This window comes from Chanodichthys erythropterus, chromosome 17, assembly GCF_024489055.1.
Source record: "Chanodichthys erythropterus isolate Z2021 chromosome 17, ASM2448905v1, whole genome shotgun sequence".
Lineage (NCBI taxonomy): Eukaryota > Metazoa > Chordata > Actinopteri > Cypriniformes > Xenocyprididae > Chanodichthys > Chanodichthys erythropterus.
This window is the reverse complement of record NC_090237.1, coordinates 8406865-8478953: the sequence shown is the minus strand read 5'-3', so window position 1 is coordinate 8478953 and position 72089 is coordinate 8406865. Positions and strand designations below refer to the sequence as shown.

The following is a 72089-nucleotide window of genomic DNA, read 5'->3' as shown; positions in this document are numbered from 1 at the left end:
GAAGGTTAAGGCTGTGGTAGATTGGCCAAATCCAGATTCCCGTAAGGCCCTACAGAGGTTTCTGGGGTTCGCCAATTTTTACCGGCGTTTCATTCGCAACTTCAGCCAACTAGCCTCACCTCTGATCGCCTTGACCTCCCCCAAGACTACGTTCAGGTGGTCAGACGCAGCGGAAGCTGCGTTTGCCAAACTGAAGGCTCGCTTTGTTTCAGCCCCTATTCTCGTTGCCCCTGATCCATCACGGCAGTTTGTGGTGGAGGTCGACGCATCAGAGGTGGGGGTAGGTGCAGTGTTGTCCCAGCGTTCTTCCGCGGATGATAAGATGCATCCGTGCACGTTTTTTTCACATCGCTTATCTCCCGCCGAAAGTAACTACGACATTGGTAATCGGGAGTTGCTGGCAGTCAAGTTAGCATTGGAAGAATGGCGCCACTGGTTAGAGGGCTCTGGGGTACCCTTTATCGTCTGGACCGATCATAAGAACCTAGAATACATCAGAACTGCCAAAAGATTGAACTCCAGGCAGGCTCGGTGGGCACTTTTTTTCGGACGTTTTGATTTTACTCTCTCGTACCGCCCGGGTTCCAAGAACATCAAACCCGACTCTTTGTCTCGTATTTTTGACCGTTCCGAACGCCCGTCTACTCCCGAGTGCATTTTTCCCGAGAGATTAGTTATCTCCACACTCACATGGGAGGTCGAATCGAGAGTCAAGTCGGCTCTAGAAGGGGTAACGCCTCCGCCCGAGTGTCCACCTAACCGATTATTTGTGCCGGAGGGATTACGGTCCATGATCATTCAGTGGGGTCATTGTTCCAACGTGGCATGTCATCCAGGAGTCAGTTGAACTAAGTTTTTGGTTAAGCAACGATTCTGGTGGCCTCTCATGGCTCGTGACGTTCGCGATTTTGTCTTGGCTTGCTCAGTCTGCGCCGTTGGTAAGACTTCCAATCGTGCCCCAGATGGGTTACTTCAACCGCTGTCAGTCCCTTCGAGACCCTGGTCCCATATCTCGCTAGATTTTGTGACCGCCCTCCCACCCTCCCAAGGGAACACGGTTGTTTTAACCGTAGTGGACCGGTTCTCGAAGGTGGCTCATTTTATTCCCTTGCCCAAATTACCCTCAGCCAAGGAGACAGCGGTTACGGTCATTGATCACGTCTTTCGGATTCATGGCCTCCCGGTAGACGTGGTCTCTGACAGGGGTCCCCAATTCGTTTCCAAATTTTGGCAGGAATTCTGTAAATTGCTGGGGGCGACTGTTAGTCTGTCATCTGGGTTTCACCCCCAGAGCAATGGTCAGACTGAGAGAGCCAATCAGGATTTGGAGCGAACGTTGCGATGTATGGTCTCCAAGAATCCTTCCTCTTGGAGTCAGCAACTCTCAATGGTGGAGTACGCACACAATACTTTACCAGTGTCGTCCATGGGCCTATCTCCGTTTGAATGCAGTGTAGGTTACCAGCCACCTATTTTTCCCAGTCTGGAATCCGAGGTCGCGGTTCCCTCTGCCCACGCCTTTGTCCAGAGGTGCCACCGAACTTGGACGAGAGCCCGAGAGACTCTCCTCCAAGTGAGGGAACGCACCAAGGCCAAGGCCGATCGCCACCGGTCAAGGCCTCCGGTTTACGTCGTCGGTCAAAAAGTGTGGCTTTCTACCAAGGACATTCCTCTCCGTTCCGCTTCTAAGAAGCTTGCTCCTAAATTTATTGGCCCGTTCACTGTCACCAAGATCATTAGTCTGGTGGCAGTCCGCCTTAAACTTCCTCCAGTGTACAGGAGGATTCATTCCGTCTTCCATGTCTCCAAAATTAAACCTGTTTTTCATTCTGAGATTAACCCGCCAGCCCCGGTTCCCCCACCGCCGCGTCTCGTAGATGGGGAGCCAGCTTATTCGGTAACTCGTATTCTGGACTCTAGGCGGAGGGGACGCGGATTTCAGTACTTGGTGGACTGGGAAGGTTACGGTCCGGAGGAGAGGAGTTGGGTTCCTGCCAGGGACATTCTGGATCACACCCTTATCGAGGATTACAATCGACAGGTAAGGGAGTCGGGGAATGCCAGGAGGCATTCCTAGGAGGAGGGGTACTGTCACGGTTCGCAGATGCATTGTTTCCTTCTTGTCGCGTGCTCTGTGTTATGACAGCAGTGGGTGTGTTTGTGTTTGTGTGCGAGTGTGTTTGTGGGTGTGCCCAGGCCACGTGGGTGATCAGTGGACCCAGCTGCCACTCATTATTCTCCCCACCTGCTGCTCATCACCTCAGTCTTTTTATACTCACCTCGTTCATCTCTCCTTGTCAGATCGTTGTTTGGTGTCCTGTTCGTGGTTGTCTTGTCTGTTCCTGACCGGAGTCCCAGTTGTTCGTCGTCTATCTGTGGATTACTGTCTTCGTGCCTTGTCTACTGTCTGGAACCTGGAATCATCTCACCGCCACTCTTCTGTCACCACGTCACGTCACCAGCCGACCATCTCAGTCCCTGCGCCACCTGAAGCCTGCCCGTTTTCATTGACTGTGTTTATGTTACTGCTTGTTGTTGAATAAACGACGTCACTTGCATTTGCTTCCTGTAGTCAATCATGACATAATCAAACACATTTGAATAAGTAGACAGTGGCCCTCCAGGAACCAAGTTGCCCATCCTTTGTCTATATATGTGATACAATAAAAAAATATCTTTACTCTAAGATTAAACATATACAAAGATCAGTTTGTTGTGTTATATCATCTGAATATTCAAATGTTTATATGTTACACTAAAACACGCTAAAAAGTTATTTTAGTTATGAGTTGATGTTTCTGAAAGCTTACACTAGAAAGATCCCTGAGGATCAGACGCGCATCACGGAAAACAGTTGTCCAAATCTTCACAGAGTCAAATCCTAAGTGACTAATTATGTGCTTTAAAGGTTAAAAAGGCCATCGACTTTGCATTTTAGTGTAATTTGTGCTTCCTAATTGTTTGGCAATGATGCAACCCGCCAGGCAACATGAGGGCAAGTTGCTTGATCCCTTTGCGAGTTGCACCGAGCCAAGCTGCAAAGCAAATGTTTATTTAATGAGTTCTCACTCTGATTAATCTCTGGAGTAATACTCCTCCACATCATAATGATGTAAATATGTTTAATAAAGTACAGCACCCAAAACACTTCCATAGTTTTGTGAAAATTTCTTTAAAGAAAGAAAAGTTATGCAATTATACTTTATGGACTTTGTGATACAGTATTTCAGACAAACATGAGTAGTTATGTAATGATTGTGCTGCATAGCCTCTATAGTGCCAACAAAAAGCCAATATATATATATTTATATATATATATATATATATATATATATATATATATAATTTATGTTTTTGGACTTTTTTAAATTTATATTTAAAAAGTGAGAGAACAAATATAGAGAAGACAGATTTAAAGTTGGTCAGTGTACCATTACAATTCACCAAAATGATTTATACATTGCATGGGTTAACACAGATTGTTATTAGTGTATATGCAGGCCGACACCAATCCTCTGTCCAGCTTGTTTGAAATGATTCCCTCTGACCACTTTAGACATTCTACATACTATAAGTAACTTTGCAACTACATCAACTAGCAGTCATTGGAGTAATGGTAGAATGTCTGCTTGATAACTACTAACACTTTATTTTGATGCTCCCCCAACAGACATTCACTGACTAACTTTGCAACTACTACGTCAACTTATTTTACTAACCTAAACCCTAACACCTAACATTAACCTAACAGTCTAGTAATACTCTAATGAGAGTTAGTTGACATTTAGTTACTTATAGATAGTAAAATGTCTAAAGTGAACCATTGAAATGAAGTGTTACCATTTTGTCGAAAGATTTAATAGACTGTTAAATTTCAAATATTTATAATCTATACAAAGTTAAACTAGCAACGCATAAAAAGATGCATGGAATGATACACTATATTGCCAAAAATATTGGGCCACTCCTCCAGATCATTGAATTCAGGTGTTCCAATCACTTCCATGGCCACAGTGTTTAAAATCAACACCTAGGCATGCAGACTGCTTCTACAAACATTTGTGAAAGAATGGGTCGCTCTCAGGAGTTCAGTGAATTTAATTGTGGTACTGTGATAGGTTGCCACCTGCAATAAGTCCATTCTTGAAATTTCCTCACTACTAAATATTCCATGGTCAACTGTTAGTGATATTATAACAAAGTGGAAGCAATTGTTCACAATAACAACAACTCAGCCACGAAGTGGTAGGCCACGTAAAATCACAGAAAGGGGTCAGAGCATGCTGAGGTGCACAGTGCGCAGAAGTCACCAACTTTCTGTAGAGTCAATAGCTACAGACCTCCAAACTTTGTGTGGCCTTCAGATTAGCTCAAGAACAGTGCGTAGAGAGCTTCATGGAATGGGTTTCCATGACCAGCAGCTGCATCCAAGCATTACATCACCAAGTGCAATGCAAAGCGTTGGATGCAGTGGTGTAAAGCACACCGCCACTGGACTCTAGAGCAGTGGAGACGTGTTCTGGAACTTGTGTGGAGGAACTTGACTGTCCTGCACAGAGTCCTGACCTCAACCCGATAGAACACCTTTGGGATGAATAAGAGCGGAGACTGTGAGCCAGGCCTTCTCGTCCAACATCAGTGCCTGATCTCACAAATGTGCTTCTAGAAGAAACCTTGGAAAGCCTTCCCAAAAGAGTTGAAGCTGTTATAGCTGCAAAGGGTGGGCCAACTCCATAATAAACCCTACGGATTAAGAATGGGATGTCATCAAAGTTCATGTGCACATAAAGGCAGGCATCCCAAAACATTTGGCAATGTAGTGTATATATAATATAATATAATATAATATAATATAATATAATATAATATAATATAATATAATATAATATAATATAATATAATATAATATAATATAATATAATATAATATAATATAATATAATGTTCCAGATCTTTTGTGTATGTTTTTTATTTTGGTAATGTTCCCAGATAGCAACTTTGTGTCGGCCCAGATCCAGCTCACATGGTACATGTGGAATGATGATCTGAGCCACAAGCTGGCCATAACAATGCCACATGTCAGCCAAGAGAAAAAGAAATAAACCACATATAACAAATTCAACATATAAGAATTGAGTTAGAATTAATCAAATTAATTCCTTAAAAGTCAACCATTTAAAATGTGTAAAATGAGCACCATTAGAAAAACCACAAACTGACATGAAAAGCAAATAGTCAAACTGCCCAACTAAACGAAACACTGATAACCATAATGGCGACCAAACATTTTAAATAAAATCAGCATCAACATCTAAACCTCTGTTAATTCTTGTGTTTCCCTTTCCTTCAGTGATTCTGCTTGTTATAATCAGGTGACTTCAATGCTGTCTGTTATTCAGATATTTTTGTTTAAATTTTACTTAAATTTTAAATTTTACTCGTTTTAAATGGTTGACATTTAAGGAATGAATTTGATTCATTCCAAATCAATTTAATTTTTTTTGTTGAATTGAATTAATGATGTTACAGGCAATGTACTATAACTCACTGTTATAGTATTGCATATTACTTGTTAAGGTTATTGTTTTTGATCTTACTGTACAGTTTGACTGTTTTAAGCATGATTGTGTCTCAGTGCTCCATGTCTATCCCCAACACACAAACAAATCTAAATTTAGCTCTAGATGTCATCAACTAAGAAGATGTCATCTTTTAGAGTTTCACTGTCAAACCCTATATAAATGTTTGTTCACAGTATGCAGGTACAGTTACGCCTGATGACCAGGGCTCAAGGACAAAGTTAAGAATACTTTCAGTAAATGGTACAACAAGGTTATGTAACATTGATTTCATGTTTTTTTGTGTTGTAAACTGAATACTTGTTCAGTCTTTGTTTTTCAAGTCAACATTGAGCTTATTATGAATGTACATATTCATTGTTTATTCTAAAGTATTATTGATGAGTACATTCTCACATATTTTGTGTATTATTGTAAATGTGCTTTTGTTCCAGATGTGTGCACAATGGCCAGTCAGAATGCCAGTGGTGATGAGCAGATGCAACTGATCCAAGTCGACCCCGTCCGGAGGAACATTTCACTGGCGCTGACCCAGATCTTTGTGTGGCCCTTCATCTACCTCATCTTCCTCATGCTCTTAATATTCTCCAAGAAAGAGACTTTCAGAACAGAGACACGCTATATATTGTTTGGTCACTCTCTCTTGGTAGACCTAATATTTCTTTGTCTGACAGATTTTGTGGTGCTCTTATCATACAACCTTGTTTTATTACCTCTGCATTTCTGTATCCCCATATGCATGTTAACGGAAGCAGTTGCAGTAAGTGCACCATTAACCATCGGTGCCATGTGCGTGGAGCGCTATGTGGCCATTTGCATGCCTCTCCGACATCATGCGATCTCCACCTCTAGAAGAGCTATGATGGTGATTTTAATGATTTGGATCCTGAGCTCCATAAACCCCTTTGTTGACATGTTCATTCTTATCAGCACTGCCTCTCGTGAATACATGTCTCAGCTCACACACTGCCACTATGAGATTATGATTCCGGATAAGATTCGTCATTTTGCCAGGGGTCTGCTGTATATTGTGGGACTTGTGGCTATTTTGATCGTTGAAGTCTTTTGTTATGTAATGATATACCTTGCTGCACGCGCAGCATCTGGTGACAAGAAGTCCGCATTAAAAGGGCAGCGCACCATTTCCCTTCACATCCTTCAGCTGTTTTTATGTACTGCCGAGGTGATGTGCCCTTACATTGAGGCTGTAGTTATGGAGTATGATATTCATTCATATCTGACTGTCCGATTTATAAATTTCCTGGCTTTTAGTATCACTTCTAGAGCAGTAAGTCCTCTCGTCTATGGGTTCAGAGATGAGAAATTCTTTGCAGCTATGGCTTACTATATCAGATGCAAAAACAATGTGATCTTATCTGACACTGATAAACTAACATGATAATCTTTTTTAAAGGATTTTGATCTTGCCTAAATTCCTTTCAAAATGTAAAATTTGTAATGCATAAAACTCAGTTTTGGTTGACCAACTACTTAAACATCCCATTCTAGTTTATATATTTTAATAATGAAGATCTAGAGTTTTAAATTGTCTGGCCAACAGCAAGATTTGTCTTGGGAAATGTAGTGTGTTGTTTAAGGGTTGCCATTACTTGTTACACTTTCAAATATTTTATGTATATTGTTTTAATTTTTTAGTAATTTATTTGAACATAATTGTGTAATTTTAATTATTGACAGTTACATTGTAAATTTGCATTAGATACACGTGCTGTTCAAATAGATTAAATCTTGAATGATTTATATGTAATTGCAGACTATTTGAGATCAGTGTACAATGTGATTATTCACAAATTATTATTATTCATTTTGGCATCTGAGTTCTGTTAAAACATTTCACATGTTAGAAAAGAACAATAATCATACAACAATACTAGTGAATTCATCTCTTTTTAAGCTAAATGTGTATCTAGAATTTGCATTTGATATATAACTCCTTTTTCTCTTTCTGAATACTTTCATAAGTAATACATCTGTGTGAATAACATTTACTAAACAAACATGCAAAGGCTACAGTGAGTGTGATACTCAAAACTCTTCCACATTTTTGTGGAAATTTGTGGAACTTTCTCTAAGGGAAAATATCAATAGGTGATTTTTTTCCACAATTCATTCATTTGTTTGAAAAATAAATTACATTATTTAAATACATAGTAAATAGCAGCATTGTGGTTGTCCAATATACAATGAAATACAGTCTATGAGACAAAATAATATTCACTGCACCTTCTATAAAGGCAAACATTACTCTTTTACAAAATTGATTACACACCATTTTAAGATAACAAAGTGCTTTCATTATCTCAAAAATGTAATATAATATATAGATGAGAAATGAAAATAATAAGGTATTAAAGCTGCAGTCCGCAACTTTTCTGTGTTAAAAATTACAAAAATGATATAATGAGAATATACAAAATGAATCCATTTTCCAAACTTTGTTTTTGTCTTATCCTGAATCATTATGGTACACTTATAATAAGTGTTTTTATTCTGACTATTTAAGACCAGACTGGTAGGACTCGCCGCAGAGTATCACAGTTACTGCGTGACTCACCATAGACATACATGGAGAAAAGTAGATTGTTCAGCTAGAATGTTCCTCCGCAAGATGCGTGCAGTTCTGTTTATTAACCGCTAGAGGGCCAAAAATCGTGGACAGCAGATTTAAATAATAATAATAACATCATGCAATATGATTGCAGATTAATACAAGCAACAACAACAACAAAAAAAAAAAACATGTTGCCTTATGTGGCCTTTTCATGCCAACATGAGGCCTTTACTTCCAAACAGTCTTATTTGTAATTCTTGGAGCCTAAACTGTAATAACCCCTTTGTTCATGTTTTTTCCCCTTCATTAATTAACAGATGTTTAGATGTGAATGTTTTAATGAAAGTTTTGTTTCAAGTCACCATTATGGTGATCAGCGTTTTCTTTAGTTGGGCTCTTGACCCTTAACTTTTCAATGTTATTTGTCTTCTGGCTGCTTCAACTTTGTGTTTGTAGAGCACATTTGTTATGGCCAGAGAAACTATGATCTGGGCTGTGTTTCCCAAAAGCATCATAAGCATAAGTTGGTGATCAACTTGACATAATGGCTTAATTCACTGGTCACATCCAACATAACTGTTAATATAGATGCTTTATTAATTTTTTGTTATAATAAGGCTCTGAAGTTACAGTTTGAGATCCAGCAGTGCTTTTAAGCTGCGTTCACACTTGTCATGTTTGGTTCAATTTAAACGAACCCTGGTGTGATTGCTCGGTTAGTGCGGTTCATTTGAACATATGTGAACGCTGCCATCCGAACCCTGGTGCTCACCAAACAAGCGGACCGAGACCGCTGAAAAGATGGGTCTCAGTCCGCTTCCAAACGAACTCTGGTGCGGTTCGAATGATATATGAACGCAACACGGACCAAAGACATGTAAACGAACCAAAAACAGGAAGACGAGACGCTAAAAAGGAGAGAATCCTCACGCATGTCGGTTTTTCTCGTTATAGTCGCGAGTTTGCCCATGACAGGCATCAGACGCGCGTCTCCTCACAGCAGATCATTTGTGTGTGTGACGGTTAGATTCCCGCCGCTGTTTTGACTACTTTACACATTTTATAAGCTCTTCACGAGTTCCCAGCAGGCCAAAATACCATCACGTGCAGGCTACGCACCGCTACGCACACACAATGAGCGCATTTACCTCAGCACACAGCATTGTTTCGGATGTTCGGTAAGTTCCGTTTCAAAATAGGCAATACGTCATAAAATCCGATCAATCATGTTGTGAATGTATCCCTATGCCTTAAGGTTTGGTATCTTTTGGTTCAATGATAAAATTGCCAATGTGAACGCTAACCGGATCAGGACTAAATTATTTTTTTTTTCTTCTCTGGTCCGGACCAAATGAACCAAACGAACCAAACTACAAGTGTGAATGCACCCTTACATTCTGAAGTTTTTTAGAAACACACACTGACATCAAGAATCAGAATATGACCCTCAACAACGGTGAAAATCAAACAAAGTGCTTCATGTTGCAGTGCATGATGGGAGCCACCAATCAAAACTCATCTATGGCTCCCATCATGCATTGCAGCATGAATAAATTGTGCAGCCGAATTGTCCCATTGATTGTTCCGGTTTGATTTATTTTGCTGTTGTTTTTGTTGTGACAGTAGCTTGTTTTGTGATGTTCAGAGTTGATCTGTTTGTTAGTATTTTGTATTTATTTACCGTCACCGTTCTTGAGAATGATATGCCAATTCTTGATGTCTGTGTGTGTCTAAAACACAGAATATTATGTGAAAAATGTATTTTTGAGGTTGTACTTACACTAAGCATTCTGAACCATGCCTGAGCACATTTGGCAAGCGTGAATACTTTGTTCTATGCCCAGACACGGTTTGTTTAGTTGTCACTGGCCTGCTTGGAACGGTTTGCATACAGAGTGAGTGTTAAACGTGCCAGTGCATGGAGCAGCTACTGCTTTGTGTTGCATGATGATGTTGTCATCATCAAAATATATTGTGACCAGATCACATTTTCTCTTGCCACAGCAAATGTGCTTTATAAAAGTTGAAGTAACCAGAGAAAAACTAATATTAAAAGGTAAAGGGTCAAGAGACCAACTAAAGAAAACACTGATCTCCATCATGGTGACTTGAAATGAAACATTCTATAAAACATGAATTAACATATTTTCGCTTTCCTTTAGTGATTATGCTAACTAAAATCAGATGTCTCCACTAATGGTCAATCATCACTTAATTAATCACTTAATTATCTCATTAACTTTAACACTGCATCAGTGTTACTTTTAAAGGAACACTCCACTTTTTTCGAAAATAGGCTCATTTTCCAACTCCCCTAGTGTTAAACAGTTGAGTTTTACCGTTTTCGAATCCATTCAGCCGATCTCCGGTTCTGGCGGTACCACTTTTAGCATAGCTTAGCATAGTTCATTGAATCTGATTAGACCGTTAGCATTGCGCTTAAAAATGACCAAAGAGTTTTGATATTTTTCCTATTTAAAACTTGACTCTTCTGTAGTTAAATCGTGTACTAAGACCGACGGAAAATAAAAAGTTGTGATTTTCTAGGCTGATATGGATAGGAACTATACTCTCATTCAGGCGTAATAATCAAGGAACTTTGAACTCTAGGGGAGTTGGACAATGACTCTATTTTCAAAAAAAGTGGAGTGTTCCTTTAACACCTTGTAGTGTGGACACGTATGTATACTGAGAGGTGTTAATTTAACACTGGCGATTTTGCTGTGTACTATGACAGAGCAGAAGACCACTAGGGGTCAGGATGCCATGAGGAGTAGAGACAGGGAACACAGGGATGGCCTCTGTGGCTGTGTGGCCAATGAAGCTGGGGCATAAGACAAAGGAAACCGAGAGACAAACTTAAAGGGTTAGTTCACCCAAAAATGAAAATTCTGTCTTTTATTACTTACGCTCATGCCGTTAAGATATTTTTGTTGAAATATGATATTTTTGTTGAAATATTACTTACGCTCATGCCGTTAAGATATTTTTGCCACACCAAAAATAAGAATATTTTTGGTGTGGCAAAAAAAAAATTAAAATTAACTTATATAGTGATGGCCGATTTCAAAACACTGTCTCGGAGCGTTTCAGCGTGTCGAATCAGCGGTCCAGTCACATGATTTCAGCAGTTTGCCGGTTTGACACGCGATCCGAATCATGATTCGACACAGAAGAATCATAGCATTCTGAATCTTCCTGAAGCATTATTTTGAAATCGGCCATCACTAAATAAGTTGTTATTTTGTTTTTTTGGTGCACCAAAAATATTCTCGTCGCTTTATAATATTAATATTGAACCACTGTACTCACATGAACTGATTTAAATGTGTTTTTAGTAAATTAATGGATCTTGAGAGAGGAAATGTCATTGCTGGCTATGCAGGCCTTACTGAGCCATCGGATTTCAACAAAAATATCTTAATTTGTGTTCCGAAGATTAACGAAGGATTTACGGGTGTGGAACGGCATGAGGGTGAGTAATAAATGACATTATTTTCATTTTTTTGTGTCCACAACACAACATGGGATATTTAACAATATAATTCTTGTCTTTATAATGTTAGCATTAGGAGCAACATATTAACAGTTCTGTTTTTAAGATTGCAAATATGTGCATGTAACAGTTAAAAACTTTACAATTAGGTGTAGTTAGAATGCATGTGGTATACTGTATTACCTGAGTGGTAGAGAATGAAAGGCAGAAAAGGAGAGAAAGTATAGCTTTAGAATGCTGTATGGAAAAGAAACAGATGCCATTGAAGAATAGAATCCGAATGGCATTCCAATTGTCTGCTCTATTCTATTTCGACACTAGTTTGCCATTGAAGAATAGAATCCGAATGGCATTCCAATTGTCTGCTCTATTCTATTTCGACACTAGTTTGCGCTTCATGTCAATCTCTGAAACACAAGCAAATCTAAATTTAGCTCTAGATGTCATCAGCTTAGCAGATCCACAGGAGCTTTAGCTGTCAAACTCTATATAAATGTTTGTTCACAGTGCATTTATTACACTTGATGACCACGGCTCAAGAATAGAGTCTTACTGTCAGTAAGTAATACAGCAAGGTAATATTTTCAGCTGATTTCATGACTAATTGATAATGCATATTATAAATATTGAGATTGCAATCTCTATACAACTATAATTGGGTAAACAATCACACAAACATATTTTTCCCCACTTTATTTGTATCTGCATAAATACAAGAATGAAAGTATGTAAACTGAAGTCATATGTTTTTTATTATTTGCTACATAAGTATTTGAAGTTTATTGATGGCTTATATTATAAATGATTATTTATTTCTCAAGGATTAGTCATGGTCATCTCATAGAGAATGTGTTTTTGTTGTCTGTAATTGTCTTCCAGATGTGTGCACAATGGCCAGTCAGAATGCCAGTGGTGATGAGCAGATGCAACTGATCCAAGTCGACCCCGTCCGGAGGAACATTTCACTGGCGCTGACCCAGATCTTTGTGTGGCCCTTCATCTACCTCATCTTCCTCATGCTCTTAATATTCTCCAAGAAAGAGACTTTCAGAACAGAGACACGCTATATATTGTTTGGTCACTCTCTCTTGGTAGACCTAATATTTCTTTGTCTGACAGATTTTGTGGTGCTCTTATCATACAACCTTGTTTTATTACCTCTGCATTTCTGTATCCCCATATGCATGTTGATGGAAGCTATCACAGCATGTGCACCACTGACTATTATAGCCATGTGCGTGGAGCGCTATGTGGCCATTTGCATGCCTCTCCGACATCATGCGATCTCCACCTCTAGAAGAGCTATGATGGTGATTTTAATGATTTGGATCCTGAGCTCCATAAACCCCTTTGTTGACATGTTCATTCTTATCAGCACTGCCTCTCGTGAATACATGTCTCAGCTCACACACTGCCACTATGAGATTATGATTCCGGATAAGATTCGTCATTTTGCCAGGGGTCTGCTGTATATTGTGGGACTTGTGGCTATTTTGATCGTTGAAGTCTTTTGTTATGTAATGATATACCTTGCTGCACGCGCAGCATCTGGTGACAATAAGAAGTCAGCATCAAAAGGGCAGCGCACCATTTCCCTTCACATCCTTCAGCTGTTTTTATGTACTGCCGAGGTGATGTGCCCTTACATTGAGAATGTAGTTTTGGAGTATGATATTCAATCATATCTGACTGTCCGATTTATAAATTTCCTTGCATTTAGTATCACTTCTAGAGCAATAAGTCCTCTCGTCTATGGGTTCAGAGATGAGAAATTCTTTGAAGCTATGGCTTACTATATCAGATGCAAAAACAACACCATTTCATCTGATACAACTAAACAATCATGATTTTCTTTTAGTAAAGTCTTACTACGTTTTTTAAAATGTTTTTAAACATATGATTTTAAAAGGCCTAAATGCATGTCATAAAGTTATTTGTATCATATCACATATTCTTTAGAACATTCCAGTTTTGATTTTAAAAAATGCATTAGAGTGGATATAATATTCCATGCAAAATCATCCAGAGGTTGCATTTGTCTGGCCTGTAAGGTGCCTCTCAGACGCAGTATGTTGTTTAATAGCGACCTCTGTTGGTCCGATTGAGCATTATTTTCTGTACATTATATACAAGTCACAATGTATTAAATGAAAGTCAATTATTTCTGTATAAACACAATCTACAAATAAGGAAAGAAAACACATAGCACATATAGCAAGTGTTTCAGATAGTCTTTTGCATTGACATACAGCAATGTGCACAAATAAACATTGACTCAAACTCAACAAATTTAGATTAGTTGTTTTGTTTTCTAAATGTGTTTCATGTGTAACGTCTGTAATGTTATGCCACCCTGGATGCAGCACATTTTCTTTCTGAGGCCTCTTAGGAAAATATTAATATCAGCAGTTACCACAAGTGTCACATGTCACACCCAATTGAAATAATGAAAAATAATGCAAATACATAACATGAGCAGACTATCAAACCAGTTTATGTAATGCTGTGTGATGCTCATATCTGCTTTAATATAAACACATATTACTCTCAAAATATTTTACACACTATTTCGTAGATATGTTCATTGATATCATCAGATAAGATTTTTACATTACAAAGAAACAGCCCTTATGTATAAACCTAAGTGGTTTTAGCATCTCAAACAAATATCCTAAATGGGTAATGCATCATGCAAATAAAAGTTATAATGCCAAAATGTTTGCTACGTGTCTATAATGTTTTGTGGCCTTTGCATTGCCACTGTGACATGATGCAATCCTGACAAAAACAGCCTTTATTATGATTTCTGTGTATTCTTGAGGTTTGGACCCTGAGCTCTATAAACTCTTTGTTTATGTGTACTTTCTTGTACCACGGCATAAGATAAGTACTTTCTGAGCTCTCATGAGAGGTTTCATCACTTTTTAAGGGGTCTTTTTTGAGTATTTTGAAGCCAAATGGTTTTGTGGGATAGATTTTTTCACCATTAAACATTTACCATACATACAAACTGAACTTTCTATATGCTACAAATATGATAAATGAAATAAAATGATAAATGAAACTTATAACTAAAATTGCATAAATGTCCAAACACAAAAAAATCCATCAGAAATGACTCTAAAATCTTGTGGAAATCCTTCCCAGAAGAGTGGAAAGCAGAGGACCATCTCCATATTAATGTTTATGTATTTAGAATGCGACGTCATTAAAGTCCACGTTGATGTCAGGTATCCCAACACTTTTCCCAATACATTGTTTAGGGTTCCTTTCTTACTGATAAAGTTTCCATATAGTCATGACAACAAGGATAGTCCTGATTAGTTGTCTCACAGCTTGCTATTTGAACATCTTGGTTCAACAACTGTTCAGACCAATTCACTCTGACTTTTCAAAGCTGAAAGATAAGTTATTGGTTGAGGTCGATTGAATTGGTCTTTCAAGAGCTTTCATCAGTTATCTATGAATGTAACCCAAAGACACACTGTATAGCTATGTCACCTCATGTTGCCTTCATACATATATTTTTGCCTACTAAGCTTTTTTTTTTCTTATCATGTGGAGTTGTTTTTCTGCCACACCCCTTTGAGACGTGCAGGCCATGCTCATTAATGGCCTGTGCCTGTTATGTTCTCAATACACATTGTTTTGTGATTGCAAGTGCTGTGGGTCATCATATAGTACTGTAGCCCAACCACTAAGAGTTCACTAGTGTTTACCACAGTATTAGTGCTGACGCAGTGTGCAAATGTACGTCAAACCCTATCTTTCCTTGAACTTAAACCAGTAAAATCAAGATTAAAGGTCCGAATAAACGGATCAATACACCGCATGCAGGGCAGAGTCCTTTAGCAGTATATAAATACTGTTGGGCAGTGTTGTCCACTTAAAACATCGAAGAGCTTTACTTTAAGGCTTAAAGGATACATCTAAATCTATTTTTTATTATTAGTACAAGACTGTAAGGCAATATGCAGGCTTTTAGAAACTGTGGTTTGTGTGCTAGTGGGAGTCTTCTAAAAGGCCGGACCGACTTCCTGGTTGCCCGGAGAAACATGGCAGTGCTGAGACGGAGCGCCGCGTGCGTTCAACTTCTCAAGTAAGATTGCGTGCAATTTTAATGTCGTGGTAGATATGCTGATGTTATTTTTTTTAATTAAGCTCAAGTCTAATTTGTTTTCTTATATCAAAGGGACAAGGTCAATCTGTTGTGCAGCAGCCCCCTTCATCAGCGTCTCCTGCGCCTGCCGGAGGTCGCCAGATCCAATGCAGTCGCGTTCAGTGTCGGCAGCAGCCTCTGTGCGGTTCCCTTCACACAGGTAACCACACGTTTAAATTCTGCATTTACGCTAAAGACATTGAGGAATTGACAAGCTTGTTAAACGCACGCATGGAGAGCTGAGAGCGTGGCAACAAGCTTATTGGGTAGTTTTTAGTTTCACAAATATAAAATAAATACAATAAAAACAAGAGTACAATCCATATACTCTGTAGGGAGAGGCAGAAAACCCAAAGGGCTTATTTAAAGCGTCCGCCTAAAAAATTTATATATATATATATATAAAATAGTAATAATATACTCCAAAAACAAACCATATAAGGTGCATAAAATACATGAAACATCAGTAAACAAAAAAAGCACCATTACAAAGCAGCATTAAAATGATTCTTTATATGTAACATAATAAAGAAGAACATTTTTTCTGCTAGATGGGATAAACCATTCCATAATTTAATACTCCTAAATCGTATAGAGTATTAACCTCTACAAGTGAGAAATTTAGGAAGATGAAAATCTGAGTTAAGTGACAGTGAATCTGTGAATTTACAATCTTAAATTGCTCTGGAATGTTATCTTCACCTGATTATATCTTCTAAATAAAGACACAAATTTGAGAAATGTTCGTATCATAAATGGTAAGAACCTAAAGTTTCTGAAATAGAGAAACAGATGAAGTATATGCATTTGATCGGGTTGCAATCCTAACAAAAGGATCAAGAGTTTTTGAAGAGTAATAGGAAAAGTGCTCACCCAAACTATATTACAATATGAAAGATATGGATAATTAAACTATAGTAAAGAATAAGAAGACACTCTGTAGTAACAAGATGCCTAACCCTCCTTATTATACCAGTGGATTTATGTATTTTTTTGCTCTTGTAATCAGCTGTTCCCTCAGACTGACTTGGGTAAAGTTGGTTTTATATTCGCACATTCGGACATCCGTATTCAATAGCCTTGTTAATCACACTACATTGGACATTCAGCGTACATGCACAAGTAAATATGCCATTAAAACAATACTTGCCTATTTTGATCGACTGTGAAAAATGTTGTAAGTTGACAATCGTTTGTTGTCAATATCAATAGTCTGTTTTTATTACCACTTCAAACCAGAAAAACAGAGATGAATAAAACAGCAATACTTGGGCTGTATGTTCTGTAGGTATAGAAACAGAAAAATATCTATATTCTATATTGTACATAGTTGGATAAAATGTAGTTGTCTGTTTGCACAAAAAAAAAAAAAACATCGAACTTTTGAGACGCTCCCTATGTGGTTTTCCGCACAACATTGGACATTCAGCAAGTAAGTAAGCGATTAAACAATATATGGCCGTTTTGTTCGATTCTGGAAAATGTACAGGTTGAGAATAGTTAGTTGTCAATAGCATGCCATGCTTTGTATTTGCAAATATTCACTTCAAAGCACATATAATTAGACAAATCTTAAACGCGGAAGTCCGAATGTTGGAATATAAAACCAACTTTACCGAAGTCTCAGACTCTCGTCAACAAAAACTACCAATAATTTTGCAGTTGACACTTGAGGCACCTCAATAGTCTCAATTGTAATTTTTGATAAATCCTTAGGGTATAATTTTTTACCACTAAAAAATCAAGCTTACATTAGCGATTCTTTTAAATTTTTTTTTTTTTTTTTTTTTTTTTTTTTTTTGCGAAATGAAATGGTTTTCTTATTGAATTCTGCCTCTTTGCAACTAGTTTGATTTAAGCATAACAAAACAATAAATCTGAAATCTTCCAAAAGCTTATAAAGAGACGTTTTAGTCCAATAACCGGTCTATATGCTTTATTATATATTTACATAATCATCTTTCTCCAAGAATACCACTTTTTACAACAAAACATGTTGAAATTTGCGGTTATGTGAGTCTTATGTGAGTCCGACTTATTTTATATGTGTTGTTGATTCACTAAAAAGAACCGACTCATAAGAGTCGTTAGTCTCGGACTCGCACAACACTGTCTTGTTGATTGGTAAGCTTCTGATTCACTGAAAAGATACAAGCTCATAAGAGTCATTTTCAAAAATATAAATAAATAGAGCGAGATTTTGATCCTGTTCCTTACTATTATTAAGACAAGTGTATAATAAAAGCATCCTCTCTACCTCCAGCAGGTTGAAAACCTCTCGCATGAATCCCTGATTCGTCGGGCATCTTGTCTGGTCACAGACAGTGCCAACACCTACCTCTCTCAGACCACGCTGGCTCTTGTGGATGCCCTCACACAGTATGCAAAGGTAACACTCCATTTTAAAACTATAGTCCGCTCTGTAAAACTTCACAAATGTGATTGATGTCTAAAGTATTATGTTATGTATTTTCTCAGGCACTACATACACTCATTGCCCTTCAGAAGCGATACATTACCTCAATAGGAAAACTGACCCCTGCTGAAGAGGACAACATTTGGCAGGTGATCATTGGCCAGAGAGTGGAGGTAAATTCTGTTCCTTCACATGTTTACTTTTTGTAGAACAAGGTCTGGTTTCGTTTATCTAAGTGTCGTTTACCTTTTTGCAACACCATGATTAGTAGAACTGATTAACAGACCTTGTTGATATTGAAGCAGTTATATCTCATTTCAGAGCTTTCACAGTGTTTCTCCCTTTTGTCAGGTTAGTGATAGATTGGAAGAATGCAAACGATTTGAGTCAAACTGGATCAATGCCATCCACATCTGTGAGTTGTCAGCAGAGGCAGCCTACAATTCAGGTATGTTTATCAATTGTCCTTAATTATTAAACCTATAATCTACTATGCAATCTATTAAAAAAGCACATATGAGATTGATCTGGTCTGTGAATTGATTCAATCCTAATGTTTTTACAGGGGCGGAGCATGCATGCACAGCAACAAAGACTAACCTGCAGGTGGCACAGTCCAAAGTGGAGGAGATTAGAAAGATCTCAAAAGATGCAGAGAAAAAACTGGCTGAGACTAAAGCAGAAGAAATCCAGAGAATGGCTGAATATGCTTCCAGCATTGACATTAATGACCTGGAAGATATTCCAGAGGCGTACCTTCGCGAGGACTAGACAAAATATGAATGGTCTTGAGCTTGCAATTCCGTAGCAGATTTTGATTGAATCCAGAATGCACCTTGATATGAATTTGCAATGAGTATTGGTATGGAAGTCCTGCTTTTGAAGGCCTCATTTAATCAATATATGTGTTCATAACAATAGAACAGGTAAAAGTCCAACAAATGTTTATAAAAGAACTTGTATTACCTGTTAAAGTCGTTAACACATCTTGTAAGATCCATAGATTGCATTGGAAATAACATTGATTTGGTGTTTGTATATATGTATATATTTTTGTATTGTTTATTTTTTTGATGCAATTGCATGCGTGTTAATGCAACATTGAAATTATGTCACAGGATGTTGTGATATTACAATGTATAGTTCTACAAAGTTGCAATAAATCTGTTTTATATTTTTAAGAGATCAACTGTTATTTATTATCTTAATAAATGGAAAATTTATTCAGAACAGTTTTTGCAAAATGTCTGAATTCCTAGAACTTATTTTCTTGAACTGAATTATAGTGCCTTGCTGTTTGGCAATGAATTGATTTCATTCGCACTTAAACTCTTGTTAAATGACATTATTTATTTATTATAAATATTTAAATTACAGTTAAAGATGCTTTCATTTAGTGTTTCATGTAGAAGTTCACATTTTTAACCAACAGAGGGCGATGGCATGCTTTATTATAGGTAAAAATGTTTGGAGAATGATGTCAGAAATAAATATTGTTTATTATTTTAGTCTAATTACAATACAGAAGTCTTTCAGTTATTAACTGTAAAAAGCATGTTGAAGGGACAGTAAAAAATAGATTAGGTTTCTGTAATCATTTATATGACTTTTGTCTAATTTGGTACACGGTAATGGAAGCCTCGGTTATTCACTTTTTTATTGCACTTATATTTTGTGTTTCACAGATGATAACAGAATTATCAGGTGCAAAGAGAGTTATAAAAGCTGATCTTTTTATTTGACACAAAAGTTATTTAATTGTCGGCCTATATTTATTTTATACTGAGTCAAGTTTTTGACCTCTACGAACTTCTTACACTTTATAATAACTACCATTAAAACAATCCATCAATGCTACATTATATAATGTTCTGCAGATCTTTACAAAGTTAGAAAATAATTCTTAAAATGTAAGAAAATTTGATATGTTCTCCATGATTCATGAACTCCACGAAAATATTTGTATGTGCATCAAGTTCCAGAAGTCTTGTTGTATTGGAGGAGTTACATACATTCAGAAGAGGACCACTAAAAATGATTGATTGGTGTAAATGGCACCACTCAGCTGGGGATTTATCACTCTTGGGAAGACATAAATAAAACACAAGGACCATGGAAAGCATGCCCAGCATGGCTTACTCTTTAATCTGAGTGAACTGGGCGGCATCTCCCAGCACCCCATTGAGCCAAGCCATTCCAATATTTCTAGTTTTGTAATGTTACAAGGAAGATCGTAGCCAATTAAGTTGAGGAATTCGCAGTTTAGACTATTTGAATAAACAGCATATGTGAGCCTATTAAATATCTTTATGGATTAAAAGGATAGTTCACCCCAAAAAAATGAAAATTCTGTCATCATTTACCCACCCTCAAATTGAGAGAGAGAAAATACTATGGAAGTGAATGGGGTCCATCAACTGTTTGGTTACCAACATTCTTACAAATATCTTCTTTTGTGTTCAGCAGAAGAAAGAAATTCATACAGGTTTGGAACAACTTTAGGGTCAGTAAATGATAACACAGTTTTCATTTTTGGGTGAACTATACCTTTAAATGAGCTTTAAATATCCCGGGACACTCTTTCGCTTTTGACTTTGCGCAGCCTTATTTTTTCCATTAATGCAAAGATGTTGCTATTATAATCGCATCAATCAGTTTCTCTGAACGAGTGCAAATGCTAACTGCATCGCAAAGCTCTGCTTTTTGACGGGTGTATTTTTAGTCGGAAACCGCTGCTGCTGGACTGAAGGTACCGCCCACGCGCGGTTCGGCTGCTGTGGATCAGACAGACACCCGAGTTGATTCAACAAGGAGGAACTCACTACTGCAGTCAGAAACCATGGCAGAGGAAGTAAGACACATCTTTGGGAATAGCACGTTTTGCAGTGGGCTACTACCTTTCCTCGTACTTCTGTTGAGCGTCTGCACCGGTGGGTACTTTATCTTTTGCAGGATGATAACAAGTCATCTTGAATTGGACTTACCTTAAAGTTAATGTACCTAGCGAGCTGGGGATCGGATGGCTGCTCTTGTGTGCCTGTGTAAAAATGTTCCGTTAGCTGTTAAAGTTCAAATGAACTGTTATTAAACTAACAATAAGCTGTTCATTTTTTTTTTTATTTTATTTAACCTTAAGATATGCTTAGTTTGGTGAAACTTACACAAACAGAGTCCAAGTACTTCCTATATTAATATCTTTAATACACTTTAATTTGCATGATTTATTTTCTTATAATTTAATATTACTGGGTAAAATTCTTTTACAAAACAGTTTTTGTGAGTTTTATATATGATATACAAAATCAGTTTATAGTTTTTCTACCTTTTGTATTGCAAATATTTCACATTATTAGACTTTTAATTAATAGCAACATGGCTTTAATTTACTTTAAAGATGCATTTAGTAATTTTTTGGCTAGTAAAATGTTTTACACAATTGTTATAAATTAATAGAATTTTTCCTTTTTGTAAAGAAATATCACTGTCATACTGATACAACAAACTTAATGCATCCAGGCTGGTATAGGTGTCAGTATAAAGTTTCAATAGTCTATTAAAGTAGTAAACAGTGAATGAGGGTATAGGGGGCTAGAGAACTAAACATAAAAAGAAAAAAAAAAAAATTAAATTACTATGTGCATCCCAGGCTGTGTCTGAAATCGCCCCCTATACCCTCATTCACTATTTACTACTTTAGGATATTTTTTTCTATATATCCTAATTATTGTTAATATGTAATTAATTTTTCCAGGAGCTCATTGCTTCTACCTTCAGTTAAACTGCTAACAGTGATTGTAAATTAATTGCCTAAATGATTACATTATTTGCTAACTGCATTCTTTAAATTGTAATGCTGACATGCATTTTCTGCTTTGAAACGATATGTATTGTGAAAAGCACTATAAACATAAATGTGAATTGAATTGAACTACTTTAGTCCACTAATATAGTTCACTTGAGTGCACTTGAATGTCCACTATTGTTTTGGACACCACTACAAACGTCTGTCCCCTCAAATAGTGCCCTATTTAAGGGCATAGGGGGCGATTTTGGACACAGCCCCAGTTTGTTTACTTATGCACTATGTCATTTTGTGAGTAGTGGGAGTAGTTTGTTCACACTTAAAAATTCCAAAAAGAAAAAGCACACTTCAAATACACGGATGATGCATGTAATTAGCCAAAAAACGCATGTTAAACACTTCTTGCACTCAACTGTTGCAGCTTTCCTTAGGTAGTGGAGGGGTAGGAGCTATCAGACTTCTGGATGACAGAATAACCTTCTCAAATTCATACACTTGATGGAAGAGTCAAGAGTAGGAAATTTGGGACACAACTTCTATGTTCAGATTCTGTTTCATGTAAGTTATGCTGAAACACTCAGAACCAGAATGGAATAGTTGTAAAGTGTTTGAGTAAATGGTGAAGAACAAGTGAAAGGTTGGGTGTGTTTAGGCAAGGGGGTGGAGGGCATACTTTAGTGCCTGAGAGGAAAAGGACTGAAGCCGCAGAGTCTGGAAGTATTGACCTGTTATTTGGCGCTCTGCCAGTGGTACCTTCCACTTTTGTTTCCTTAAATATTAGGTTAAAATAGGAGAAAGTCTCTGCCTGCCCCTTAGAAAAACACTGCAAGAGGAAGTGGTACTGTATGTTACACAGAATGACTATAATCATGTCATTTGTAGCCCAATGAGAAGGGTGGAAAAATGGATGCAGCAAGCAACTTTTAGCATAAATAAAGCATTGCAAAATGGTAGGGTTAGGTCATGGGTCATGGTAGTTCGCTTAAAAGCTAATGTCGGCTTTCTGCAGGTCAGACAGTAGAAATGCTGACTTAAAGGTGCAGTAAGCGATTTCTGAGAAACGCTGTTGGAAGTGGATGGATCGGACCGAGCACTATAATGCACTTGTAGCCAATCAGCAGTAGGGGGCGTGTCCACTCATGATGGGGGAGGCGAGAGAGAGAGGTTTGAAGAAAGACTGTAGAAAGGGAGATGGCTGAGAGACATTACAAAAGAGAAAAGGTCTGAGGGATATGAAGGGATAGGAAAGAGCTTTAGGACTCGTGTTAATATTAGAAAAGCTTTCCAGGGCAGGAGAGACCGAAGCGGGAAGGCATGAAAACAGACATCAAGGTTGCATTGTTTCTGCTCCATACGTGAGTAACATTGGTTCTGCTGTTTCAAAGAATGAAGATATGCTGTTGTTGTGATGTTATCTGTAGTAACAGTACAGTTTTGAGTGTCATTGTTTGCTAGCGACTAACAACAAACTCTTATGTATACTCTTTGTACCTTATGTTCATTTTTTGTTCTTCCTTGTAGTTCGTTGGTCATCTTTGCTTTATTTTTCACAAAACATTATTTAGCTTCGCTTCAGCTATAATAAAGAAACATTTACTATTGCATTGCATGTTCGTGCATTTTGAGGGTGGAGCAATGAAGGGAGGGGTGTGGTTGTTTGGGTTGATTTCAAATATCAACAGTGTCGCTTACTACACCTTTAAGTAATATATATACACATATATATATACACATATATATACACATATATACACATATATATATATATATATACACATATATATATATATATACACATATATATATATATACACATACATATATATATATATATATATATATATATATATAAATATATATATATATATATATATATATATATATATATATATATATATATATATATATATATATATATATATATATATACATATATTATTAAATGTATTTATTTTATTACATTTAGAATAAAATTAAATAAGTACGATACTTGCTCTTTTAATTTAAACAATTTTATATAATTAAAATTATATATATATATATATATATATTAAATTAATTCATTTTAATTTATTACATTTATAAAAATATAAGTATTGGAGTATTGGAGAAGAATAACATTAAATAAATGATAGTTCTTTTAATTTAAACAATTTTATATAATTAAAATTATATATATATATATATATATATATATATATATATATATATATATATATATATATATATATATATATATATATATATATATATATATATATATATGTATGTATATTGGAAAGTGGTCTTTGTATTTGTCCTTTTTACAGGAATTTTTCATAACATTGCCAAAACATCCTCTTTTTTTTTTACAAAAGTCCCTTTCAATTTAAAAGTCTCTTGTGACTTACACATTCACTTGTAGTTTGCCTATATCTAATGCCGTATTAATGTAACTTTCACTTGATCCATCTATACTACACACTAATGGACACTTTCTCAATACCAAATACAACATATTATTTTTATAAAATAATATTTATTGAACAACAATATTTAAATTAACAACAATAGCGATTATAAATGACAACAGGAAATAAACACAATCAAGTCAAACGTACAAAAGCAGTGCTCTACAGGATGTAAGTTAAATATAGCCTTAATATTAAATTATTAATTTTAACATAGCGATAATCGAACATTAATTTGATTTGCTCTGGAACAAGACCAAAGACTGCCCATTTTATGTACCCAAAATCAATTATATCTCATGTTTAACCACTATAAGAGCCAGCGAAGCACTGGCCATGATGAAGCTGTTCTCAGCGGGTACACAAGCACTGAACATCCGCCGATGGCCTGGAGCTCAGAAAACGTCTAAACAAACTGTAAAATAGGCGCTATGATTGAATATGATTCACATATTTCATGTCTAAACAACTACTAAAAAACTCTTAAAACTACAGTTTGTGGTACAACAAGTGTAGTATTTGTAAAAAAAAAAAATAATTGAATTTTGCATGTATCATAAATCTAACGTGTATGTAATTTGAAGAGAGAATGAGATTGAGGCTTTGTCAAATCAGCAGTTTACCTCGTGTTTTTCTGTATTTTGCAAAGTGATTTCATAGGGTCATTTCAAGTATACATTTAATAGACAGGCCATTGACTGCAGTCACTATCGGCAAATGACATGCAGGCTAATCCAGGGTCACGTAAGGACAGAGCGCACACAAGGGTGTCTGTGATAGCCTCGCTGCTGTAGATTGAGTGAGTTCTATGTTATGGAAATGCAGTCAGCAAATGTCACCCTGACCGGGCAAATTAGACCAAGGTGAAAGCAATGCAAGCTCAGCTCCTCCATCATGCAGGTGATGCATCACGAAAATATAGGTTAGCCTGTGTTATTTCATTGCTGCATGCTAAATGGATAAGCCAGAGTGTGATTTAGGTTAATTGTTTTTTGTTGGCTTGCCTCTCGAAAAGATACTTAAGTTTGGCTGCTTTGTATATTGCATAGAAATGACCAATGTATGTCAATAGCGATCTAGAAGGCATGCTTACTTTCATAGGCCAATTTAGACTCTTTATTATGTGTACCGCATCATCCAGCCCATCTTTGTACTTCAATTTAATCTCACTTAGCCTACATAACTGCAGGCTGAAATCTGACAATCACATTAAAATATTCTTTTGAAGGAGGTCCATCAGGAAATGACTGTTAGACTTTATTGGGAGCTGAGGCAGCACAGATAGCCATGACCGCAGAGAAACATTTTGCTGTGAATGTCTTCCATCTTGGAAATATGTGATAATCAGATACTCTGTAACTGGGCTTCTCTCCATTAAACTATGTAATGCAGTAACCTTCAGCCCTGGGAAAGTGCTGTTCCTTGTTATGGGTGTATTTACTTTGTTGAAAAGAGCAGAATGACTGATTACCAGCATATGTTGTGTTTTGGATGCTGGTCTCCCTATCAGGCTTCTTAACTAGCTCGCCACTAGCTCTTAACTATAGAACAACTATACAGCCATCAGAACATCACACTGGTATTAACATTTGTTGCTGGTGAATATGATGATGTAGCAGGTATGATTTATCGCTTTTGTAGTTTTCTGTCCAGCAAGACTTAAGTCAGTGACCCATGGAAGCTTGTTTCCACCACAAAACACTTGACTTTATAACTCACAATTGTGACTTTATAATACGCAATTGTGACTTTATAACACACAATTGTGACTTTATAACTCGCAATTGTGTTTATATCTCGCAATTGTGACTTTATAACATGCGATTGTGACTTTATAACACGCAATTGTCAAGTCAAGTCAAAAAGTCAAGTCAAATTTATTTATATAGCACTTTTTACAATTGGTAATTGTTTCAAAGCAGCTTTACATATTAGAAGCACAGAAAAAAGGGAAGTGGTTAAAAATAAGCTGTACAAACAAGCGTGGTAATATGTAACATATACAAGATGGTGCTACATTAAGCCAATGTCGGCTGACTCCCAGGGGTGGAAAAAACCCCCTAGGAGAAAAACCCAGCGTGCTAACACTGGGAAAAAAGTCCTAGGAGGGAAAAAACCCCTTGGAAGATATATATAATATATGTAAATGGATATGGAGATCAAAATCTGAATTATACATTTTGTGTTTATATTTGCAATTTGGATTTTATAATACACAATTGTGTTTATTTCTCGCAATTGTGACTTTATAACTTGCAATTCTGACTTTATAACACACAATTGTGACTTTATAACACACAATTGTGACTTTATAACACGCAATTGTGACTTTATAACTCACAATTCTGACTTTATAACTTGCAATTCTGACTTTATAACACACAATTGTGACTTTATAACACACAATTGTGACTTTATAACTCACAATTGTGTTTATATCTCACAATTCTGACTTTATAACTTGCAATTCTGACTTTATAACTTGCAGTTGTGTTTATATCTTGCAATTGTGACTTTATAACACGCAATTGTGAATTTATAACACACAATTGTGTTTATATCTCGCAATTGTGACTTTATAACACGCAATTGTGACTTTATAACTCACAATTCTGACTTTATAACTTGCAATTCTGACTTTATAACACACAATTGTGACTTTATAACACACAATTGTGACTTTATAACTCACAATTGTGTTTATATCTCACAATTCTGACTTTATAACTTGCAATTCTGACTTTATAACTTGCAGTTGTGTTTATATCTTGCAATTGTGACTTTATAACACGCAATTGTGAATTTATAACACACAATTGTGTTTATATCTCGCAATTGTGACTTTATAACACGCAATTGTGACTTTATAACTCACAATTCTGACTTTATAACTTGCAATTCTGACTTTATAACTTGCAGTTGTGTTTATATCTTGCAATTGTGACTTTATAACACGCAATTGTGAATTTATAACACACAATTGTGTTTATATCTCGCAATTGTGACTTTATAACACACAATTGTGACTTTATAACACGCAATTGTGACTTTATAACTCACAATTCTGACTTTATAACTTGCAATTCTGACTTTATAACACACAATTGTGACTTTATAACACGCAATTGTGACTTTATAACTCACAATTCTGACTTTATAACTCACAATTGTGTTTATATCTCACAATTCTGACTTTATAACTTGCAATTCTGACTTTATAACTTGCAGTTGTGTTTATATCTTGCAATTGTGACTTTATAACACGCAATTGTGAATTTATAACACACAATTGTGTTTATATCTCGCAATTGTGACTTTATAACACGCGATTTTGACTTTATAACTCGCAATTCTGACTTAATAACTCGCAATTGTGTTTATTTCTCACAATTGTGACTTTATAACACGCAATTGTGACTAGACTTGTGCCGATATGCGGTAATGCGATATATCACGATAATGAATATGCACGGTATTGTTATCGTGGGCATTTCAAAATACCGTAAATAATAATTTATTACCAATTATTACAATTTTTATAATGCATATACGAATACTTTCCCCATCAACCATATAAACTGCACAACACCACTGAAACTTATTTCAATATCATGATAATTGTTACGGGTGGCTGGTAGAGAGATGAGGCAGATACGGATTTCCACGATAATAGAGACTTTACTTCAAACAATGGCAATGAACAACAGACAGACACCTTAACAAAACAGAGAACGGACCAGGAGTGCAGGGAGTGAGTGCATTATATAGGGAGTGCTGACAATAGAGTCCAGGTGCAGGTGATGAGTGACGATGAGGAGCTGACGAGGGAAGTGAGTGCAGGTGAGGAGAACAGGAGGATTCTGGGAAATGGAGTCCAGGGAAACAAGGGATCTGTAACAGTACCTCCCCCTCCCGGTAGGCGCGTCCTCGCGCCGTAGATGTAACAACCGGGAGGGGGGCGGGCGCCCTGGAGACCTCAAACCGGAGCAGGGGAAGGAGTAAACTGGAGTGGAGGTCTCCAGGGCAGGTCCAAAAACCATGGCGGGTCAGGAGCCGTGGGCAGCCATGGGGGGTCAGGAGCCGTGGGCAGCCATGGCGGGTCAGGGGTTGAAGGCAGCCATGGCGGGTCAGGAGCCGTGGGCAGCCATGGCGGGTCAGGAGCCGAAGGCAGCCATGGCGGGTCAGGTGCAGCGGGCAGCCATGGCGGGTCAGGTGCAGCGGGCAGACATGCAGCGGGCATACATGGCGGGTCAGGTGCAGCGGGCAGCCATGGCGGGTCAGGTGCAGCGGGCAGCCATGGCGGGTCAGGAGCCGAAGCCTTCGAGGCGTTGAGCCCAGGCGTCGCTGAAGGACTGGCGGGTGATGGCGGAACCGAAGGCTCCGCCGACCGAAGCGCAGCCGGGGCTCCAGAAGGCCGCAGTGAAAGCAGAAGGACAGCCAACAAAACGAACACCGGGGGGAGTGAGGAGGCCAACTGAATCCGAGGGACGGAGTGACGGAGCGGAGACGGAGGAGTGAAGTCCAGAGGGGAGGGCAGGCTGATGAATGACCAAGGTGTGAGTGGAGGCAGGATGGAGACTGGTGAAGCTGGAGGACTGATGGGCAACGGTGGAGCAGAGGGAGGTTGGAGCCGGGGTGAAGGTAATCGCCCAGAGGTCCGAGGTGGAGATCTGGGCGAGGGGGCTTGAGGTGGAGGTGCAGTATAGACATGACTTGGAGGAGGCGGGAGAGGGAGGCAGGGAGGGAAAACAGTCTTTGGGCTGGAGAGTTCAATAACACAGTTCATAGGAGCAGTAGGTTCGGCGGCGGCGGCGGCTGGAGCGGCTGGCTCGGCGGCGGCGGCTGGAGCGGCTGGCTCGGCGGCGGCGGCTGGAGCGGCTGGCTCGGCGGCGGCGGCTGGAGCGGCTGGCTCGGCGGCGGCGGCTGGAGCGGCTGGCTCGGCGGCGGCGGCTGGAGCGGCTGGCCCGGCGGCGGCGTCTGGAGCGGCGGGCTCGGCGGCGGCGGCTGGAGCTGAGGGCTCGGCGGCGGCGGCTGGAGCTGAGGGCTCGGCGGCGGCGGCTGGAGCTGAGGGCTCGGCGGCGGCGGCTGGAGCTGAGGGCTCGTAGGCGGCGGCTGGAGCTGAGGGCTCGTAGGCGGCGGCTGGAGCTGAGGGCTCGTAGGCGGCGGCTGGAGCTGAGGGCTCGTAGGCGGCGGCTGGAGCTGAGGGCTCGTAGGCGTCGGAGACTGGAGAACTTTGCTCGGCGGCGGAGACTGGAGAACTTGGCTCGGAGGCGGAGACTGGAGAACTTGGCTCGGCGGCGGAGACTGGAGAACTTGGCTCGGAGGAGACTGGAGAACTTGGCTCGGAGGAGACTGGAGAACTTGGCTCGGAGGAAACTGGAGAACTTGGCTCGGAGGAGACTGGAGAACTTGGCTCGGAGGAGACTGGAGAACTTGGCTCGGAGGAGACTGGAGAACTTGGCTCGGCGGAGACTGGGGTTGAGGGCCATTTCATCCCCTCAAATACAATTAAAATCCCCACAGGCACTGGAGCTGGCTCTGTGGGGACTGGAGCTGGCTCTGGAGATACTGGAGCTGGCTCTGGAGATACTGGAGCTGGCTCTGGAGATACTGGAGCGGGCTCTGGAGATACTGGAGCGGGCTCTGGAGATACTGGAGCGGGCTCTGGAGATACTGGAGCGGGCTCTGGAGATACTGGAGCGGGCTCTGGAGATACTGGAGCGGGCTCTGGAGATACTGGAGCGGGCTCTGGAGATACTGGAGCGGGCTCTGGAGATACTGGAGCGGGCTCTGGAGATACTGGAGCGGGCTCTGGAGATACTGGAGCGGGCTCTGGAGATACTGGAGCGGGCTCTGGAGATACTGGAGCGGGCTCTGGAGATACTGGAGCGGGCTCTGGAGACACTGGAGCGGGCTCTGGAGACACTGGAGCGGGCTCTGGAGACACTGGAGCGGGCTCTGGAGAAACTGGAGCGGGCTCTGGAGACACTGGAGCGGGCTCTGGAGACACTGGAGCGGGCTCTGGAGACACTGGAGCGGGCTCTGGAGACACTGGAGCGGGCTCTGGAGATACTGGAGCGGGCTCTGGAGATACTGGAGCGGGCTCTGGAGATACTGGAGCGGGCTCTGGAGATACTGGAGCGGGCTCTGGAGACATTGGGGCCGCTTTCTTCCTCCTCCTCCGCTTACTGGGCCCAGTAGCGGAATATGGGTCCAGCCTGGGGCAGGCAGGGAGTTCGCTGGAGCGGTGTGCGGAGGAAGCCGGAGGTTGACTAACTGGCCCGGGGTGCCAACCGTGTTTCTGGATGGACCAGACGACAACACTGATCCTGAACCTCTTTCACTAAGAATTTGGAGCCATTCAACCACAAAATTAAATTGATAGTGTCGCTTAAGGAGAAACAAAAAACAGGTTCATCAAAACGGATAGTGTCGTCATCCAATCCATCCAAAAACAGGGAGATCAACTGAGCGTCGGGCCAGTTAGACAAGTAAGCAAGCTCAACGAACTCCTCCACATACCTCTCCAGCGAACGTCCTACCTGCAGGAGCCCGATAATGCGTTCGCTGGCTGTTAGGGTGAGAGGCGATGGAGGAGCTGGATCCAGGGAGCTGGGGAAAGTCTCCATTCTTTTTTTTTTTCGTGGAAAATCCGGTCGGTTTTGGTCCGTTCTTCTGTTACGGGTGGCTGGTAGAGAGATGAGGCAGATACGGATTTCCACGATAATAGAGACTTTACTTCAAACAATGGCAATGAACAACAGACAGACACCTTAACAAAACAGAGAACGGACCAGGAGTGCAGGGAGTGAGTGCATTATATAGGGAGTGCTGACAATAGAGTCCAGGTGCAGGTGATGAGTGACGATGAGGAGCTGACGAGGGAAGTGAGTGCAGGTGAGGAGAACAGGAGGATTCTGGGAAATGGAGTCCAGGGAAACAAGGGATCTGTAACAATAATACCGTATACCGTGATAAAAGCTTCAGCAATTAATCGCAACATGAAAATTTGATACCGTCACATGCCTAATTGTGACTTTATATCTTGCAACTGTGACTTTATAACTCGCGATTGTGAGTTTATATCTCACAATTCTGACTTTATAACATGCAATTGTGTTTATATCTCGCAATTGTGACTTTATAACTCGCAATTGTGTTTATATCTCGCAATTCTGACTTTATAACTCGCAATTGTGTTTATATCTTGCAATTCTGACTTTATAACACACAATTGTGTTTATATCTCGCAATTCTAACTTTATAACTCGCAACTATGTTTATATCTCGCAATTGTGACTTTATAACATGCAATTTTGACTTTATAACTCGCAATTCTTTCTGACTTTATAACTCGCAATTTTGTTTATATCTCAAAATTGTGACTTTATAACACGCAATTGTGACTTTATATCTTGCAATTCTGACTTTATAACTCGCAATTGTAAGTTTATAACTCACAACTGTAAGTTTATATCTCGCAATTCTGACTTTATAACTCACAATTGTGAGTTTATAACTCGCAATTGTGAGTTTATAACTCGCAATTGTGAGTTTATATCTCGCAATTGTAACTTTATAGCATAATTCTGACTTTATAACTCACAATTCTGACTTTATAACTTACAATTCTGACTTTATAACTCACAATTGCAAGTTTATATCATGCAATTCTGAGAAAAAAATATGAATTGCAAGAAAAAAAGTCAGAATTGTGAGATAAAAAGTTGCAATTACCTTTTTGTATTTTTTATTCAGTGGTGGAAACAAGCTTCCATAGTGACCTGATGCTCTTTTTCCATATATATATATATAATATATATATTATTAATTTAAACAGTGACTTCTTCAATAAGCATGTTTTTATCTTCTGAATTGAAATAAAAACAAAGAAAAATGGAGAAAAATGCCTCATTAAAATAAATTATTGAGTAAAAAAATGTATGGAGCAGTTTAGCATCTTTAATTAGTATTATATAAGAAAAAAATATATTATTGTCCACAACTAACAGTCATATATGGTCAGTAGTTCTTTTTAAAAATCAGTTAATTTAAAGTTGGCTTCAAATTATCTACTAACATTATCTACTATTAACATTTTCTAAATGTAATTCATCTGTACATATGTTTAATTTTTAAAGATTTTAATCAAAAAATGTTATGGGATATGATGAATTAATAATTGATGAAAAAATGTTTACCTTAAAAATATTTCTTTTTTTTTTTTTAATTCAAAATTCAAAATATATTTTAATATTGTAAGAATTTGGCATGTTTTTTTGCAGGGAAAAAAAAATCATATTATAGAGAACGAAGACCGGCATGATGTGCATAAATTGGGTTTGTCAAATTGTCATTTTGAATAAATTCATAACTTAATATTAATTCTTTGATGTTAATTTCCCATTATTGTGGTTGCATGACCACAGTCAGTATTGTTAGTTGCATTGCTTACACAATGATATCAGATCAGTGCGGTTTCCACTTTCACTTATGGGACTGGTGCTGAACATCCTCTAGTTTCCTTACAGAACCAAATCCATCTGTTCTCCCAGCGCTTAGAGCCCACTCTGTCTGGGCATTGGAACAAAGAGTGCATTTTATGTGCAATGATCTTCCATGCTGTCTTTGTAATTGTTAGTCGCTGTGGAAGTTTTTAACGAGGGCTACCGGGCAGGAACGCAGTCCGTGTGCTGTGATGTTGATGAGGCCTCAGCTGCGTTCTCTTTAGCTGTTGATGTATGAGGTAATCACAGAGACATGAAGGGCGTGGGGTCCTTATGCTCCTGCAGAGTTCTGCTACATTATATTTCTATTGTAAATATGACCGCATGCTACCCAATGAAAGTCCATGGTTTTGTATGACAGGGCAGTTTATTGTACATATTCTAGAACTTGCAGTGATTATTCAGCAGCCTTATAAGGCTTTCCTGTTGAACTTCTGAGATGAACAAGCTTTGGTGAATGTGCCCTATGATACCACCATTTGATATAATGTGATATGGGTCAATGACATAAGAGTGCCAACAATAAAACAATTTAAAAATGCATGCCATTTTTTAAATATTATAAATTTAATATTTTTAAAGGGTTAGTTCAGCCAAAAATTCAAATTCTGTTAATAATTACTCATCCTCATGTCGTTCCACACCTGTAAGACCTTCATTCATCTTCGGATGAATAAAACAAAACAAAAATAACAACTTACTTTATTCAACAACTTTTCCTCTTCCCTCTCATTCTTTTATGCAGTTGATGTATTTTTGTTTTGTTTTTGCGCACAAAAAGTATTCTCGTCACTTCATAAAATTAAGGTTGAACTTCTGCAGTCATGTCAACTGATTTAGCGATGACCTTGAAAGTGGTGGTTATATTGCTGTCTATGGACGAGTCATATACCTCTCGGATTTCATAAAAAATATCTTAATTTGTGTTCTGAAGATGAATGAAGGTCTTACAGGTTTGAAATGACATGAGGGTGAGTATTTAATGACAGAATTTTCATTTTTGGGTGAACTAAGCTAACTAAAGTAAAAATATAAGTTATAAAATATATATTAAGTTAAAAAGTACTTTTCAAATATCATGAATTATTAATTCATAAATATTATAATGTTTTGCACAAGTCACACCCCACAACATTTTACAGCCTGAAGAAACATCCTTACCTTATCAGAAAAATGTAATTATTTTTATTTTTTTATAGACCTATTGACCTATTGACCCCTGACATTCATGAGGGTCTCATTTAGAGCTGCACGATTCTGGATAAATTGAGAATAACAGTTTTTTCGTTTCAAATAGAGATCACAATTCTTCCCCGATTCTGAACAGACAAATAAACAAAACAACATGTAATTTACTAGAGGTTCTGGCAAAATTTTAATTGCTGCAATCTATTTAAAATGTTTGATTAATCTGAATGAATTATTTAAAAAATCTGTTTGAATGAATGATTCAATGACTCATAAATACTTCATTACTGGATGAATCAATGTTTTTGAACGAATCACTTGAATGAATGATTCAATGACAAATAAATATTTTTAACACTCACTTGTCGCCACCTACTGGCGTGACGATGTAATCGATACAATCATTATTACTGTCAAAAGGTGATTTGCTCTATTTTGAATGTTTTTGTAGACATCAATGTTTATATATGAACTATAAACTTTTATCCCAGAACTTCTGTGATAAGAATATTTATAACACAGATATAACAATACCTATACATACCTATACATGGCAACTGCTCTCTCTGGGTCAGCAGCAGCGTGAACACAGGTTTGAATGTTCTCGTGTGAGTTTGTCAAAGGTTTTATAGACACAGGAGAATCATTTTCATCTAGGAATGAGATTGCGTGGGTGTTTAAATCGAGATTGCAATCTTTTAATGATTAATCGTGCAGCTCTAGTCTCTATGATATCATTACATTGATTACATTGACCATTATTTTTTATGTATATGCATCATTCAGGCATTTTTTGCTTTATTCTCCCAAAGTATGAAAACATCATTGCATCATTGACGGGTGTATTGCCGGATAGAAAAATACTACTTGCTACATTATCATTATCACCAAAAGGAAATGTTGTTCAATCAGCATGTTTTTGTTGTTGTTGTTGTTTGAAGCTTCGTCATCTATATCAAATGTGTCCCAAGTGCTTGATTTGTTGGGGAAACTGACACTATAATCCCAGAAGAGTCTTTCCCACCTGTGCTAATATTGCTTGTTGACTTTATAGCCAATGGTCACACAGGTGGAGAAGGTATTAAATCGATGGAATTTGACATGCAAACAAACTTAAGGACAAAGCCCTCAAGGTGGGTGGTATTGGTTATCAATACAGATTAGTGTTCTAGTCTGCCATTTTGTGGACAGGGTGAAGAAGAAAAAGGGAGTGTGCAGAGAAAGTAAACTAGGCCTTTTGTGTTTCATGTTGACCAAACTGCTGCAATACTTTCCTCTTTAATTCAGTTTTGTTTGTGTGTCCTTCCCTTTGTGACATCTTGAGTGTCCTGTGTCTTTGTTGGCAACATTTCAACCCCCTGAAAGCCTTGAGGAACAACATCTCATGCTTTGATTTTTGGCACCTCCTAGCAGACTTGTTTCAGTGCATTTTTGGAGGACATAGAGGGTTTCTGGTAGTGTTGCATTAACTGAATCATTGTGAATGCTGATCCAAAGAATGAACAGATTTTAACACTTATTTTGTTTGAATAGCCCTATCAATTGAGCTCTGCTTCCTGTTAGTGTATGCATGAACACTGATACTTTGAGGGGAAGGAAAACAATTCTCAGGGAGTTTGGGAAGGAAGTCAAAAACCCAGCCCTTGTATGTTCGGATAGCGTGCTGTTCTGTGAAGCCTCATTAACAGCTCACATTCCATACCTTAGTCGCCTTACTTTAAAACTCTTTATTTTAATCAGGAGTCCAGAGGAACTGCCTGATGCTTAATGTAGTGCATATAAAATGATTTTCCAGCTTGGATTTCAAATTAGGATCCATTTTCAGAACAATGTGGTATACTGAGGAAATTGTTGACTCAAGCAAGAGAGTAGTCCCTCTTTACAAACGGCAAAAGAATGTCTTGTGGGTCAGGAAGGTGCTAAATTAGAAGTCTCCACCCTTATTGAGAATTGCACTTCAGCTCAACTCTGGTTGCTGTGTCAAAATCTTATTCAAGTGTCAGCCCAAAACATAAATAAGTGAAAGTTTGGGGTCTGTAAGATATTTAAAATGAAGAAGTAGAAGAAGAAAGAAATGAATACTTTTAGTCAGTAAGGATGCATTAAATTGATCAAAATTACAGTAAATACATTTATGATGTTACAAAATATTTAAAAATAAACAGATTGTTTGAAACTTTCTATTCAAACTGTTGTTTGTATAGAAAGTTCAAAAGGTTTCAAACAGTTGTTCCGAACCACTGATTTGAAACAAAAGATTCGTAAAGCTTCGAAGCTTCATGAAGCAGTGTTTCGAAATCGCCCATCACTAGATATTGTTGAATAAAACCGTTATTTTGTGTTTTTTGGTGCACAAAAAGTATGTCGCTCCTCATCTTAAGTAGCTTTCTGGACATCTGAAAGTGTTAATTGTCTTGCTGGCAATGCAGGCCTCACTGAGCCATCGGATTTTATCAAAAATATCTTAATTTGTGTTCCGAAGATCAAGGTCTTACAGGTTTGGAATGACATGAGGGTGAGAAATTAATGACAGAATTTTCATTTTTGGGTGAACTAAATCTTGAAGGATCATGTGACACTGATTCTTTCAGCCTAAAACAAACTTTTAAATTGAAATGGGCTTATTAGCTTAGTATGATTGGATACAATGAGATATAAAGATCTGCCTTAGAATTTAGTAATGTAACCGAGAGTATAATATTCAATTTACTTATTAGACTTAAATAAACCAATTATAGTAAAGATTAAAGAACAATTATTCTATTACGTTTACACCTTTTAGATTATTTTTTTTGTACTGTATACTAGGGATGTGCAACGATTAATCGTGATTAATCGCTAGCAAAATAAAAGTCTGTGTTTACGTAATATATATGTGTGTTCTGTTTATAATAGTTATGTATATATAAATACACACACATACATGTATAAATTTAAGAAATATATGCATGTTTAAGTACATATATATATATATATATATATATATTTTTATAGTACATGTAAATATAAATATTTTATATATAAATTAACATTTTTCTTAAATATATACATGTATGTGTCTGTATTTATATATACATAACTATTATAAACAGAACACACATATATATTACGTAAACACAGACTTTTATTTTGCAAACGATTAATCACAATTAATCGTTGCACATCCCTACTGTATACAGATTTCTTGATTCTGATTGGTTGATAAATTTCACAGCTATAAAGTAGTTCCAGGTTTGTTGACTGCACTACTATTCCATATCATTTTGTCACATTAAGCAAAACGGACATGACAAACTTTTTTTTTTTTTTTCAATAGTTTCCTTTTAACTATGATACTTTTTTAAACTTTCTTTTTTAACCGGGAACAATGACAGTTTCAGCTGCCAGGTGAAAGCTGAATGGAACGACTGTCTGACTCTGCACACAGACAGATACACACACACACACAGAACCTTGTTACTCCATATGCAAGAATTTAAAGTCTCACTTTCAAACTAAATGTAGTCCCCAGCATGCAAGACAGAAGCACTCTTTTTGTCTATTGAAGCAGAGCAGTGGCCCTTTTTCTAACCTCTGTTACCCAGCTCCTACTGTAAATTACCCACTGTTCATTCACTCAGAAGGACGAATGACACAAGTATGGAAGAATTTTCAGCCACTAATAAGTAATTCGAGCTTGAGTTGTTTAATACCCTCTGATAATGTCAATGGCATTGTTTTGTTTCAAAAGATGTCAACAAGTCAGGATGACAAGTGGTGCTTTGATTGTGCTTCTTGCAAACAATAGAGTCTCAGTAAAGACTTCATTGTTTGGGTCTTGATTTTGGCGTGAAGGGGCGGCAACATGCGACACCTGTAGGGGTTCTCACACGTGGCACATCCAAATATGTTTTGGGTTTTGGACACACATGACTTAAAGGGATAGTTCACCCAAAAATGAAAATTCTGTCATCATTTACTCACCTTAATGTCATTTCAAACTTGTAAGACTTTTGTTTTGTTTTGATTTTCACAACACAAATGAAGATCATTTAATGAAAACTGAGAGATTTCTGTCCCTCCATTGACATACAACTACCACTTTGACACTTCATAAAGTTCATAAAGAGATCGTAAAATTAATGCATATGAATTGAGAGGTTTAGTCAAATTTTTCTGAAGAGAATTTAGGCTTTTATTCACATATAAACATTTATCAACTCACACATCAGTTGTGGTAAACGGAAGCTCAAGCATGTTTGCTTGACATGCGAGAACCAATGAGGTTCATTCTCATGTGTTACGCAGCATGTTTGAGCTTCCACAAGAGGTTTTGTTCTCATGAGTCAAGCAGGTTCAGTTGAGCTTCTGTTTATGTTCGCTGATCAGCCTAAATTCAATCTGTTCATCATATAAAGCGATCGAGTTGCTTCAGAAAATTTGGACTAAACCACTAAATTCATATGGATTAGTTTTGTGATCTTTATGAACTTTTTGAAGCTCTCAGATTTTATAAAAAGATGTTCATTTGTGTTCTGAAGACAAACAAAAGTCTTACAGGTTTGGAATGAGAATTTTCATTTGGGGTGAACTAACCATTTAAAGGTACAATATGTAAAATTTTTGCAATAAAATATCCAAAAACCACTAGGCTAGTGTTATATATTTTGTCCAGCTGATTACTAACAACATCTCTAATGTTTTCAACTACTTGTAAATCATGAGAAAATTCCCATTCTAAAACGTGACACGGGGCAGTGCAGTCACCTGTCAATGACGTCAGTTACCCTTTGTTACCGCCTTTACTGACGTAGAAACCACATGACAACAGTGCCGTGGACAAATGCGGAAGTAGTGTCTAGCGTCCAGTAAACCACTAGCTTGCTTCAAGCAGTTCCTTATTTACTTCTTGCACGTTTTATGGTGGATTGTGTTACTTTTTTATGGAACATAATTACTGTTTACCATCAGCCGCTGGTTCTGTCAACAAGGACAGCTCCCGTAAAACTCGTGACCGGAAAAGCGGAAGCGGCGCCGGCGACTGTGTCATAATAAAAGTCCCGCTGCTCGTGAGGCGTGTGTTGATCAATCGCTCCAGCTCCTCGTTCAGCTTCCGCAACACTCGGTCCTGCTCTGCTTCATACTACAGTAACGTTAATAATCACATCCACTAACATGAGTTCTTCCAGACTCCAATCCCTATTCTTTTGCACCGTCCGTTGAGATGGAGACCACATGTCCCAAGTTTCCGCTCTAAAACTTGGCGTCATCAAACTACGCCTTTGTTTTGAATAGGCTTCTAGCGACCTCTAGCGGAAAAAAATATCACAAATTGTACCTTTAACTCTGTCATTTTTGTTGTGTGTTTATTTTGTTATTGAGAGGAAAGTGTGCAGCACATATTTACATATTCATCTAAACACTGGGTGGAGTTGGGATGTTCGCTAACAGTTTACCACTGCAAAAGGTATTTCGAACTTCTTTTTACCCCTGAGCAAATAAAAACACTTCACAAGCATATCAGGGCCTTAAGAAGTTTCACCTTAACAGTAAAGTACAATCAAAAAGGATTGTTGAGTAAATAAAAAAAATGTACATTTTATGGAGTTTGTCAACTGACCAATCTGAAGGATTTGTAAGATAATGTATAACTTGTAGAGTTTTCAACACAAGGAAGTTACAAGTGTAATAAAGTAAAGAGATAAAGTGCATAAAATGTGAGTTTCCATGGCAGAGTTATGGAAAAATAAACTGTTGTGGACCATTTAGAATTCCTGTCCTTTCCGAGCTTGGTACTAGGGGTCTTCTTGCCCTCTCATAGGTGTCTGGCAGTTGTCCTAGCATCCTTATCTGATGGTGTTGGACATTTATTTGCGTTAGTTCACAATGGTCCAGCCGAAACCTTTCTCCAGAAAAGAAGACCCCCCCAGAAACAGGGTTCTGGAATACCTTAGAATATGCAGTTCACTAAATATCTTTAACTCCTACACTGTTGCTTCCTTTTTTCCTTTAAGTGCTGATCTTTAATCAGATGTGATAGATAAAAAAAGACTTGGAGAGTGAGAGGAAGCGTTCCTTAGGAAGAAGGAAATGTTCAGGAAGTCTGAGGAAGGAGGCCTGTCAGAATGTTTGTTTTTTATTTGAATGAAGTTGGAGGCTTTCTTGGCACTCTGAGAATTGTTTTTGTTTCCAAGGAAGTAAAGGTATTTCCTTTCAGTTGTTTTATGACTAATAAGAAAGAAATTAATGAATGAAACAAAGAATGATTAACATGTGTTACCAAATATCAGTAAACACAGGTCAAGTGGCCTTGAAACATTGATTTGTTCAATCAAAAGTGTAGGTTTATGTATTAAACAGGAAGAGTACAAAAACGAAGGTATTTAAGCACAACAGTTGAGTTGCCTAGATCATAGATTGTAAAAAATAAAATGCAGATGTTTATATTTTTCTCAATTTACAACCATAGGCATAACTGTTATAGGCCGATATAACAAACCGATGGTTTATTAATTAACTGCATGAAGGTGCTGAGCTTTATAATGTCTGTTTCGTAATCCTAGTGCTGTCTGCACTTTAATGTTAATCAAATAACAAAAGATCGCACACTTTTCTTGACTAAATAACTTTTGTAACTTGTTATTAGTGCAGCGGACCCCATCCGAATGAACCTTTACTGATGTTTTATTAAGTTTATTGTGTCCGTTTTCACTCCAAACAAATCACCACAAAAGCTAAACAATACAGAGCACAAGAAGTGCACATTAAACTCACTCTCTCTCCATTGCATTACTATCAACATACAGCGAATAACTCAAAACACTTATTGCAGCTAACAGTAAATAAATACATACAGATCTTATTCCTTTTTGGGGGGTGCTTGATAAATGGACAAACTTTAAATCTGCAAAATATCTCTGAAGAACTAGACGAGAAACCCTGTCAAAATAAGAGTCCCGCCTTAGTAAAGGAGATAGTGCAGATCTAATACATATTTAAACTTACAAAATATATTAAAATGTATACAACAACAACAAATGAGAAGATTAATCACAATAAAGTCTATTACGATAAAGAAGGATTAATATGTATTAAATTTATACAGTGAAGAATATGCAGTGCTATTTAAATTTGTTTACTTTATTTCTGTACCTAAAAACTATTAAACCTACCTAAAAAAACACTGTCAACATTTTGTTTTTGAACAAAACCAGTTTCAGCTTTTTTTGTCAGTCAGTGGTTTTACTCCCTCGAGGAGTAGTGAGATTCTTGGGACAGAGTTTTCTTTGAGGCATCTAACCACAAAGATATTTAAATATTTATGATTTCCTTTTGGAACCCATTATAATCACCCTTAATGCATTCAACATTTGCACAAGCCTTGAGTGTACTGTCTCTAATCTGCACAGTAGTGTCTATAGGTCCAGCAATCAGGTCTTTTTAGGGGTCATGAACTATGATAACTTTTTCCCTTTCCTTTTTTGGCAGTAAATGAGTGCTATGGTTGTGCTAGTAAGACCCTAGCAGATTGTTGCTCTCACTAAACTCAACGACCATAGCACATGGCCACAAAACACAGCTAATTACCATTGGTATGTCAAGTACAGCTGTTGCATGTCACATCTCTTTAGTCTCTGACATTCATTATTACACTATTGGCAGTGTGACCAAAGGTGAGGCAATTCAACTGAATTCACACTGTCCTCTCACTCAAGCTCCCATAATGAAGACTGACTGCAAATTGAAACAATAGTGTGTCTGTCTCTTATTCAGTCTGTATTTAGCAGCTTTAACAACAGCCACGGAATCAGTCGTTTATTTCTTTGTTTTTGCTTTTTTGTAGTCAAACTTCATTTTTTATTTGTTGGTTCTTCTCGTGTCACCCGTTTTAAAGATTTAAAGGTGCCCTAGAAAAAAAAATTGAATTTACCTTAACATAGTTAAATAACAAGAGTTCGGTACATGGAAATTACATACAGTGAGTCTCAAACTCCATTGTTTCCTCCTCCTTATGTAAATCTCATTTGTTTAAAAGACCTCAGAAGAACAGGCGAATCTCAACATAACACAGACTGTTACGTAACAGACGGGATCATTAATATGTACGCATATATCATATATTGCATATACCATGTTCAAGGCATTACACAATGAGCAATAATAACTGACATGATCCATGATATCATGATATTTTTAGTGATATTTGTAAATTGTCTTTCTAAATGTTTCATTACCATGTTGCTAATGTACTGTTAAATGTGGTTAAAGTTACCATCGTTTCTTACTGTATTCACGGAGACAAGAGCCGTCGTTATTTTCATTTTTAAACACTTGCAGTCTGTATAATACATAAACACAACTTCATTCTTTATAAATCTCTCCAACAGTGTAGCATTAGCCATTAGCCATGGAGCATATAGCCTCAAACTCATTCAGAATCAAATGTAAACATCCAAATAAATACTACACTCACATAATCCGATGTAGGCATGCAGTATGCATGACAAACACTTTGTAAAGATCCATTTTGAGGGTTATATTAGCTGTGTGAACTTTGTTTATGCAATGATAGAGTCGAGAGCTCGGGAGGGGGCGGAGAGCGCGAGCAATTAAAGGGGCCGCAGCCTGAATCGGCGCATTTCTAATTATGCCTCAAAAAAAAATCTATGGGGTATTTTGAGCTGCAACTTCACAGACACATTCAGGGGACACCTTAGACTTATATTACATCTTGTAAAAAAAACGTTCGATGGCACCTTTAAAGTAATAGTTAATCCAAAATCAGAATCTGTCACAATTTTTCACTGTCATATTGTTCCAAATATTTATTATTTAGTATGTATTATTCCAAATATGTATTATTTCAGTGTTATTTTAGTATTATTTATATACTACGATAGTATTTATACTACGATAGTATTTATTAATTTGAATTAGCCTTTATATTATAAGTTTTTTGCTTTTGTCATTTTTATTACTTTTTTAAATATTTGTAATTTTGTTTTATTTAAATTTTTACTATTTTTGTACTTAAACTTATTTTATTTAGTTGCCAATGCATCCTTTCTAATTTCAGTTTTTCATCTAATATTTTTATTTTAATTTATTTTATTTCAGCTTCATTTCAATTGACATTTTTTTTAGTTTTAGTTGTCAATAATTAACAACATTTAACTGTTTTTTCTTTTTTAAATGTGGAAAAAATGTGTTCAGCAGAATATTCATGCTGCACTTTTTTCAATACATTGAAAGTGCAAAAGCATCATAAAAACAGTCCATGCAACATTTCTTTTAATGCAGTACTATTCACGAGTCATTTCATAGCTTTGTTTGAGGAACAGTTTTAAGCCATTAAAATTCACTTGAATCTTCAATAAGATTTTGAAATACACTTGATGAATTCAGGCAAAATTTGTTTTCAAATCTCAGTTTGATTTCTCATAAAGATCCTTATATCTTTTATAGAGCACTTCTGGTGACGTTCATCACATCTCCACTGCTATTATGACGTTAACAAAGCCCTCATTTAAAATCCTCTCGTTGGTCTCATACCGCCACATCACCGTGGTCTTTAAAATCTTTAATCTGAGTAAGCTGTTGCGTGCAAGAGAGGAGTTTGGCCTCATATGTTTCCTGCTTTTTTGGGGAATTTGAAAGTAGGGGATGCATCAGCCGGTCCTTCCCTCCCAGTGACCTGACAGAAAGACCAGGGGCTCTGGGACAAGTCTCTCCACATCGAAATCAAGTTAAGATGTTTCACAAGAGGGTGAGGTCAGGTTCGGATCTCGGTTCACGCTGGGGCATTTTGGCGCGTGAGACGAGGAGTGGAATGCAGTGGATGGCTCGAATATACAGTTGGACCCCGTGAACAGCTTGTAGCAGTTAGTGATGTCAGGAGAGAGAAAAACAAACACAGAAAGCTTCAAAGACCAAGCATATCTCTTTCATTAATTCATTTCTGATTTGTTTCCCCTCATTTCCTTCTTGTTCTCACTCGTCTTCTCCATTCTGTGTAGCGACCTTTCAATTTGTTCCTCGTTACCTTTGCCAATTTTTTTTATTTAATGTAGTCATAGTATACCTCTCATTTCCTATTGAGTTTTTTAAACCTGATTGGCAGCGCTGTGCTGGCCCTCAGATGACTTTCGCCAGGCCTAGATGCTTTTTGAAGTTTTATGTATTGTTAAGCCAGGTCTGAATTGAGGTAATGATAGATTCCTCCAGATTATGGTATCCTCAAGCAAACTTTGCATGCTTAAAAGGGAACGATGGTAATTGTATCCATTAAATGGTTACATTGCCTTTCATTAACTTAAATGACAGATCAAAGACTTTGTTCATAGTCTTTGTTTTATTATTTCTGTCATTTTACATGTTTACAACAAATTCACAACACAAATTTGCCTCGCTGGCCTTGATCCAGGTATCTTAGGCTGAGGCCATCTGTTCATCTCTACTGAAAGAGCACGACATCTATAGCTTTACTGTTTCTGAACTTAAGACTGCATTTAAATAACTCTTTACCGGCATACATTAAAGGAGTATTCAGGGTTAAATGCAGCTTAAGTGCTTCTGTGGCCAGGAAATAATAGAAATCTATAAGGCGAATATAGTTACAATCACTATGTAGTCACTAGGGGTGTAAAGGTACATGTATTCGACCTGAACGGTCACGTTATGGACGTCACGGTTCGGTGCATACAGTCAGATGACGAATATAGTCAATCACAGGCAATCCACACTCCAATCCTGAAGGGGGCGTGTGTGGTAATGCAATGCTGTTTGCTGACCTTCACAACAGGAAAAAGAGCAGAAGAAGAAGAGACAATCTATGCACCAAACCAAAACTAGAGTTCGGATGGCACGCAAGAGCTTGCTAGTAGCCTATACGCTGAGTTTCGATTCATTTTTGTGACGTGCTCTACTAACTTCACGGAAAGGAAAGCGCAATATTTTGTTTTTATTGTGAGTGTACACAAATAAAAATAGACCCTTTACAGTTTCAAATGATGTCTTAAGGCCAGTTCGGAACCAAGAACGATATAAGATATAAGATCTGACATTGCGTAGAAATTAATTGCAGAGGGCCAGAAAAAGACACCACTGTTTGACAATTCAAACCCCCTTTTCAAGGATACTTTAAAGAAAATTGATATATGGAAAATAATCGTCCATACCCTCCGAATAAATGGTGAGAAGTGTAAACAATGAGATCATTATGCCAGGCTAGCAAACACTGTAACATAAAATTACCTCAATTATCTACATGTAGCACTAAAACTAGACGAAAACATTATCTTTCTTCATTTGAAGTTGCTGTGAAAAGGGCGAAACTAGGCATTGTTTTTATTCCACTATATTGACTTCATCAGCTAAATTTACTGTTAGTTTGAGCCCGATCACACGAAACTGCATATCAATAATAAGGGTGTGTAATCTTGTGGAATGTAAATGCCAAAATGAGTGTTGGCGAGCATATGATACACAGTTTTTCGCTTGCATAGATACACACTTAATGGCGTATTATATGCACAAACCCCACACCACTAATCCTACCCAAGTCTACCGAGCATGTTATAAAAACGCCATAAAGTGCGTATCACATGCATGCGAAAAACTGCGTATCATATGCACGCCGAAACTCATTTTGGCGTATATATTCTACGAGATTACACACGCGTACTATTGATACGTATTCTCATGTTATCGTGTTGGTTAGATTAGATCGATTACACTAGCTATTCACTTGAAACATAGCATGGTGAGGAGGACATCTGCTGGTTAAAGCTGTGTAAATGCAAGAAGAACAGCAAAAACAAAGTGTTATAAACACTTTGAAACTGCAGTGTGTGCGCTTAGAATAAACAGGCCGTTATCATTCGTTGGTGTAGACGCAAATATATTTATCGGTATAGTTATCTTTATATTTATCGTTCTTGGTGTGAACGGGGCTTTACTCTTATCTGTATGAGCATAAACGAGAGAGTACTTTAAGTGGTTTCCGCTGTTATACAATATTTTGCATTGTGCCGATTTGTGTCGTGGAAGTGTCACTATTACAGACCAGTAAGGAAATATGTGTGTCCTGGAAAGGGGAAGCCTCCGATGATGCTTCACTGGCTATTTCCCTGTGGAAAGGTGAAGTTTTTCCCTTTCTCACTCATCTTTCAATCAATTCCTTGATTTCTTGAAAAAGCGTAATATTGAACTTTGTGCATCCGCCATTATAACCACATGCTAATGAACTCAAGCGCCAAAGAAAACGAATCTCTGCACAAGTTTTATTTTTATTATTCTATTTATTTTGTATTTTTATGACACGAAAGATGCTTTTCAGTTTTGCAGCTGATTGTGACCAAATACCTTTTGTATTTAATTAGCCATACAAAAAAATATGACCAATGCAAGAGTGTGTCCTGTTTACTGCTTAGTGCTTAATACACTAAAGGAGTATAATTTGCACTACTGTCTATTCAAAAGAAAAGAAAAGAAACCCAGCATTGGGGATTTGTAGCTTTTTCCTGTTGTACCAAACTCGTATTGAGCCGTGACTCCTGTGTACTGTTATACTCCTAATAGTTACTATAATTAATTCCCATTGTTAATGTCGGAAGAGCTTAACCTATAATTCTGCTTTAATCAGGGTGGTTTGGGGGCATAATTCAAATATACTCTTTTTCTGAGATTCTAGACAGGCTTAGATGGAACATGTGCCATTTGTGTATGTCCAAACTGTGTAGCATACCACACATTTCATCACGCTGGTGCGTATAGGTTTTTGGAGTTGTTTTCGCAGCCGACTGCGGGGCCGATATTTTTGTCAGTGTGTGTTCGTTATCCTCCCTGATGAGCACCATTGGATGTGTTTGTAGAATGTATGTGTGTACGTGACAGGGCAGGGTTGCGAGGTCAGTGGTGGGTTGGCTGGTAGACAGGTGACAGCTGCTCCCACAGCTCAGACTGCAGTCAAGTGGAGACAGCACAGACTGTGTGTTGTTCTGCCCTAAACACAACAAACATACACAGGGCAACCATAAACATAAATCATAAATAAAAGGCCAAACCTTTGCATATGAAATCTCAATTGAGTCTGATTTTCCAATGATAAATTAATACAGTTGTATTCAGTTATTAGTTGAAAGCATGATCATCAGGTTGCACATATTCATGCAGCTTGAGTGCTGTTGTCATTAAAGCAGAAAGGGGACCAAGAGTAAGAATTATGTTGCCATGCATCCTAAGAACATTAAATCCCCTTGCTCTTACCTATGTTTTGATGTGGCATCCCAACATCAAAAGTCAGACCACATCTGAAGTTTCCCAGATCTAAAGTTCTGTTGATAGTCGAGCACAGTTTTAAGCTCCATTCATTATAACTGCTCATTATAACTCTTGGTAAAACTCTTTGTGTGTTTTACTGAACAGCCTCAGTTTCAGTTGAATCCCACTTCATGTAAAAAAAAAAAAAAATCTTTAATTTTTTAGAAAGGGTTTGACATTTAAATAACTAGAAACCTTGCAGCCTGGAACAGGACAATGGTTTTTACCCAATATATTTCCTCTTCATTACCATTTGTCGTTGGTTGTCTACATTTGTTCTGGTTTGTAGAAACACTTCTACATACTCAAAGGTCCTTCATTGTCCAACACAATCTTCAGGAACACCTATATGGTTATAAAGAAGGATATTTCTGGTATGTCTGTAATCTGACAAATCTGCTTATTATTTTATTTTATTTTTTGTTTGAAGAATTTTATCAGAAACTGCCGGTATTAATATATTCAAATACAAACCCGATTCCAAAAAAGTTGGGACATTGTACAAACTGTGAATAAAAAGGAATGCAATAATTTACAGATCTCATAAACTTATATTTTATTCACAATAGAATATAGATAACATATCAAATGTTGAAAGTGAGACATTTTGAAATGTCATGCCAAATATTGCTACACATTTCAAAAAAGTTGGGACAGGTAGCAATAAGAGGCCGGAAAAGTTAAATGTACATATAAGGAACAGTTGGAGGACCAATTTGCAACTTATTAGGTCAATGGGCAACATGATTGGGTATAAAAAGAGCCTCTCAGAGTGGCAGTGTCTCTCAGAAGTCAAGATGGGCAGAGGATCACCAATTCCCCCAATGCTGTGGTGAAAAATAGTGGAGCAATATCAGAAAGGAGTTTCTCAGAGAAAAATTGCAAAGAGTTTGAAGTTATCATCATCTACAGTCCATAATAGCATCCAAAGATTCAGAGAATCTGGAACAATCTCTGTGCGTAAGGGTCAAGGCCGGAAAACCATACTGGATGCCCGTGATCTTCGGGCCCTTAGACGGCACTGCATCACATACAGGAATGCTACTGTAATGGAAATCACAACATGGGCTCAGGAATACTTCCAGAAAACATTGTCGGTGAACACAATCCACCGTGCCATTCGCTGTTGCCGACTAAAACTCTATAGGTCAAAAAAGAAGCCATATCTAAACATGATCCAGAAGCGCGGGCGTTTTCTCTGGGCCAAGGCTCATTTAAAATGGACTGTGGCAAAGTGGAAAACTGTTCTGTGGTCAGACAAATCAAAATTTGAAGTTCTTTTTGGAAAACTGGGATGCCATGTCATCCGGACTAAAGAGGACAAGGACAACCCAAGTTGTTATCAGCGCTCAGTTCAGAAGCCTGCATCTCTGATGGTATGGGGTTGCATGAGTGCGTTTGGCATGGGCAGCTTACACATCTGGAAAGGCACCATCAATGCTGAAAGGTATATCCAAGTTGTAGAACAACATATGCTCCCATCCAGACGTCGTCTCTTTCAGGGAAAACCTTGCATTTTCCAACATGACAATGCCAGACCACATACTGCATCAATAACAACATCATGGCTGCGTAGTAGAAGGATCCGGGTACTGAAATGGCCAGCCTGCAGTCCAGATCTTTCACCCATAGAAAACATTTGCCGCATCATAAAGAGGAAGATGTGACAAAGAAGACCTAAGACACTTGAGCAACTAGAAGCCTGTATTAGACAAGAATGGGACAACATTCCTATTCCCAAACTTGAGCAACTTGTCTCCTCAGTCCCCAGACATTTGCAGACTGTTATAAAAAGAAGAGAGGATGCCACACAGTGGTAAACATAGCCTTGTCCCAACTTTTTTGTTGATGCCATGAAATTTAAAATCAACATATTTTTCCTTTTAAAATGATACATTTTCCCAGTTTAAACATTTGATATGTCATCTATGTTCTATTCTGAAAAAAATATTGGAATTTGAAACTTCCACATCATTGCATTCTGTTTTTATTCACAATTTTTTTTTGTTCAAAATATATTTATATATGGGGGGATTATTTTCAGAATTTAAAGGTGCAGTATGTAAGAATTTTGCAGTTAAATATCTAAAAACCACTAGGCCCATGTTATATATTTTGTTCACTTGAGTACTTACAATATCCCAAATGTTTGCAAATATTTGTGAATCCTGAGAAAATTGCAATTTTATGGTGCGTTCACACTAGTCATGTTTGGTTCGATTAAAACGAACCCTGGTGCGATTGCTCGGTTAGTGCGGTTCATTTGAACATATGTGAACGCTGCCATCCGAACCCTGGTGTGCACCAAACAAGCGGACCGAGACCGCTGAAATATGGGTCTCTGTCTGCTTCCAAACAAACTCTGGTGCGGTTCGAATGATATATGAACGCAACACGGACCAAAGACATGTAACCGAACCACAAACAGGAAGACGAGACCCTAAAAAGGACAGAATCCTCACGCATGTAGGTTTATATATATATATAAGACGAGTCACACAGGTACTGGGCTACTCTGCAGCAGTTGCCGTCCTGCGTGGTCTAAAATGGTCCGAATATAAATGCTTATTATAGGTGTACCGTAGTGATTCATGATAAGACAAACCAGTTAATTTTCAAAATATGTTGTTTTACAAAAGGGCTTTTCACACTTGAATAACCCTGGGTCATTCTAAATGGAATCCTGGGTTATCTTTCTTCATGTTTCACACTGCTCATAATTTACCCGGGGTTAACAATTAATCCTGGGTATTTGTAAACTGACATTTCACATTGTACATTCCTAAACCCTGGGTTATTGTTCTTATTTGCATATTTGCGGTGTCAGTGTCATTGATTGGATGAATGCATCACGTGACCTGTTTACATAGTTCTAGCATTGCCCTTGTATTGCAGACTGTACTATCGAGTTTATACTGTTTAAACTATCTCTTCTTCACTCAAATTTTCACGTTTTCTGTCAGCATTTGACATTTTTCCTCTCAAATGCAGAATTTACTGTTTATATACAATGCGCAGTGTTTCCATGACAGTCTAAAGCATGTGAATATGAGTATGTGATTGGTTGTCTGTTGCTAAGCATCTAACTTGACTGTAACATTCTAACACCACATCGTTTCACATTGTACAATTTTAGCAACGCAATGCAGGGTTTACACTGCAAAAGTGGTGCTAACCCTGCTCTTGTAATCTAAATTACAAGTGTGAAACGTTCCTTTACCCGGGGTTAAAAGTAGAGTTAAGAACGACGATAACCTGGGGTTAAGCACAGTTTGAAAAGCCCAGAATGTTTACACTGTTTTTTTCTATACATTGAAAGTCAACATTGGTCCTCACTGACATTCATTGAAAGGACAAATATTCCACAGAAGAAAGTCAAACGGGTTATGAATGAAATGAGGGTGAGTAAATGATGACAATGATGATCATTTTTTAGTGAACAGAACAGTCCCCTTGGGTCTTGCAGGTAAACTGGCGCACCCTGCTCTCTGTTTTCTGATTGACGTAAATGACTCTTTAACGATCTCAATGTGAATTGAAATGGGTGATCCTCTGGTCTCAGCAAATTTGATATTCAAGCAGTCAGCCAGATTGCAGTGTACTCTGTCTCTCTCACTCTCTCTCTCTCTCACACACACCCTCTCCTCTCTGTCTTTGTGTGTGTGGTGGTATTCTTGCAATTACAGGGTGGGTAGGGGAACAGGCAGAAGGAGAGCCTGCACCCATACAGGCAAGATATAATAGCAGAGGTTTACCACTAGTATGCAGCTGCCAAGTTTTCAAAATTTCAGCCACTATTTATTGCCTCCATAGACCCACTTTTTATGATATGGTCTCGTACACCCATTCTATGTATTTTAAATAGTATGGGTTTTACCTTGTGTTTTGATGGTATGAATAGTTCTTAGTGCAGCCATTTGTACAAGCAGCATTAACTGCCATAAGAAAAGCTTAGTGTCTCGATTAACAATTTTTCCATCTGAAATGCAGCAATTTGCGGGCTTTAATGACTGAGGAGATTTTTATTTTCACTGCCCGGTGTTTCTCTCAGAAAGCTGTTTTGCACAGCTCCTTATTCTGTAGCCTATAATTTTTCTATGTTTTCCAGTGATCTTCATGGAAACATGTTCATTTGTTTTGTTTTCAGAACACCATGATTTTTTGCATGAGGCAGTGTGCTGTTGTTTACTAACCAAAATTGACCGTTAAAGGAAGAGTTCACCCAAAATTGAAACTTCTGTCATCATTTACTCACCCTTATATTGTTCCAAAGCTGCATGACTTTCTCTCTTCTGTGGAACACAAAAGATCCAGTGTTGTTTTGGACCCAATTGGCTTTGTTTCTTCAAATGATCAAATTTTGTGATATTTCTCATCTTTCAACAAGCTTAGTGACTTACTAGGGAGGATACCAAGATAGCACATGGAATGGAAGTAACGTATCTGTAAAGCTGTGTTTACATGAAGCAATGCAGAACCATAAGTTCATCCACTAGAGATAGCTTTACAGCTTAAATATCAACATTTTTAAAGGGGACCTATTTGGACATAAATGTGTGTTGGCAGTGTGTGTACACAACCACCCTATAATGATAAAAATCCAACCACTCCTTTTTTTTTCAATTCCCATAAATCATAAGTAGTGTCTCAGAACAAGCCGTTTTCAGATCCTTGGCAGAGTGATGTCACATTAGCCACAGGCCCCGCCCACAAATGTTGACCAACACTGCCATTTTAACATAGAACCACCCTGAGCAAGTTCCCAGCCAGTTGTAAACAGTCCGCCATTGCTGCACTGACGAGAATGTCTCCCAAGCATTTTAGGTGTTCTGTTGCTGGATGGATTAATCCACATACTGTAGCTCTCTCCATTTACTCCTGAAATCTGAGCCGCTGAAGACGAGGTGGATTAATTTTGTTTTCAAAGTAAATGCTCCCTCAACTCTACCGAAATTCATTTATGTCTGCGTGAATCATTTCACACCGGACTGCTTTGTGAACGAATGTCAATACAAAGGGACAATACAAAACAGAAGTTGTGCTAAAAATGTGTTACTCAAGGATGGATCAGTAAACTCTTCGTGATCCAGCATACAGTCTCCAGAGTGATACTGGATACGGCAGTAATGAAGGTGAGAGCACTTTATTACAGTTCATCTGAGTTGATTTCGGGAGGTGCTTAATAAACTGGTAAACTTTATATCCGTAAAAGGCATAAGTCTTTATATATTTGTTTACTGTTAGTTAGTGTAATTCGCTGTGTATGTTGATGATAATGCAAGGGAGAGAGAGTTTATGGATAACATTTTAATGCACACATGCACTGTGTTTTATTAAGCACTTACAGTGATTTCTAGAGTGAAAACGGACGCTTCATCTTTTGTGTGAAGTACAATAAACATCATAAAACTCATCGGTAAAGTCGAACGGGGTCCGATACAACAGGCTTGTACTAATATAGTGGATAAAAACAAGAAGAAAAAATAAATTATAACCGTAATTAAACTAAACTATACCTGTTCTATCTCCATGCAGCACATATTCACAGTTTCTGACAATATAGTGCGTCTTGACTGAATCCTGACATTGAAGAATCAGCTCTTGAAGCTCCGCCCTCTTAGGCCGAGCGCAGCAGCTCATTTGCATTTAAAGGGCACACACTGAAACAGCATGTTTTTGCTCAACCCCAAAAAGTGGCAATTTTAACATGCTATAAAAAATTATCTGTGGGGTATTTTGAGCTAAAACTTCACATACACACTCTGGGGACATCAGAGACTTATTTTACATCTTGTAAAATGGGGCATAATAGGTCCCCTTTAATGGAAGAATTCATGTAAATGATTTAACAGAAAAATTAATTCTGTTTTTAAACCCTCCAGTACACCTTCTTCTTTGACTTTCCTCATAATTGCATTGTTGTGCATCATGCATTTTCCATTTCCTTTTTTCTCTTCTTTTTGCAAACTCAGGGATGAGTGAAAATTATTCTCTCTGGTAATCAACAGCATGTCACAAATGCTTTCTACAGTACAGTGATTTGCAATTCGTACTGTTCTAGTATTATTTTTAACCCTGTAAAGCCTGACATATCAAAAATGAATAGAGTATGAACCTTTATATTATATTATATTATATTTTATATTATATTATATTATATTATATTATATTATATTATATTATATTATATTATATTATATTATATTATATTATATTATATTATATTATATTATATTATATTTAGTGCTTAATCGAATCTAACAAGTTTATTATAATATGTGTGTGTGTGTGTGTATATATATTATATGTGTGTGTGTCTGTATATACACATACATATATACAGTATCTCACAGAAGTGAGTACACCCCTCACATTTTTGTAAATATTTTATATCTTTTCATGTGACAACACTGAAGAAATGACACTTTGCTACGATGTAAAGTTGTGAGTGTACAGCTTGTATGACAGTGTAAATTTGCTGTCCCCTCAAAATAACTCAACACACAGTCATTAATGTCTAAACCGCTGGCCACAAAAGTGAGCACACCCCTAACTGAAAATGTCCAAATTGGGCTAATTTAGCCATTTTCTCTCCTCTGTGTCATGTGACTTGTTAGTGTTACAAGGTGTCAGGTGTGAATGGGGAGCAGGTGTGTTAAATTTGGTGTTATCGCTCTCACTCTCTCATACTGGTCACTGGAAGTTCAACATGACACCTCATGGCAAAGAACTCTCTGAGGATCTGAAAAAAAGAATTGCTGCTCTACATAAAGATTGCGTAGGCTATAAGAAGATTGCCAAGACCCTGAAACTTCCACTCAGATTCCTCAGGTTCCACTCAGAACAGGCCTCGCCATGGTCGACCAAAGAAGTTGAGTGCTTGTGCTCAGCGTCATATCCAGAGGTTGTGTTTGGGAAATAGACGTATGAGTGCTGCCAGCATTGCTGCAGAGGTTGAAGGGGTGGAGGGTCAACCAGTCAGTGCTCAGACCATACGCCGCACACTGCATCAAATTGATCTGCATGGCTGTCGTCCCAGAAGGAAGCCTCTTCTAAAGATGATGCACAAGAAAGCCTGCAAACAGTTTGCTGAAGACAAGCAGACTAAGGACATGGATTACTGGAACCTTGTCCTGTGGTTTGATGAGACCAAGGTAAACTTATTTGGTTCAGATGGTGTCAAGCTTGTGTGGTGACATTGGCTTAATGTAGCACCATCTTGTATATGTTACATATTACCACGCTTGTTTGTACAGCTTATTTTTAACAACTTCCCTTTTTTCTGTGCTTCTAATATGTACAGCTGCTTTGAAACAATTACCAATTGTAAAAGCGCTATATAAATAAATTTGACTTGACTTGACTTGACTGGTGGAAACCAGGTGAGGGTTAAAGCAATGTTGGAAAATAATGGTGCCCAGACAAATTATTGAAACTTTGGGCCCAATTTGGACATTTTGTACTCACTTTTGTGGCCAGCGGTTTAGACATTAATGTCTGTGTGTTGAGTAATTTTGTGGGGACAGCAAATTTATACTGTTATACAAGCTGTACACTCACTACAAAACTGTGAGGGGTGTACTTACTTCTGTGAGATACTGTACATGTATAAATACACACATTTACATAATATATATATATATATATATATATATATATATATATATATATATATATATATATATATATATATATATATATATTTAATAAAATATATACAGTACACACATATTACGTAAACAAACTTCTATGTTAGATGCAATTTATCGCGATTAATCGACAAAACTAATTATATTATATCATATATTATATATCGTGATTAATCGATTCTAACAAAAGTTTATTTATATATATATATATGTATATGTGTGTGTGTGTGTGTGTGTGTGTGTCTGTATTTTTATATTATATTATATTATATTGTTTTTATGTTTCATTTAATACATTAGGCTTTTATGGTAATTTTTTGATCACAACAAAAATAACTTTTTACAGTATCATTAAAAGTTTGGGGTCAGTAAGTTTTTTTTTTTGTTTGTTTTTTGTTTTTTTAAGTTAACACTTTTATCCAGCAAGTTTAAAACTAGAAAACCATAAAAGACTTCTTACAAAAACAATATCTTACCGACCCAAAACTTGTGGATGTACACATTCTTGAGATTTTTCTGCAGAAGCATTTAGAGGCATTTATTTGGACAAACAACTGTGCAGTCATTTAGAAGTGCATTAGCACATTGATAGCTTTAAAGCTAACAAAACTCTTGACTTTGATATCAAATGAACCCCTGATGGACTCCTCTTCCCAGCACCTTTTTTTAATCAATCTCTGCCATTGTAATGTTAACTGCTAGCTCACCAGAATATCATGTTTACATGTATCAGCAAATAACTCCATCGTGTTCAAATAAACATGCAAAGGGCAGAGACGCAGATTAAAGAGTCCCATTAAACAGTAAAAGAACTCCCAAATTGGCTGTTTGTGTTTTTCATCTTGTTCCAGCGACTTTTATTAGACAAGGTGCTCAGACGGTTAACGGAGAGGACAGTCGGAGCATCCCGCGGCGTGACGCGGGGGTCTGTATGGTGCTCATTATCAATGTGAAGCACGGGCTGTGTGGCACAGCACTCCCAGCCTGCTGCAGTTGAGAAGGAAGGCCTCCCGCATGGGGCGTAATTAAGGCTGGGGAAAACACGAGCCCTCATTATCTGCCTTACTGGATCTCCTACTACTGTACTTTAGTTATGACCTTTCAAAGGTTCTCCTGATGGAAGTGATGTCAGCAAGATTAGACAGATGGAACTGTTTAAGCGCATATAACATTTTAAACTGATTCACAGTGTAATATATAAAGGTTTCTGTGAGATGCTTTTAAACTGCTTTGCATTATTTATACAAAGTTCATAGTTTCAGTTCTTGAATCAAGAGTGTCAATATAACACTGGTTTGTGTCACTCCACTTGTCTGTGTTTGTTCTAGACAGACTGTCAGTTTGTGCATTAGTGGTGGGCACTTTTCGATGACTCTTTTTGCAAATTACAGTTAGTAGGTGTAGTATGTACGAATCACTGAATCATTCAACAAATATATTTCAAAACACAGATTCATTCAGGAATGAAGCACCACTTCTGTGTGTTGTTCGAAGACACTGTGGTTTTGACTTTGTTTGGAACTATTTGTGTTGGTGGAGTAAATAAATAAATTTGGTTGAACTGTATCATGCTACCTCCTTGTTAATACATAGCTTATAAGAAATGGCCCAAGCTGTTGTTTCTAGTTCAAACATGACATTATTTGATTAGTAATGGAGACTTGGAAACAAGGTTTTTATTAATCAGGGGAAAAAATCATTAAAAATCTGGAGCTTTATTTTTAGTAACAGCATTTTGTCCATCATATAATACGTTTTTAAATTAATTGCATGCCATTTATCAACACAAGCCATCCAGCATTTATTAATATGATATTCTAATATCGATCTAGCTTACTGCAGTGTGTAACAAGTGTCTCGCAGCAGCCGCCAAGTAAACGCACAGAGTAACGTTATAACATAATTTTCAATGCACTCAAATGTATCTAATATGATAAACAGTGCTGCGTTACACCACATACGCTTAACAGGATGAAGCGGAAGCGGCGACTGCGGCATAATAAAAGCTCCTCTGCTCTCGAGCCGTGTCATGCTCGTCTCTCATTAGCAATCGCTCCAGCGGCCTTGTTCAGCTCAAACATCACTTGGCCTTGCGCTGCTTCATACTACAATAACGTTAATAATCTCATTCATGAACATAATTTCTGCCCGAATCCCGTCGGATTCTTTTCCCTCGGCTGTGAGGTGAAGACGACATCTCCCATGATTCCGCCCTCAATCTCGACATCATCAAACTATGTCTTTGTTTTGAATTGGCGACCTGTAGTGACGAAAAGCTACATATTGTGCCTTTAAAGTGGCAGATGACAAACCCGCAGTGTTCGCTTAGAATAAACAGAACAATCCACTGACCCTTATATATTTATCATTATTCTTATCATTCTTGGTGTGAACAGCCTTTAAAGACAGTTTTTCTTGACAAAAAGTTTTTTTTCGCATCATTTGAAGTATCAGTATAGATTTTCTGTGCTGAAGGAATGCAGAAAAAAAGATTTTGTTGACACTTAGCATTTCCATCAGCTAAACAGTAAATATTTTGATGTGTTAAATCAAAAATCTATTTCCTGTATCATTATTCCTGATGATCTGTATCTCTCCAGGTGTGTGGGCCAACAAGGTGGTGGTTCCTGAGAAGGTGACTGCAGTGCTGGGGAAAAACGCTACTTTGACCTGTAGGGTGGAGGTCAGCACAGACCTCAGCCTGACACAGAGTTCCTGGGAACGCAAGATGCCTTCCGGCACCGTCACTTTGGCCGTCTTCAACCCTGTGTACGGCACCTCCATATCCGAGGAGTACAGCAAACGGGTGCGCTTCCTCAAGCCTTCGATGCGTGATGTATCCATTGTCCTGGAGGGCGTGAGTTTTGCCGACATTGGGACCTACACTTGTAAAGTGGTCACCTTCCAACTTGGAAACATGCAGGCATCTACAACTGTGGACATTATGGGTAAGTACATCTTTGTGATCTAACAGTTTGTACATATACAGTTTGTACAATTGTATAATTGCAAAATAGACTCATTTTGTAAAACATTAGAAACCTCCTGAACCTGAACTCCTCCATTTTATACCTCTTTTTATTGATGAGGTTTTGAAAAATCTATCTATCTATCTATCTATCTATCTATCTATCTATCTATCTATCTATCTATCTATCTATCTATCTATCTATCTATCTATCTATCTATCTATCTATCTATCTATCTATCTATCTATCTATCTATCTATCTATCTATCTATCTATCTATCTATCTATCTATCTATCCGTCTATCCGTCTGTCTGTCTGTCTGTCTGTCTGTCTGTCTGTCTGTCTGTCTTGCTGACTGACTTTTCTTTGTGAGAAGTGCGACTCCTTGAATATAAATAACAGGTAATAACAGGCATATCAAAAGGTTCAGGACATTTAATCGCCTTTCACCCATCCATCCATGTTTTGTTTATTGGTTAAAAAGTGTTAGCAATAACAAAGCATAGATAAACACATTTATTTATGCATTTATTTATACAAGGCACTTCCAAGTGATTAACTATCATTCAAAAAATTCTCTTTTGAAAACAGGACTGGAATTATAGGGAAGTTATGATTTAGAAACTTATTGAAATGGTTTATTTTTGTGGATTGTAATTATAGAAAGGGGTGGAAACACCCTTCAAATGGCCCCTTTTCTGCTTGAGTGAAATGAAGTGTTGTCAAATGCTACAGAGATGATAAAAATATCTGTCACACACTGGCATGATAGTACATTCCTTGTTCTGTTTTGTATTGCGGGCCGCCATTTTTTCTCCTTGTTTATTTCCTGTGTTCCTGCAAAACAGAAGCTAATCTTTTCCTTATTGCAAAAGTTTGAATTTTATCAATCCAGTCTGTAATGGCATTACAGATTCAGGCGTTGAAGCAACGGCGTATTTTTCCATGGCTTTTTCACAGAAAAAGGAGAAAGTTACTCAAAACCCTAAAACTATAAAAGTCACTGGCCAATCATCTGCTTCGAGCTTGTGTGTTTTTGCACACAAGCTTAAAGCCGCCATTCCTATTCCTGTATATTTAACAGTGATGAATCATCGCTGGAATTCTCAGTGACCGTGTGAGTTTTTACAATAAAACACATCAGATGTGGCACGCACGCTAAGCGGTGTAATTTGTACCCGCAATTCATTCTCTTACTTTTTTTAACATAATTATTTTGCTTTCACTTGCAGTCCATTATAATGACAGAAATTATTTGAGGAACAGTGGTTTTGGCGACAGCCGTGGTCTGCAACCCAGAACAGGAATGTCTCGGGTCTGGATTTATGTAGGCGAGGGTGACCCAGCCCTAATTCCTGCCCGGTCTGATGATAAATCAATACCCTGGCCCTCTCCAGGGCCTTCGCCCACCCACAACCTGCGCAACCTCAGATCAGCTGGCACTTTATTTCTTCTATCAGGAGGGTTGGGTGTGAATGAGCTGCCAAGATGCCCCTGTAAGCTCTGAGTCAGCAGATCTCCAGCGTGATGCAGATAGGGTTCAGGTTGGATGAATGCAGGGTGGGTCTGATCTTGGCACTCGGATGTCAGCGCTCAGTGATGCACTGTGGTTCCCCCCCATTCAGGTGCCGCAGGGCTATATTTAGCATTAGGGGTCCCTGGGGTTATTTAGATTTCTTGTATACCAGACCAGCCTGTAAACAGAGTAGAACAGGTGTGTGGAGCAGACGGCCTTGCGTGTTGGATTAAGTTGACGTTCCTGGCCCACATGGTAAAACTGTTTCTTAAGAGCACAGCTGCTGCAATTCTCTAGAGAGATTGATAGAGAAAGGAAAGAGGGAAAATGACAAATGAAAATAGGATTCATACGTTTTTATTAATGAAGGATAAAATATCTAATTCGATTTGTAATAACTCAAAGTAAAAGTTAATTAACTAAATATATTTTGGTTAATTGCTATTAAAATGTATGAGTTGGCTAACTCAGTACTTCAAGTTAGGAGCATTAACATGCATGAGTACTACAAACTCAAAACTTGATAGTTCTGCTTTGTTAAAATTGGGAACATCATAACTCAAAAAGTTTGATGTAACTGATTACCTCAGATTTTTTGAGTTAGCCCAACTTATTTGGGTTTACAGTTTTTTTTGTAACATTATAAATTGATAAATACTGTTCATTTGAACTTTCAATTCATCAAAGAATCCTGAAAAATGATGTGTCATGGTTTCCACATAAATATTAAGGAGCACAACTGTTTTCAACATTGCTAATAATAAGAAAAGTTTCTTGAGCAGCAAATCAGCATATTAGAATGATTTCTGAAGGATCATGTGACACTGAAGACTGGAGTAATGATGCTGATAATTCAGCTTTGCATCACAGGAATAAATTAAAGCAATAAATATATTCAAATAGAAAACTGTTATTTTAATTATAATAATATTTCAGAATATTACTGTTTTTAGTGTAGTTTTGATCAAATAAATGCAGCCTTGGTAAACATAAGACCATTCTTTCAAAAACATTTTTAAAAACTCTTACCGAGCCCAAACTTTTGAACGGTTTTGGAAATACTGTAAATTTTATCGCATATTTGTCAATAATCATTTAGACCAATAAATGCATTATAATGTCAATAATGTATCATTATTCAATATATATTGTAGTTTTATATGTTTATTAAGATGTAGTTATTTTGTGATATATTGTTGTATTTAAAAAATATTTACTATCTAAAATAAAACAGAAATGTATAAATCTGTTTTTTTACAAAAATGCACATTTGCAATATATAGTTATTTGGATTATTTTAAAAAGCATGACAGTTATGTTATCATGGAAATGTTAATCCTGATGCATTTAAGGAAGACTATAAGTTCTTCTAATTTCATATAATAATAAAATATGATATTATATTAAGTATTTTATAAACATACCAGGGTAAACCAGTGATATGAGCCACATTTATAATGTCCTGTGGGAAAAAAAAAAAGTCATCTAAATTGGACACTGGCTTGTAGTGTGAGTGCAACCTTTGAGGTGAGTGCTATAATGTTATTTCATTAGTAAAAACTAGTTGAAATTGAGTCAGTTGTTTTTAATTCAACAAGTGTGGTGTTTTATTGCTTAGGGCAGCTGAACAAATCATGGCAGCAAAACATTTCACAATGATTGATTCAGCTGTAATACACAATGTTTCTTTCCTTTTGTTCTCTGTAAATCCATGTGGACTCTCTCAGTAATATTAAGACACTTTTCTGTAGAGACAGAATCCATTCAGAAGCACTCAGGGATGTTGTTGTACTCCAACCTCAGCACTCAGTAATTTCAGATCATCCATATTTAATGTGAATTTGTGGGGTTGGCGGTAATCAATCAATTATGTGTGTACAAAGGCCTGTTTTTGTTCCTTCTTTATTTATTCATCTTGTTGTATATCATTGTAGGTTCAATATCAATAACACATTTTGTACAGCTCTTCCTGACCCTTCCATATTTGTATTATTTATTTCTTGTTTTCTTGAGGGATGTGCATTTACAGTAATCTTGTAGTAAAGTAATATGTACTGTAATAAAAATTGATTCATTTTATTTATTTTCTTTTTAAATGCATTTAGTACCATTCAAAAGTTTAGGGTCGGTAAGATTTTGTTCACCAAGGCTGCATTTATTTGATCAAAAGTACAGTAAAAACAGTAATATTGTGAAATATTATTACAAATTAAAATAACGGTTTTCTATTTTAATATAATTTACAATGAAATTTATTCCTGTGATGCAAAGCTGAATTTTCAGCATCATTACTCCAGTCTTCAGTGTCACATGATCCTTCAGAAATCATTCTAATATGCTGATCTGCTGCTCAAGAAACATTTACAGTTAACAGTTGCACTGCTTAATACTTTTTATGGAAACCTTAAAAAGAACGGCATTCAAAATAGAAATCTTTGTTCCATTATAAAGGTCTTCACTGTCGCTTTTAATTTTTTTTTTTTTTAATTTGCTAAACAAAAGTATTAATTTCTTTAAAAAAAAAAAAATCTTACTGACCCCAAACTTTTGAATGCTAGCAAATTTGTAAAAAATAAAAATATTTTTATTCTCAAATGCCTTCACCAATACATAAAAAGTAGAACTTTTTCTTATTTAAAAACAAAAACAAGATTTGAATATAGAAAAACATTTTTTAAATGTGGTGAAAGTTTTAGCCTGTTAGCATCTCTGATTTTATCGTTCAGATCTTTTTTCATCCCTTTCTCATTTTTCCCTTTAGTGGAGCCAAAGGTCTATGTGTCTCCTGGCTCCTTGTCTCTGCTGGCTGGAGATGGTGAAACACTGGTGGCGACATGTACTGCTGAGAGGGGTCGCCCAGCGGCAGAGGTGTTCTGGGAATCAGACCTGCCGGGTCAGACAACAGTCTTCTCCCAGACGGAGCCTGAAGGCACTACCACCACTTCAGTACACTACCTCTTGGCCCCCACCCGAGATGCATTTGGCCGGTCCCTCAGCTGCGTTGTTCGTCACCCAGCCCTATCCAAAGATTTCCGCATTCTCTACAGGCTCAATGTGTCTTGTGAGTGTGAATAGCTTTTATTAATGCTCTCCCAGTAGAAGAATGATATTCTTGTTTTGTATTTCAAGAGTTTAATGGGTTGTCTGTATGTTACAATGAGCGCTGATCGCTCACTCTTGCCACTCTCAATATAGGAGTTATTTTAACGGCTTAATCCTCGATGTGCTTTCCTTTGGCATCTTGAACTGTTGGCTCCCGTCTGTTTGAACGGCGCGCTGCTTAATGGAGGTGCTTTATGAAATATTGATCTGAGCACAGCAAGGGCAGCAACAGGAGCGGAAATACAAGTGGGAGAGTTCATACTGACAGAGGGAGGCTTTAGTACTCAATAAATCACAAATTGCCTTCCAGAGTGTTTAAAAGTGAGAAAACTACTTTTGAGCTTTACAGCCTCATACATGTATTAATACTAATGGTTTAATCATAGACAGAGCTAACCATGCAAAAATGTGATTTCCAGTAACAATATCTAAATATCCTTAATGCAATAATATTAACTTGAAGCTAAATTTTAAGAAAGTCTTGTTTGAAACATAAATCTTACATACATTTAGTGATATCTATGCTTAAAATAACAATTTGATATTGCATCAAGAAATCTAAATATTATCTTAATATAATATTGCTATTATTCTTCTCAAGTAAACTTGTTTTACATTTTAAAAAATGTTTATATATTTTACTGAAAAAGAAGATGGAAATCTCAGATTTTTTGCAATGTAGTGTTTAAATGGGCAACTGTGGTTTACATTATTCAATAAGAAAGTAGAACACTTGCCATGTTGATAAGAATTTGATCATGTTGTTGTTGTCATATAGACTGCTGGGGTTGAATCTCAAGGCTCCCTGTTTCACTCCTGAATCTCTCAATATCACAAGTCAGTTTATTTTCTCAGCCACAGCTAAACCTCAGTATCCTGAGGTCTTGTGTAATTGAGTTAGCCAATCACGCCTCCTCTAGCTGTTTCTGGGATTCGAGTCCAAAGCGTGAGAATGGGGTCATGCTCAATTTTGATGTCTCATTAAAATAATTTATAGTTTCATTTCTTGCAAATAACAACATAGTTATAGAAAACATAGTTTATTGTTCATTTTAACCTTTAATATTGTAGTAATGGACCATATAGTTAGTTTGCAGCATTAGTTTAGAGAGTTTTTTTCTTAAAGGGATAGTTCACCGTAAAATGAAAATTCTGTCATTTACTCACCCTCATGTCATTCCAAACCCGCAAGACTTTCATTCATCTTCAAAACACAATTGAATATCTTTTAATGTAATACGAGAGACTTCTCTCCCTCAGCTACACAACTCTTTTTGAAGCGTCAGAGTGGTAGTTGTGTGGACTGTCAATGTAGGGACCGAAATCTCTCAGATTTCATTTAAAATATCTTAATTTGTGTTTCGAAAATGAACGAAGGTCTTACAGGTTTGGAATAACATAAGGGTGAGTAATTATAATTTTTTTTTTTTTTTTTGGTGAACTAACCCTTTAAAGGCGCCGTAGAATGAAAAATTTAATTTACCAAGGCATAGTTGAATAACACGAGTTCAGTACATGTAAATGACCTCCAAAGAACAGGCGAATCTCAACATACGTAACATCTCATGTTACGTAACAGTCGGGATCATTAATATGTATCATTAATATGTATGCCCCCAATATTTGCAGGGCAGCCAGTATTAACGTCTGGATCTGTGCACAGCTGAATCATCAGACTTGGTAAACAAGCAAGGACAATAGTGAAAAATGGCAGATGGACATGATCCATGATAACATGATATTTTTAGTGATATTTGTAAATTGTCTTTCTAAATGTTTCGTTAGCATGTTGCTAATGTACTGTTAAATGTGGTTAAAGTTACCATCGTTACTTACTGTATTCACGGAGACAAGAGCCGTCATTATTTTCATTTTTTAAACACTTACAGTCTGTATAATTCATAAACACAACTTCATTCTTTATAAATCTCTAACAGTGTGTAATGTTAGCTTTAGCCATGGAGCACCATCAAACTCATTCAGAATCAAATGTAAACATCCAAATAAACACTGCATGTACGCGATTAGACATGCTGCATGACGAACACTTTGTAAAGATCCATTTTTAGGGTTATATTAGCTGTGTGAACTTTGTTTATGCTGTTTAAGGCAGTCGCAAGCTCGGAGGCAGGGAGCATGAGAATTTAAAGGGGACGCAGCCTGAATCAGCGCATATTTAATGATGCTCCAAAATAGGCAGTTAAAAAAATGAATAAAAAAAAAAATCCATGGGGTATTTTGAGCTGAAACTTCAGACACATTCAGGGGACACCTTAGACTTATATTACATCTTTTGAAAATGCGTTCTACGGCACCTTTAACAAAAATTATATTGTACCTGATATATCAAAATCGAATCAGGATTAAATATGTGTCAATACCCAGCCCTAAAAAATATCCTCTTTTGTGTTCTGTGGAAGAAAGAAAAGGAATAAAATTTTGCTAAGCACTATACATTTTTATAGCAAGTTGATATTCATGTTCTGCCTTTTAATTTCATGCAACAATGATTTAAATTATGTTACAGTTGCTCCAGATGTTATGGTGATGAGCCAGGAGGATGTATGGTACGTGGGACAAAAAAATGTACAGCTGGATTGTAGAGCCAGTGCCAACCCACCTGCTCTTTTGTACCTCTGGACCAGGTCTGTGCTCTCATCTACACTGCATTTTGTTACCTCTAATCTTATTAGACATGTCAGTTCAATAGTAAAATCTAGCTATGGTTGTAGATTATATATTTTTTTCTCATTTTGCTTAGAGGTTGAGATTACGAGAGAATCAATGAGAGAAATCGTTGCCTACTGCCACTGCAATTTTCGTCTGCTGCAAACTTATCCAGAAAGTTTGCTTTGGCAAACTGTTTCAGACTTTGTTTTGGCCTGATTTTGTTGTAAATATTGTCACACTAAATATTGTAAATATTGTCACACTTCTTCGATTTTCCTCTAAGTATAATGGGGCCTTTAAAGGTTGCTTCCGGGTGACTTCCTGCTGCAAAACTTGTTGTCAACAAACTCTAAACTGATAATCTGTCTGTTGTCACTCCCCAGGCTGGACGCACCAATGCCTGCAGGTGTGGACACATCTAATGGCAGCCTGCTGTTTACTCGTCCTTTAAAGCTGAGCGACTCTGGACAATACAGGTGTGAAGTTCAGAACGATGTTGGGCAGAGCTTTAAGGATGTGCGCTTCTTGGTACTAGGTGAGAAGTTTCTCGTAACCTTTCAGATCCACACATACAAGTGATGATGTTTAGTCCATGGAGGGCTGAAGTTTGAGGAAAGATCACTTGGTGATAAATTATGTCCTGACATTTGCTCTTCCCTCTTGAAATACACACCATTCATACCTACCCACACAGTTATTTACTCAAGTGAGGCATTGAGGCATAAACAGTATACCAAGTTGCTGACTCTGTGAAGCTGGATAAAAATGACAAGGTTGAAAAACATTGTTTTTTGTGCACCACACACATAGTTCTCCATTGTGCATGAGAGAATTGACTCAGTTGATATTTAGTTTGCTATTAAAATGTTAACACACAAAAATAATGGGTAAAATAAATTTATGATTTCATTGAATAATAGAGTGCCGCAGGAATGAGTTCTAAAACCCAGAAATAAGCATGTTTTCACATCCAGTTCCATCTTTAAACCGTAATTTATTTATGTTTGAGTTTTAAATGCCTGAAATAAGGTGTGTGGTTAACACAAGCTCAAGATATTTTCTTGTTTTGTTCTATGACATAAAATACAGCAGTAATACCCCACTCTTTTCAGTTGCTATGTTTTGAAAAGTCTATCAAATGGCTAACTAAACTAAACAAACTAAACTAAATACTCTAACTAAAAGCTTTTATTTCTGCGAATGTATTTAGGCTTTGAAATGTATAAATGTTGTTATCATTTGTGGAAATTATCATGATGAACAAAACATGTATAAATCCTAAACTTTTGATGGTCACACAACTTACTTTCTGCAATAATCCAGAAGTCAATGGAAAAATCCTGTTGGGTTTTTGTAGAGGGAACCAGGGTGATGCCAACTTCCTGGTTGGCCGAAAAATTATGTCATCTCTACAGCACCCTATGTATTGATAGTTTTTGATTGAATTCTTTCACTTTGTCTACCTTCTTTGATTTGTTTTTTCACTGAATTTTCACTAAACTTGCAGTGCATTCTGTTAAATTCTGGAACAGCTTGAGAAAAACCTGACAAAACTCACAGGATGTTTTTCTGTGTTTGACATTCTGTTGTTTCTTAGTGTCTATTCATTGAGTCAGTCTGTATTTCCTGTTACTGAGTAGGTGAATTCCTGAATCTCTTGTTGAAACCATTTTAAAAATACCAGAAAGAAAGAAAGAAGCTGACCGAATGTGCCAGAAGGGTCTACATTTGGCCTGTGAGGTTTCTGCAATGACGTAAATAAAGTTGGATCAAACTAGCAACAGTTTCAATTAAATCAGCTATATGCCACTGTGCTTTTTACCACATATTTGGCTCTTCCTCATGCAGCAAAACATGAAGAAACTTTATCTTGTAGCTCAGGGATGGGCTGCAGGGTTTCGCTCCAACATTGATAACCTGATGTAGCTCTTGTGGTCAAATCATAATCCAAATATTGTGGCAGGTTTTCAACTTCAGTGGTGCACAAACTTGGATGTCGGAAGGACAGAGAAAAACTAAATGATATAGGGAAAAGTTTAGAGTGACTTTCTTAAAATGAATGTTGTCCCTAGTTGACGTCCTATACAGGAAATGGATACACCAAATAGTTCCACATTTATACCAGCCAAAAGAGCATTATTTTTAACATTCCTCTCCCTTTTTAATGTCCCCTGAAAATCTTAATGTACCAGTCTTTAAATCTTGTTCATTCTTCAGGCCTCCAAATTCAAATGCATGCACAACAAACAAATGTATTCTGTAAAACAGGTTGCATCGCTTCCAGTTCAGGTCTTTTGTACGTGCTTTGTTAAATATAAAGCTGTTTTACTCAAGATGCCTTCAAAGGAGCTATCAAAGATGACGTCCATCGCATATGCTGATTGATATCTAAAATTTGTATCATTTTCTTCTTCCCACTAACTAGCTAGGTTAGCTGATCACCTTAAAAGTCCGTAGATATCATCCGTTCACTCTGACATTAACACTTTCTCTGACAAGTGGATGCGATGAGACCTGTTTTCCTGTTTGTTCATGTGACATGTTCGACATAAGGCCTATTGTTCCCTTTGGTGCCCAAACGTGCCGTTACATCAGCAGGATTTAGTTTTTCCTCTTTGTGATTGCAAGTTCTGTCCTTTTATCTTGAAAATAACCACCTGCCTCTAAAACACTTTTTCCTTGGACCTAACAGATTTTTTTTTATCACATCGGTTGATATTGGATATTTAATTATGCATGCTCATTTCCCCTATTTTTACATTTAGCTTGGATTTGTCGTCATCTGTTTAGATAAATTGGGTTTTATAACACTAATAATTTCATAATACAGTTAAATGTAATCTTTAGCAAATCTCAAACTGAATATCCATTTTTCATGCTGTACATTATAATGTTGTGATGCCTAAGCTTTAAAATAATTAATTTTAGTTTTTAGAGTTCTTTATTTATCTATTCAGAGAAAATAATTTAGGCTTGTCAGTGTAACGTAGGCCAGTAAGAGCTGTGTGTGTAAAACTCACTCCCCTGGCCTCAAGAGGCATGCTAGCGACTGACGCTAGCGGATGTGATCTTTAGTGTCCTTGTTAGCGCACCTGCCTCCCATGCCAGTTCGAGCCCCCTAGGAGCTGGTGCGAGTAGGACTGGTTACATTTGATGTCACGTTCAGATCAACATGTTTCTGTTGCGTTGTTTTCACCCTCGAATGAGTCTGAGTAATATGTGTTTACAACAAAAACAGCACAGCCGCTAACTGAATACAAATAGGCTATTTAGATTTCACGTGCTAATAACTTAATGAAAAATGCACAGATTATAGAAAATGGCACACCATTATTTAAAGCAGATTCTCACGATTAACATAATATATTGCGTTGATCACGGAATTACTCACGGAATGATTTAACATACTTGGCTAAAAACATGTCTCTCATCTTTCCGGGATGCAATGTGTATCCAATGTTCCCGGAACCATCCATGTTTGTTTTCCAACGCAGAATAACCCAAAATAGGGATCATCTTAAAGCTTTGAAACTCAGCTTTTTAATGCATCTAACCATTTTGAAAAACTCCTAATGATTGCTGAGAAGTTCCTCTAAAACAGAGTTTATCGCCCGTGGGCGCCATCTAACTGTCGAAAAATGAATAACATTTTATTCAACTCTACTTTATGCAATCACCACAAAATCTGAACCAGATGCAGATCTCATGTAGGAGAGCATCACCAAAACAGAATTTTTCTCCGATCTTATTGCCTACTCCATGTCAAATTATTAATAAAGAATAATATTTATAGAATATATTTTTGTTTTTTTGTCTTTTATCAGCAGTTTCTCAGCAAGAAAATGTCCAAATATAATGGAATTTATATTTTCTAAAAATCTGAAAAGAGTTGTATAAAATTACTCTTTTTCTTTATTTTTCTATGTAGGAATCAAAGACACAGTACAAAATAATGAAGACGCATACAGTCAATCCAGCTGACATACTATAAATTTAACTATAAATATGTAATACCAACAGAACCAAAACATTACAACAGAATATTAAAAAAAAGACAAGAATACGACCAAACAGGGTATAATACAGTGTAATAGCAACTTCTTTTCTGACATCGATTATATGATTCCTAATTCTCTGGCTCCACAAATCCCCTCCAATTTGTCCATAAATAAATCGAATTCAAGATGTTTTATAGCAATTTTACTTCTCAGCTCAATTAATTTTGTTTTAATTGTATAATATTGTATTTAACAGTGGACTATTAGTACCAGCCAGAATTTTCTTCAAAAGCCTCTAATGATCTATTTCTTTGCCTGTATTTTAATGTTTGCCCATATTTCTCCCTCTCAGAGCCGCCACCGACCACTGCAGCCCCCACCACTACCACCACCACCAAGTCCATCCTGCCTCACACTAGCTTAACCATCACAGCTCCTATCAATCAGCATGCCCACTTCACCTCCCCGACTCAGGCCTCTCCACCGGACAGCAGTCTGGGCACTATTGTGGGCGGTGCTGTCGGTGGGATCCTTATCCTGGTGCTGCTGATGGCACTGGTGGGAGCTTTCTACATGCGTCGACGCCAAACATTCAGAGGAGACTACTACACCAAGCAGTACATTGGCCATTCAGACATGCAAAAAGAGTCTCAACTGGATGTACTTCAACCCCATGAGCTTCATGATGTGTACGGAGACGACTCAGGCAATGGCAGCCAGGACTTGAAGCCCAAACCGGAAGGAGACATTATCTATCCAGATTATCCCGATGACCACAAAGACATGGATGCCAGGAGTGACTATCTAACCCTTAAGAGAGAGGGCACGTATTACTCCGACCACCACAACCATCATAACGTGAACCCCAGTGGGCCGCCTCTACACAACGGCTCTCCTTACCTGCAGGACGAGTGCTACGACAACGGTACAGACAGCGACTATGTGTCTCACATGGATGGATCTGTGATTTCACGCAGGGAATGGTATGTTTGAAAAGGCTAGTGGAACTTTTACTGGACAACAATAATTTAAAGGTCAGCAGAGAAAGTGTTATTTAACTCAGCAGAGTGAGATAAAGTGTACATTTAAAATGTATTTTATGTATTTTCCAAGCTCTGTTTACGTTTTCATCCTCACGTTTTACACTTAGCAAACGGCTGTACTTCACTGCAGATATGTTCTGGAAGGTTGTCGTTCAGTGGACTGCTGTGACTTCAGGATGTAAAGGGAGAGGTTTACATGGTTTATGATCACAGGGTGGATTTACACAAAGAAAACAAGTCTGCTAAAATTAAGCTACACTGTGTGCGTAACCATTCCAGTTACCACATTGCACATAACTGTTAGCTTTAAAACCAGGTGCAGCATATTCTTGGCTCTTTCCTTTCACTTTTTTTAAATTTTATTTTATTTTTTTATTAAATATATATGTATATGACTTCTCCAGTGTAGGAGCAAAATATCACTTTAGTTTCACATGAAGAGTCACATAACCTGAGTTTGAAAGTCTTGAGTCCTATGTTTTGACTGCAGGGATTTTTTTTTTTTTTTTAATCAGTATTTTGGTCTAGTTTTTTAGGAATAAAATGTCTTCAGAATAAGATACTTTCTTTTGAGAAGCATAAAGAATATTCAAAAATTGGTTTTCCGTGGAAGAACATTTTTTGTTGTTATCTTTTTGAGCATAAATCTAAGTTTTTGTAGGTTTTTGTTTAAAACAAGAATGAAAAGCCAGTGGGGTAAGAAAAATAAACATCATTCAAGATGTATTGTGCGAATTTGACTTCTCAGCTAAGTTAATGCAATATATTAAATATATTAATATGATATTGTAATAAATGTAAATATCTTTATTCTGTTTATGCTCTTTTTGCTTCTCAAGAAAATGAATCTTATTGTAAAGAACATTATTTTTCTTTTGGTGTTCCAGGGAAGAAAGTTAAAACAAGGAGGAAAAAATGTCAATGAATAAATTCAATAAATATTAATCTAATTTTGCTTCTCAGCTAAATGTATTTAATATATTAATATTATATTATAATAAATATATTTAACATAAGACATTTTTTGAGAAGCAAAATTGCATAATATGACAAAAAAATCTTCTAAAATTTACTTTTGGTGCTCCGTGGAAGAAAGTTTTTACTGTTGTTGTTGTTATTATTATTATTATTCTTGTTTTAAGCATAAATCATTTTTTTAGGTTCATGTTTTAAAAAGATGCTAGTGGAATCATCTTAATTCGAGATGAAATTTAATTTGTAAATATTATTACTGAAAAAAAAAAAGACAAAAATACTGATTAGCAAACTTTTTTGCAGTGTAAGCATATAAATACAGCATGTTTCACTCAACTCAACACATGCAGTTTAATTTGAACCCAGCTTGTCTATATCTTGACGCATATCATCACACACCCCTCTTTTTCATTAATGGATAAGTTAGAGAGCAATGGAAGGAGTCTGCTTTATGTGGTTGTGCTGAGGACCTGTCATAAGCCGATGGGGGGTTGACGTTCGCCACGACAGATCAAAAGGACCACGGCCGGCCCCTGAGGTTTTACCGAAGCCTTGTGGCCTTTGCCAATTTAGTTCACTCCTTTTAATTTTATGCTGATTTCTTTTTTTCTCTCCATCTCTCCACCCTTGCTACTCATACACTCCCGTCTCTGTGTCGAGAGCTTCGGATTTCCCAGAATAAACCGTCTGGCGCGCAGC

The 72089-nt window shown here is 37.4% G+C and overlaps 4 protein-coding genes across 6 annotated transcripts; all 4 read left to right on the top strand.

Annotated features, from left to right (window-relative positions):
* Positions 1-5774: 5774 nt before the first annotated feature.
* LOC137005299 (odorant receptor 131-2-like) lies at positions 5775-7455 on the top strand. Of its 2 annotated transcripts, none has more exons than XM_067366143.1 (2): positions 5775-5831; positions 6013-7455. In XM_067366143.1, exons 1-2 carry the CDS (start codon positions 5819-5821, stop codon positions 6975-6977), a joined length of 978 nt encoding a protein of 325 aa, XP_067222244.1. In that variant the 5' UTR covers positions 5775-5818; the 3' UTR covers positions 6978-7455. The 2 variants fall into 2 exon arrangements, with proteins under 2 accessions (XP_067222244.1, XP_067222245.1); XM_067366144.1 differs by having other exon boundaries at positions 5793-5821.
* A 5081-nt stretch (positions 7456-12536) lies between these two features.
* On the top strand, positions 12537-13493 carry LOC137005385 (odorant receptor 131-2). Its single transcript, XM_067366244.1, has one exon. It carries the CDS (start codon positions 12537-12539, stop codon positions 13491-13493), a length of 957 nt encoding a protein of 318 aa, XP_067222345.1.
* Positions 13494-15504: 2011 nt separating this feature from the next.
* diabloa (diablo, IAP-binding mitochondrial protein a) lies at positions 15505-19460 on the top strand. 2 transcript variants are annotated; one of them, XM_067365115.1, is made up of 6 exons: positions 15505-15745; positions 15839-15965; positions 18072-18194; positions 18284-18394; positions 18573-18669; positions 18787-19460. In XM_067365115.1, the coding sequence occupies exons 1-6, from the start codon at positions 15618-15620 to the stop codon at positions 18990-18992; spliced, it is 792 nt and encodes a 263-aa protein (XP_067221216.1). In that variant the 5' UTR covers positions 15505-15617; the 3' UTR covers positions 18993-19460. The 2 variants fall into 2 exon arrangements, with proteins under 2 accessions (XP_067221216.1, XP_067221215.1); XM_067365114.1 differs by having other exon boundaries at positions 15513-15745; positions 18069-18194; positions 18787-19454.
* A 1564-nt stretch (positions 19461-21024) lies between these two features.
* Positions 21025-71349, top strand: nectin3a (nectin cell adhesion molecule 3a). The gene is made up of 6 exons (XM_067365641.1): positions 21025-21151; positions 57717-58064; positions 62364-62663; positions 65232-65349; positions 65758-65909; positions 69725-71349. The coding sequence occupies exons 1-6, from the start codon at positions 21061-21063 to the stop codon at positions 70363-70365; spliced, it is 1650 nt and encodes a 549-aa protein (XP_067221742.1). The 5' UTR covers positions 21025-21060; the 3' UTR covers positions 70366-71349.
* Positions 71350-72089: the final 740 nt, after the last annotated feature.

Coding starts and splice junctions, on each gene's coding strand:
- LOC137005385 (XM_067366244.1), top strand. CDS start 12,537: ATGGCCAGTCAGAATGCCAGTGGTGATGAGCAGATGCAACTGATCCAA.
- diabloa (XM_067365114.1), top strand. CDS start 15,618: ATGCAGGCTTTTAGAAACTGTGGTTTGTGTGCTAGTGGGAGTCTTCTA. Junction 18,395..18,572: donor TCATTGGCCAGAGAGTGGAG/GTAAATTCTGTT, acceptor CCCTTTTGTCAG/GTTAGTGATAGATTGGAAGA. Junction 18,670..18,786: donor AGAGGCAGCCTACAATTCAG/GTATGTTTATCA, acceptor ATGTTTTTACAG/GGGCGGAGCATGCATGCACA.
- nectin3a (XM_067365641.1), top strand. CDS start 21,061: ATGGCAGAGGAAGTAAGACACATCTTTGGGAATAGCACGTTTTGCAGT. Junction 21,152..57,716: donor TCTGTTGAGCGTCTGCACCG/GTGGGTACTTTA, acceptor GTATCTCTCCAG/GTGTGTGGGCCAACAAGGTG. Junction 58,065..62,363: donor TACAACTGTGGACATTATGG/GTAAGTACATCT, acceptor TTTTCCCTTTAG/TGGAGCCAAAGGTCTATGTG.